The sequence below is a fragment of the Pistacia vera genome, unplaced genomic scaffold, assembly GCF_008641045.1.
Source record: "Pistacia vera cultivar Batoury unplaced genomic scaffold, PisVer_v2 Contig520, whole genome shotgun sequence".
In the NCBI taxonomy this organism is placed as follows: domain Eukaryota; kingdom Viridiplantae; phylum Streptophyta; class Magnoliopsida; order Sapindales; family Anacardiaceae; genus Pistacia; species Pistacia vera.
Genome location: NW_022196358.1, coordinates 164316 through 236404, shown reverse-complemented (window position 1 = coordinate 236404; position 72089 = coordinate 164316). Strand labels below are relative to the sequence as shown.

The window sequence follows — 72089 nt, the reverse complement described above, 5'->3', positions numbered from 1 at the left end:
ATACTATAAATCTATAATGTAATGTTATAATTAATTAAATTTCTAATCATTTAATTAAGTAATGTACTAATGTAGTAAATTAATGTTATAAATTTATAATTAATTAAGTAATCATTTTTTATTTAATTATGTAATGTTATAATTAATTAAGTGATCATATTATAATTAAGTTATAATTAATTAAGTTTTTGTTTAACTATAATGTAATGTTATAATTAACTAAGTAATTATACTATAAATCTATAATCTAATGTTATAATTAATTAAATTTTTAATCATTAATTAAGTATTGTACTAATGTAATAAATTACTAATGTTTATAATATAATGTCGAGATTAATTAATAATCATTTAATTATGTAATGTTATAATTAATTAAGTAATCATACTATCTATAATGATATATTATAAATAATTAAATTTCTAATCATTTAATTAAGTATTGGACTAATGTTTATAATGGAATGTTATAATTAATTAAGTAAATAATTTGTTTATAATGTAATGTTCCAATTAAATAAGTAATCATACTATAAATTTATAATGTAATGTTATAATTAATTAAATTTCTTATCATTTAATTAAGCAATGTACTAAATCACTAATGTAGTAGATTACTAATGTTTATAATGTAATGTTATAAATTTATAATTAATTAAGTAATCTTTTTACTATAATGCAATTTTATAATTAATTAAGTAATCATTTAATTATAATGTAATTTTATAATTAATTACGTAATCATTTAACTAGTAATGTACTAGGCTGCGTTTGGTTCAAAATTTGGGGGTTTTGGGAAAAGTTTTTTGAAAAAAGTTAAAAAAAAGTTGAATTGGGCGGGTATTACGAGGTAAAATTTATAAATTAATAAAATCTCCTTTATGTTTGTTTTTTTACAAAATACCCTCTATAATAAAATATTAAAAGTTAACAAAAATACCCCTAACCCACCCTCAAACACCCCCAGCCGGCGACCACCACCGGAGGTGGCCGGAGTCGCCGTATGGGCGCATGACCGGTTGGATCTTGCCGGTCATGCGTCGCTATGGCCTTTTCCGGCCAGATCCACGGTGGATCTGGCCGGAAAAGGCCAGATCTACGGTCAGATCTGGCCGTCAACGGCCAGATCTGGCCGTATTTACTCTCAACGACGGCCAACAAACGGTCGTCGTTGATGGTCAACGACGACCGTTTGTTGGCCGTCGTGACCGAGTGTTACGGCCAAAGATCTGGCCGTCAACGGCCAGATCTTTGGCCTTAGATCTGGCCTTTTCCGGCCAGATCCACCGTGGATCTGGCCGGAAAAGGCTAGATCGGCGCACTGCCGGCCAGATTCAGCCGGTAGTGCGCCATTCTACCAGATTCCGGCCATTTTCCGGTGGTGGTGGCCGGAATCTGGTAAATATGGATTATTGGGGTGTTTTTGTAATTTAAAAAAAAATATTTAGGGGTATTTAATTAAATTATCAAATTTAAGGGGTTTAAAAAAAATTGAATAATTTTGGGAGTAGTAGTCCCAAAAATCTGAAATTTTGGGTATTTTACTGTTTAACTTTTTTGGGAATACTAAAAGTAGTATTCCCAAAACTGAAACAAACACAGCCCAAAGTTTTTGGGTATTTTACTGTTTAACTTTTTTGGGAATACTAAAAGTAGTATTCCCAAATGTCAAACAAACGCAGCCCTAATGTTTATCAATTTATCATATATAATTAATTAATTACTAATTTACTATAGATATACTTAGAACTTGATAATTGAAGTAAATAATTAAATATTATATTATTATTCAATCAAATATACTATTTAATTAAAAAATAATTCTTTTAATAACATTAAAGCACTTTTAATTGGATCTTAATTCCAATTATACACTTAATTAATCAAAACTTTAATATTATAATATATTAAAAAAAATTATATGTAAAAACTATAATACGTACATACATACATGCATATATAGATAGTAAAGGTTTTTATATGGTGAAGTTTATATGTATAATTGTATATATATTTAATTAGGTTATTGTAAAAATTTAATTTTTTCCATTTTAAATTTTTTTACATGTAAAATTATATAGATCCCCCATTCTTCACATATATTTTGTTTCAACCCAGTTTCCAAAATAGGTTCCAATCCGAGTACCTGCCCTCGGTTCCAAGCAGGTTCCAGACTAGGTACCCGCTTTAGGTTCTTTTCCCAGGTTCAAGTTCAGGTTCAGGTTCAAGTTTCGGTTATGGGTGTTGGAACCGGAACCGCATAGTGTCAGTTCCAAAAAAATGGAACTGGAAACTACCTGCACAGTGTCAGTTCCAATTATGGTTTTTTTACAATGGGGATCAAACCAACTTTAGAGAGGAATAACTTAACCTTGCAAACAAACATTACAAGTACTCTCAATAGGCGACGAAATCTTCTAGTTTTTTAACGGGTGTCTATGTGAGTTTTCTATGATCATACGCATCATGGGAGATCCTGGATGACTAAGACGATCATGTTAAAACTTAAAAAGTTTAGGATTAGTGAACTTTTGGTTCACAACTATATATGTTTCAATATTATTTACGAATGTGTAATATAACCTAGATGAAAATGTTGGAAGCTTCTCTAGTGTGTGCTTCTAGCATGAAACATTAGAAGTGATGCATAGAAATTATGTATCGTTTTCACTTAAAGTTTCAATGTGGTATCCATTGATTTGTATATCTTTAAAACTAAGCAAATTTCTTCTAGATTTGCTAGAATGATCGTTGCTTTGGCATTTTACATTTTTGAATGTGTTGATGTTTTCGAAGATTTGTAATCATAAACCTTGAATGCTATAAAAAAAACTACCTTATTGATGCTTGATTTTGACATCGACGATTTGCAAGTGTAAAACGCTAAGGTGACTTAGGAATTACACATGAAATGGAAATGAAAGGAAAAAAGTGGAAGATGAGATTATATATGTTTGCAGAAACATAAATAAAAGAATGGCAAGGACGATTTTTATAGTGGTTCGGATGCTAAAAAACGAATCCTACATCCACTGTTATTTCATTATTCTTTGACTATTTCTATGATATTGCTGGTGAGGCGTACAAAGAATGGAGAAATGCTTGGTTTACAAATAAAGATAATAAAACTCAAATATATGCCTAGCTCTTATATGCTCAGGCCGCCCCCCCCCCTTTTATGAAAAGAGGTGTCTATTTATATACATTTGATCTCAATGTAATGAGTGTTTTGCAAGTTGTCTTGACACATGGAGAGCTCTCATCCGCCCATCTCTTAAAATGAGATAAGGTTGGTATGAATATCTTTGAGGCGGTATGGGTTGACAGCTAGTACACTTTGTCTTTTAGACACTTGTTGAGCTGACATCAGCGTAACTTTTTAGACATAACATACCTATTCATCAAGTGTAGAATCAAATTCTAGTTCATTGAGTTCCCTTTGAATTTTGATTAAAAAAAGGGACCCTGATTACAAGTGTATACTTTTTCATCAACATAAGTGGTTTGCATCCGCTGCTCATCTATACTTTTTTTTTTTAAATGTATTATTGTTATATTTGTCTCCCGGATAATGTTCACTGAAGTATATTAAAAAAATATTACGATCAGTATATATTAGTAAACAATTTAGATAAATGTTTTTTCTACAGATATCCATTTTACTAATTTTATAGTTGTAAATTACTTTGAATTTCTAGCTGTGTTCATTAGTGATATAGCAAACAATGGTTTGCTATTCATTCTTGATTGAGAGAACGATAATGAATATCAACCGTTCCGATTGGAGCCGCTAGAGGGGCAAAGGCCTGGTCTTAAACGCTAGTTATGTCCTGGGTTTGAGTACACTGTGTAGTGTGTGACAAATACCTTACTTTACTGAATTTTGTAATCCTCTCTTTAAGTAAGTGAATTTCATTGAAGTTTTCTAACAAAGTTACAATATATACGGTTGATAAAACATTATTGTTAAATAAATTGTTTGAGTAGACAATTGACCTGCTTAAAAATTCATCAAATTAAGCTGTCTTATTAAGGAAGGCGAATGTACATCCTCTCTTTCTCGCCCAATAAAGAAAGCGAGTTCACATCTCTCTTTTACACTGTAGGTCATATTCCGCAAAGGGGACAAGTTTCTAAAGCAACTTCTTAACTCCTGCTCTTTACCTTTCTGTTTGGCTGCCGAGAAAACATAAGAAAGAAACAGAGAAAGGCACAGACCTTGCAATGCTGTAGTGTTAATGTAAAGAGAACAAAGAACGGAGAAGAAGATTGCTACTTGTCTTTTTTATCCATCTACTTGTGTTGACTTACAGAAGAAGACCGAGTCTCCTTTTAACAAGAATATCACTAACTCTTAACTAATTAACTATGATCAATTACTGTACAGTTAATTACTTTCCAATATGTGCACCCGCACTTTCCGTTTTCTGCAACGCACGTAACAACAATCCTCTTTCCACTCTCTCTCTCTCCCCCACACACTCCTATTAATAGCCTTCTCTCCCATTACTTAATCATTTTTCTCGATTAATTAATTATATTCGTTTAATACTATTGATTGTATATGTTTTCTGGTTATTTAAACTTTCAATTACATTGTGCATCGTTTATTTATTCAGTACGATACAACTTTATCATATCTTAGCTTCTCAATTAAAATTAGGTGAAACCCTGGTTATTTGTTAATACTTATAATTTTTTTATGTTATATTGAATTGCGTTAGGGCAGTTTCCAGTATATCGTGTGCCAGTTGGAGGTGAGAGGTTCCTAACAACAAGCGATTGGAGTACCCACTCCAATACATTCATGGAATCGGACGCACAGAGTTCGCCAAATCCTTAATGATCTCAGCATGGAGAATAAAATCACCAAAGACTTGTCTGAGGATGAATCATGTCATTCATGATGAAGTTTCAAGTACATGAGGAAGGAGATTTGCAGTGATTTGTTTTCTTTTTTGATTCATTTTGGATTTTGTGTTTTTTTTTTTTTTTCCCTAAGTTTGTGTTCAAGGAGGTGAAGGAGATTCATGCTACGAGGAATGAGACACATTCAGAGATTGCCTTGTAGAGGGCAGCATACTAAGAACAATTGCCGGACCTTGAAGGGTAAAAGAGTTTCTATTGCTGGGAAAAAAATCTCCTCGTTGATTGAACGGTCTGAATTTTCAGTTGTCATCTGTACCTTAACCTTGTCTGAATTTTCTACAATTTCCTTGAAATTCGATACCAATGTGCACAACTTGCAGTTTGTCATAACATAGAACTTCAGCCAAATGATGAATGGTCTTGAATTTTTGTTTGCCATTGCCCATCAGTCGTATACATAGTTAAAATCCCCTTTTGTGCTTTCGTGAGTGTTAGTGGGTTTCGTATACTCATTATTTATAAATAAGATGTTAACACTGCTGTTCGCATTTGACTGTGAGTGATACATGGGTTTCGTTTCCCATCTCTCCACCACGCTGTCAGTTTGTACATTCTTAGTTTTAGAGTATTTATACGTAATGTAAGATGTAGAACATTTTCAACAAGAATGAGAGGGAAATGAAGAATATGTAGCAGCTAACTACATAAACAAGTAAATGTATCAGTCCATCCAGCACGATGCAAGATCGTTATATAAAAGGGAATAAAAGAACACCTCTAGTGTACCCTAATTCTGGCGAGGTTGCTGCCATTGGTTCAAGTGTAAGGAAATCATAGTTTGATCAAACAGCATTGCAAACCGAATGAACACTCTAGGTTGGGTATAAACTTGTTTCCTGTATATGCATATCATTTCTATTTGATATAATCTTAAACTAGCATTTAATTACATAATTATTGTTGATTTAAGGGTAGGATGAACGGTTAACACACCTTATTATTTTTGGTTGAATATTTGTATATTCACAAAACACTTCATGGAAAAGCTTGAAACTTCACTATCAAAGTTCATTCATTTGATCATTGCAATTAAAACCATACGGAAAGTTACGACACATTAAACTATTACTACAAATACCATCATTCTTAACATCAATACTTTAACACTTACAGTACAGCCGAGAAAAACTCAGGACTTTTTGGTCATGAGTATCAGCAAATTCCAATGAGACAATGGAAATAAGAGACTATAGCCTATTCAATAAAACACAGTGTACTTTGATTAATTACAGTGGTAAACAAAACCAATGTTTCCACTTCACTCAAGATTCCATTTCTGCTAATCACCAAACTTATTGGGGAGATAATAAAAACATGGGCCATAAGTTCAAATACAAACCCAACACACTGAGCACAACATTCCGACTAAACCTAAATATAGCAAGTCTATCTGGCAATGGTAAACACAACCAGCTCCAACATCAAGACAACACAACTATGTAGTTTCCTAGTGAAGGCAAGAGGAAACCAAAGCAAGATAACCTTTGGTTAATCAAAAGGTTCTTTTTTCGCCATCATCAACATAATTTCTACACGCACACCGTATGCCTGCCAACAATGGTTGGCCTGCTACAATGGAGGTGAACATTATCTGGGAGAACCACTATAACAATAATACATGAAGCACTTTTAAAAAGCAGATAAGCAGGGGATGCAAACCACATGTTGACGAGAAGTATAAAGTTATAATCAGGGCCTTTTTATATCAAATTCAAAGGGAACTCAGTGAACTAGAATCTGATTCTGCACTTGATGAATAGGTAGTTTCTTCTGGCATTCAAGGTTATTGATACAAATTTCTAAAACATCAACACATTCAAAAACATTTTACGTTCTTCCTGTAAATGGAGAACACCTTCACAACCTTAAAAAACCTTGATTGATTAAGTATTGAATCACCAAATGGAAAGCAAAATTGCTGAAATATTGCATTGATTCAAAAGATAATATCTTAGACTAAATGTCAAGAACCTTTAAAGATAACATCAAACACAAATGAGTTCCAAGCCAGCACTTCATATAACTTTGAGAGTATGAACTATATTCATAAAACTGCCGAGTAAAAGATAATAACTAAAACCAAGTCTTGCAATTTTGTGAAGGTAAGATCTATAGCATGATCACTCACTTTTTTCCTTTCGGAGTGCCCAAGGACGCCGTTTCCGTGTCAGAGCAACTTCCCAAATTTATGACCAACTGTCTTCAGTAATCTTACAGCGAATAAAGTTCTTCCATTGTAAATTCGTACAGTGGTATTAAGGAATTCAGGCAAAATGGAAGATCGACGGACCAAATTTTCTTGTTCGAAAGTTGATCTTTCCGATTCTTCAGTCCATCAGGTGCATCAACAAAACTACCTTCCATAAAGATCGCCGTGGCAGATCTCAAATTCACTTCCCTTTCGCTAAAGTCAATACAAATTAGCACCTACCCAACAGATCCAATCAAAAATACAGAAATCAAAACTAAATCAAGAAATTATTCCAGTTGTCAATAACTTGATTTCTCAGGAGAATCAATAAGGCAACACTGATGCTTGATATAAGGTACATATCATATCATTCAATTTGGAAGTACTCTGCTATCAAAATGCCATACTCTAATTCTGAATTAAAAATAAGTTGGCAAAGTTTACACTTGAGCAAAGGAGTTATTCTCAAAACAACAGAAATAGAATTAAATAGTTAGAAGGGTTCAGATGTTACAAGTTGACAGACAGAAATTGAAAACTGAAACAAGAACATGATAATTTACTTGTATTCAGAATTCCAGAAATTAGAATCTGTCAAGTACAAAACCATGGAAACCCTAAAAATTAAAAAGAAAAAAGAGAGAGAAAGAAAAGAAGCTTGCCTGAAGAGAGATAAATCTGAGAAGTGAAAAGTTCGGTTGATTTTTGGTAATGTTGAGAAGTAAAGATAAGAGTAACGGGAGGAAAGAAAGACCGGAGCCTGCGACGATACTTGAGTCTTGAGCGGCGAAAATGGAAAAGTACGTTTATATAGGGATGGCAATTATGTAATTATATAAATATATTAATGGCAGTATGGTAATTTAGTGGATCCGGGATTAAAATGTGATGGGCTTTCCTTACAATGACTGGATCTTGGGCCCAAAGGATATAACCCACATAGTGGAAATTAGGCCCATCAACTATTTAACAAATTGAAATTCTTATTTTTTTTTTAATATTTTTTGTAAGAAGGGACAATTATGGTGCTTCTATGTGGCAGATAAGATTTTTAAAATATTTGAGTAAAAATTAAATTATATATTTGAACTCTTATTAAAAAAATTTAGTGATTAATCTCATGTAATATTATCAAAGGAAAACATGCATGCAAGAATTAATTATCACTGATAATAGAATAATTCAATCCCATAACTTATACAAACACAAACACATCTTCTGGTAAGTAAAGAAACCAATAATATGTATAACAAGAAGAAATAAAACAAAAAACATTAATAAATTAACTAATTAAATTATTACCTATAAGAGTATAAGTTAATATTATTCATACCATTTCATCTTAATGTTAAGATACTAATCTAATAACATTATCGAATTAATATGAATTATTGAATTGAAAACTTTTATTAGAAATTTAGTAATACCATAATGTGAACTACCTTTTTACTAGCATGCAAAAATGAGTGTGATTTTTTGTTGTAGGAAATAATATGAGAAGAAATAATGTAGAGAGAGAGGGAGATCTTATTGAGAGCATTTTGAATATTATTTGATTTGCATACCTTGAGTGAGAAAACTAAAGCTCTAAAAATTATAAACCGAAAGAAGCCCAAAAGCATAAGAAAACCCCCAAGTTAACGTTGAAATAAACTAACCAAAAAGTACAAGAAGAGGAAAACAAAATAAAAGTAAAAAAGAGAAACAAAATTAGAAACAAGGGTCTGTATCCTGGTGCCGTTGTATTAATATGCTTGACATCACATGCATAATTGTAGTAATTAATTTGAAAGGTACAATTATATATTAAATTGTGTCAGACAATAATCATCAAGTTGTATCAATTATACTTATTACTACCAGGACTCAGAGCAAATTCTACCTTGGCTTTTACTGTAGAGTGTGGAGTTCAGCTCTAATAACATCAAGACAACATTGCAATTTCCATCATTAACACTAATAAATATTATAATCACTTTCTAAGAATGGTTCTAACTTATAGAGTTCAGCTCCAATACAACATTACAATTCCCACCATTAACAACAATATTTATATAAATACTCAATTAATACAAACAATAAAGTTGAACAAAGTTTACCCACAACCCAAATAAGTCAATATTTAAGTTAGATTTTACACAGTAGTAGGCAAACAAACCACCCTTGAATAATATTAATGGATAAAGATCGTACTCAAGCAAGACAAACCAAATATAAACCGTACCCAAGATCCAGACTCCTCTTTTGATTATAATTAAGTCTCAGTCTATACATAATTAATATATATATAATTTTTGGACTTAAAGTCTGCCAGGAGTTTTGGGATCATGGTGGTTGTTGGCTCCAGTTCCTGGATAATCTGTGCTTTCAAAATCCATTCTCCTCTCAACTTCATCGCCTTCTTGTTGTTCCATCCCAAACATGACCTGCTCACTGCTTTCACTTAAATCCATTGCATCCTGCAAATTACAAGAAGTTCAATGTTATTATAACTGTTCTGAGAAAACAAAATGATTGAAAGAAAGAGAATGCACGATTGAATGTGGACAAAAACAAAGCTTCAAAGTTATCTGGGTTAGCCTTTGATTTTCTGATGTTGATTTTAAACAAAGTTTAGAAAAAGAAGAAGAAAGAGTTGTAGTTTCTTGTAGGCATAATCTTTGTACCAACCACAATACTAATTTTCTCAGGGTGAGCATCATCATCGGCAAAACAAATAGAAAAGGAGAGAAAGTGAAGACCTGAGGCAGTAAATCCTGAACTGAGAAAGCATTTTCATAGTTAGACTTGAGGCTTCCTGTAATAGATTCAAAACATGAATAAAGCAAATGAAACATTCACATAAAAAACACAGTAATAACAAATTAAAAAGAAATTGAAGAAGCTCACTTGTTGCAGTAACGAGAGTTGAAGAGAGAACATAAGAGAAACCAAGAAAGAGAACAAGAAGTCGAAGAAAAGCCCTGAGTTCCATGTTGAGAGAGTAATTAAGAGAGGAAAATGATGAATTAAAAGACAAGGGTTGAGAGAAAGCATGTGTGGATGGAGAGACTTATATAGACAACAAATTAAACAATGACAATAATTATGAATACTGAATATCCAAAAAGTACTTCTTCTTCTCCCACAAAGTCAACTTCCCATTTAACATTATATTTTATGGGTTGGTGAGTTCCCACTTGCCTAACTTTATCCCCTGCTGTCATTTTCGTATCATTATCATTATTTATTTAATATTAAGTTTTACATGAAACATGAACGCAAGTATAAATTTACAAACAAGAAGAAGGTAAAAGGTAAATAAAATGGGCAAGAGATTCACGGGATTTGCTAAGTGTCAAGAAGAGGTTTTGGGACTCCATTGTCACGGTGGGGTTGACCCATGGCCTCCACTTGCACACCATTTTTGTCGTTTTCATATGTTGTCTATAAATAATTTTTATATATTCCTTACTTCAACCTCACCTATTTAATACCATTTTTTTTTTACTTGTATTCAGAATTCCAGAAATTAGAATCTGTCCAAGTACAAAACCATGGAAACCCTAAAAATTAAAAAGAAAAAAGAGAGGAAGAAAAAGAAGCTTGCCTGAAGAGAGATAAATCTGAGAAGTGAAAAGTTCGGTTGATTTTTGGTAAGTTGAGAAGTAAAGAAGAGTAACGGGAGGAAGAAGACCGGAGCCTGCGAGGATACTTGAGTCTTGAGCGGCGAAAAAGGAAAGTAGTTTATTAGGATGGCAATATGAATATTAAATTATTAATGGCATATGGTAATTGTGAGAGGGATTAAAATGTGATGGGCTTGCTTTACAATAGACTGGATCTTGGGCCCAAAGGATATAACCCACATAGTGGAAATTAGGCCCATCAACTATTTAAAATTGAAATTCTATGTTTCCAAATGATGAATGGTCTTGAATTTTTGTTTGCCATTGCCCATCAGTCGTATATTTATTATATAGTTAAAATCCCCTTTTGATGCTTTCTGTGAGTGTTAGGTGGGTTTCGTATACTCATTATTTATACAAGTAAGATGTTAACACTGCTGTTCGCATTTGACTGTGAGTGATACATGGGTTTCGTTTCCACATTCTCTCCACCACGCTGTCAGTTTGTACATTCTTAGTTTTAGAGTATTTATACGTAATGTAAGATGTAGAACATTTTCAACAAGAATGTAGAGGGAAATGAAGAATATGTAGCAGCTAACTACATAAACAAGTAAATGTATAACGTCCCTACAGCACGATGCAAGATAGTTATAATAAAAGGGAATAAAAGAAGCACATCTAGTGTACCCTAATTCTGGCGAGGTTGCATTGCCCATTGGTTCAAGTGTAAGGAAATCATAGTTTGATCAAACAGCATTTTGCAAACCGAATGAACACTCTAGGTTGGGTATAAACTTGTTTCCTGTATATGCATATCATTTCTATGTGATATAATCTTAAACTAGCATTTAAATTACATAATTATTGTTGATTTACAGGGTATGGATGAACGGTTAACACTACCTTTATTATTTTTGGTTGAATATTTGTATATTCACAAAACACTTCATGGAAAAGCTTGAAACTTCACTACGTCAAAGTTCATTCATTTGATCATTGCAATTAAAACCATACGTAAAGTTACGACACATTAAACCATTACTACAAATTACCATCATTCTTAACATCAATCCTTTAACACTTATAGTACAGCCGAGAAAAACTCAGGACTTTTTGGTCATGAGTATCAGCAAATTCCAGGGAGACAATAGAAATAAGAGACTATAGCCTATTCAATAAAACACAGTGTGTACTTTGATTAATTACAGTGGTAAACAAAACCAATGTTTCCACTTCACTCAAGATTCCATTTCTGCTAATCACCAAACTTATTCGGGGAGATAATAAAAACATGGGCCATACATGTTACAAATACAAACCCAACACACTGAGCACAACTATTCCGATCTAAACCTAAATATAGCAAGTCTATCTGGCAATGGGTAAACACAACCAGCTCCAACATCCAAGACAACACAACTATGTAGTTTCCTAGTGAAGGCAAGAGGAAACCAAAAGCCAAGATAACCTTTGGTTAATCAAAAGGTTCTTTTTTCGCCATCATCAACATTAAATTTCTACGAGCAGCAACACCCGTATGCCTGCCAACAATGGTTGGCCTGCTACAATGGAGGTGAACATTATCTGGGGAAACAACTATAACAATAATACATAAGAGCTCTTTTAAAAAGCAGATGAGCAGGGGATGCAAACCACTTATGTTGATGAGAAGTATAAAGTTATAATCAGGGCCTTTTTATATCAAAATTCAAAGGGAACTCAGTGAACTAGAATCTGATCCTGCACTTGATGAAGAGGTAGTTTTCTTTCTGGCATTCAAGGTTTATGATTACAAATCTTCTAAAACATCAACACATTCAAAAACATTTTACGTTCTTCCTTGTAAATGGAGAACACCTTCACAACCTTAAAAAACACTTGATTGATTAAGTATTGAATCACCAAATGGAAAGCAAAATTGCTGAAATATTGCATTGATTCAAAAGATAAATATCTTAGACTAAATGTCAAGAACCTTTAAAGATAACATCAAACACAAAATGAAGTTCCAAGCAGGCAAAACTTCATTATAACTTTGAGAGTATGAAATATTATTCATAAAACTGCCGAGTAAAAGATAATAAACTAAAACCAAAGTCTTGCAATCTTGTGGATGTAAGATCTATAGCATGATCACTCACTTTTTTCCTTTCGGAGTGCCCAAAGGACGCCGTTTCCGTGTCAGAGCAAACTCTCCAAATTTATGACCAACCTTGTCTTCAGTAATCTTACAGCGAATAAAGTTTCTTCCATTGTAAATTCGTACAGTGGTATTAAGGAATTCAGGCAAAATGGAAGATCGACGAGACCAAATTTTCTTGTTCGAAAGTTGATCTTTCCGATTCTTCAGTCCAATCAGGAATGCATCAACAAAACTACCCTTCCATAAAGATCGCCGTGGCATGATCTCAAATCTTCACTTCCCTTTCGCTACAAGTCAATACAAATTAGCACCTACCCAACAGATCCAATCATAAAATACAGAAATCAAAACTAAATCAAGAAATTATTCCAGTTGTCAATAACTTGATTTCTCAGGAGAATACAATAAGGCAAACATGAATGCTTGATATAAGGTACATATCATATCATTCACTTTGGAAGTACTCTGCTATCAAAATGCCATACTCTATTCTGAAATTAAAAATAAGTTGGCAAAGTTTAAACTTGAAGCAAAGGAGTTATTCTCAAAACAACAGAAATTAGAATTAAAATCGTAGAAGGGTTCAGATGTTAGAAGTTGACAGACCAGAAATTGAAAACTGAAACAAGAACATGAATAATTTACTTGTATTCAGAATTCCAGAAATTAGAATCTGCCCAAGTACAAAACCATGGAAACCCTAAAAATTAAAAAGAAAAAAGAGAGAGAAAGAAAAGAAGCTTGCCTGAAGAGAGATAAATCTGAGAAGTGAAAAGTTCGGTTGATTTTTGGTAACGTTGAGAAGTAAAGAGAAGAGTAACGGGAGGAAAGAAAGACCGGAGCCTGCGAGGATACTTGAGTCTTGAGCGGCGAAAAAGGGAAAGTACGTTTATATAGGGATGGCAATTATGTAATTATATAAATATATTAATGGCAGTATGGTAATTTAGTGGATCAGGGATTAAAATGTGATGGGCTTGCTTTACAATAGACTGGATCTTGGGCCCAAAGGATATAACCCACATAGTGGAAATTAGGCCCATCAACTATTTAACAAATTGAAATTCTATTTTTTTTTAATATTTTTTGCAAGAAGGGAAAATTATGGTGCTTCTATGTGGCAGATAAGATTTTTAAATATTTGGGTAAAAATTAAATTATATATTTGAACTCTTATTAAAAAAATTTAGTGATTAATCTCATGTAATATTATCAAAGGAAAACATGCATGCAAGAATTAATTATCACTGATAATAGAATAATTCAATCCCATAACTTATACAAACACAAACACATCTTCTGGTAAGTAAAGAAACCAATAATATGTATAACAAGAAGAAATAAAACAAAAAACATTAATAAATTAACTAATTAAATTATTACCTATAAGAGTATAAGTTAATATTATTCATACCATTTCATCTTAATGTTAAGATACTAATCTAATAACATTATCGAATTAATATGAATTATTGAATTGAAAACTTTTATTAGAAATTTAGTAATACCATAATGTGAACTACCTTTTTACTAGCATGCAAAAATGAGTGTGATTTTTTGTTGTAGGAAATAATATGAGAAGAAATAATGTAGAGAGAGAGGGAGATCTTATTGAGAGCATTTTGAATATTATTTGATTTGCATACCTTGAGTGAGAAAACTAAAGCTCTAAAAATTATAAACCGAAAGAAGCCCAAAAGCATAAGAAAACCCCCAAGTTAACGTTGAAATAAACTAACCAAAAAGTACAAGAAGAGGAAAACAAAATAAAAGTAAAAAAGAGAAACAAAATTAGAAACAAGGGTCTGTATCCTGGTGCCGTTGTATTAATATGCTTGACATCACATGCATAATTGTAGTAATTTGAAAGGTACAATTATATATTAAATTGTGTCAGACAATAATCATCAAGTTGTATCAATTATAATACCAGGACTCAAAAGAGCAAATTCTATCTTGGCTTCTACTGTAGAGTGTGGAGTTCAGCTCTAATAACATCAAGACAACATTGCAATTTCCATCATTAACACTAATAAATATTATAATCACTTTCTAAGAATGGTTCTAACTTATAGAGTTCAGCTCCAATACAACATTACAATTCCCGCGATTAACAACAATATTTATATAAATACTCAATTAATACAAACAATAAAGTTGAACAAAGTTTACCCACAACCCAAATAAGTCAATATTTAAGTTAGATATTACACAGTAGTGGGCAAACAAACCACCCTTGAATAATATTAATGGATAAAGATCATCCTCAAGCAAGACAAACCAAATATAAACCATACCCAAGATCCAGACTCCTCTTTTGAATATAATTAAGTCTCAGTCTATACATGATTAATATATATATATAATTTTTGGACTTAAAGTCTGCCAGGAGTTTTCGGATCATGGTGGTTGTTGGCTCCAGTTCCTGGATAATCTGTGCTTTCAAAATCCATTCTCCTCTCAACTTCATCGCCTTCTTGTTGTTCCATCCCAAACATGACCCGCTCACTGCTTTCACTTAAATCCATTGCATCCTGCAAATTACAAGAAGTTCAATGTTATTATAACTGTTCTGAGAAAACAAAATGATTGAAAGAAAGAGAATGCACGATTGAATGTGGACAAAAACAAAGCTTCAAAGTTATCTGGGTTAGCCTTTGATTTTCTGATGTTGATTTTAAACAAAGTTTAGAAAAAGAAGAAGAAAGAGTTGTAGTTTCTTGTAGGCATAATCTTTGTACCAACCACAATACTAATTTTCTCAGGGTGAGCATCATCATCGGCAAAACAAATAGAAAAGGAGAGAAAGTGAAGACCTGAGGCAGTAAATCCTGAACTGAGAAAGCATTTTCATAGTTAGACTTGAGGCTTCCTGTAATAGATTCAAAACATGAATAAAGCAAATGAAACATTCACATAAAAAACACAGTAATAACAAATTAAAAAGAAATTGAAGAAGCTCACTTGTTGCAGTAACGAGAGTTGAAGAGAGAACATAAGAGAAACCAAGAAAGAGAACAAGAAGTCGAAGAAAAGCCCTGAGTTCCATGTTGAGAGAGTAATTAAGAGAGGAAAATGATGAATTAAAAGACAAGGGTTGAGAGAAAGCATGTGTGGATGGAGAGACTTATATAGACAACAAATTAAACAATGACAATAATTATGAATACTGAATATCCAAAAAGTACTTCTTCTTCTCCCACAAAGTCAACTTCCCATTTAACATTATATTTTATGGGTTGGTGAGTTCCCACTTGCCTATGTTTATCCCCTGCTGTCATTTTCGTATCATTATCATTATTTATTTAATATTAAGTTTTAAATGAAACATGAACGCAAGTATAAATTTACAAACAAGAAGAAGGTAAAAGGTAAATAAAAAGGGCAAGAGATTCACGGGATTGCTAAGTGTCAATAAGAGGTTTTGGGACTCCATTGTCACGGTGGGGTTGACCCATTGCCTCCACTTGCACACCATTTTTGTCGTTTTCATATGTTGTCTACAAATAATTTTTATATATTCCTTACTTCAACCTCACCTATTTAATACCATTTTTTTTTTTTAAATATTTGAAAGTAATTTTTGCAGAGTTGTCTTTTAAAGGTATATATATATATTGAGAATCTTAATGACTTTTTTTTTTTTATGTAATTTATCTAAAAAATAATAATATTAAATATATAAATTCTTTCATATAAACTAATGTAACACAAAATAGCCAAATTTATATAAAAAGTCAATTTAATAAATACTCACTTAATACAAATTAATCATATAGTAATAAAACAAGTTGTGCAGTTTATGAATAATAAATTCACTAAAAAGAAGTACGATTAGTAAATTAAGAGAAATGAAATGAATTTGATGCATTTGACAACTGACATCTGACGAAGTTGAACTTAAAACATCAAATTGGCAAGACATTTCTGAGTCTGAGATTAATTAAAAATAAATTAACTTACTATTTAAGATAAACTTGACTTTTACTTAACACATGTTAATTTGATTTTGTCGTTGGCAAATCTTAAAACGTCGTGTGAACGGAATTTTCGGGTCAGACCAGCTGAAAACGAGAGGTAAGGGCTAACAAGTCTTATGTTAGATAGATATATTATATTATGTTTCATAAAATTATAATCCACTTATCGACTTAAAAATATTTTTCAACTATATGATTTATGCATTTGATCTTTCTTTTTTATTTTTTTCAAACTTCAAGTTCTATTATGCAGACTTATTCATGATAAAGTATTAAATTTAATGAAATGTACCGTTTTCAGAAGGAATTCTAATAACTTGTTGACTAACTAAATTAAGTCATTAATTCCATTTTGTACTTTTATATTTTAATACACGTTAATCTATCGATAATTCATGACCCCCCCCAAAAAAACCCTGTATCAAAAAGTGACATAAATTACATGGAATCTTATGAATATGATAATTGATGTAGTAGCTTCAAAAAGGGTGGCACAACTTTGAGTTTGGGCGGTGGCGAAGATGTGTGACCTTTATTTGTCATATTATTCATTTATGTGACAAGATCATTTGTCTTTTAGGTTTTTTTTCATTCAAGGGTTGGCTATTGGCCCCATTGATAAAGTTATTTACATAATTGAGATTAGAGACATCCCGTACGACTTCTAGATAGACTCACATAATGGAGAGCAACATTGAATTATATAAGTACAAACATTAATTTTTAGTATATACTCAAATCATTATTTGACTTAATTAATTTGACACAGAGCTAATGCCGACGATGAGATTGTTTATTGGTTTCTTAACAGTATATTTAATTGTAAAAACACAAGAACGTGAGACCTAGACTTTGCATTCTCTTAAGGATCTGCCCAATCTTTAACTATAGACACATTTAGTTAAAAGAAATATCGATCGTTAATTTAGAATAATATAATACTAATGCAAAGCCTAAATCTAGGAGAATTTATATATTCTGGATCAGGTTAGAAAAGATATAGAAATTGAAATGGTATTGACTTTAATTAGTTTAAGCATAATGAGAAATTTATACATGTTAATTGAGGATTAATATAGAAAAATCAATTAAAAACCATATGATCTGCAATCCGCGTATTCTAAATCTATCTAATTAATTACTTCAGCGTTAATGGTTATCTCTTAGTCATCCCCATCCTTCTGAGTTAGCCCCTTAAATTATACTATTCTTTTAGGTTGTATATATATATATATATATATATATATATATTCAAATTAATTTGTTATTATTTTCTATTGTGATATATCCTTTAGTCATATTTATTAAATATTTGTTTTTATTCATACATTTATATTTATGTCATAATGGCTTACATTCATATATTTAAAACTATTTATTCTTAACCATCCTGGGTGATTGGGTGGGATGATAGAGACTCTTGAATACATTACTTAAGAAGTCTTGAGTTTGATTCATTTCGATTGCTAATTAGGGAGGTATTGGTAAATTTACCCCGTCCTTAATTTCAGGACTTTGAGAGATTAATCGAAGTGCACAATAGCTAATTCGAACACACTCAATCACAAAAAATTAGCTAATAAAAAGTAGCCCTAGTGAAAATATTCATTAATAACTTTGAATTTGGGTAGAGTGATGTGTGTTGACGATGACATAGACATAGACATAACAGTCAAAAGTTAAAATCAAACTGGTTATGAAATGAATTTATGATGGAAAGCAAGGACACGTATGAGAGAATGAATATTGAAATGGTAAACCCATGTCAAATTTACACTAAGTTAAGTTGACTTGTCTTCTTCAGAATTATTTTATATCATTCAATATTACATATGCACACGTAATGTTGACAGAATGTGCATCGTATTTGAGCACTCAAAAATATCACAAGGCACTCTTCACTATCAAACATATTAAATTATACTGAAAGATGAACTAGGGTTAAGAAGAAATATTATTAGTACAATATTTATTATACTACAGATCTGAGTAAAATTAACAAATAATGAACATGAAAAGAATATCTGAATCATTTCAGAAATAGTGTTGCTGCCATGGCTGACATCTTTCTCTTATACTTAGAGATGAAGCACCATCATGTCTATGCATAATTAAAGAAGATTTGTCGTTTTAGGTTTCCTTGATAGTAGAATAAAGTTGGAGCATGCAATAACTTTTATATTATACGTATGAAATATGTTTTATATTTTTGCTTCAAACCTGAAACCAGTTTTTCATTGAAATGAGTCTGCAACGGCCATTTTATTATTTGAGACTGACTACCTTTAATTACTGTATATATCTTTTCTGGGTTTGGTTCGAAATGATTAATTACAATAAGAAAGTAAAAACTATGTTTGACTAACAAATAAATAGAAATACACGGAGGGAACAAACTAGTTATTCGTTGAAACTGATTTCTACCTGAACTTAAATTTTCATAATATATTACATATCCTTTTTTCTTCTTTTTCGATATTTCAGTGTGTACATATATATGCATCCTAAAACATACCTGTTTCCGATACTAACGAAGATACTTTTAAATTTAATTATATATATATTAGTATCAATAATTGTAATTACAGATTAATCCCAAAATTTATCCTTACAGTCAACTTTATGAGCCAGAATTTACGGCCAAAAGATATTAAAAACAACCGAAAACAATGTTCGACAAATTAAATGTGTATAAATTAACCCCAAGAGGTTAGAATGAAGATCAAGGAGGTTTAATAAATTAATTAAGTTCATAAGTTTAAACCTTAATTAAGGTCACCTATTATAATAACATTGTAATTTACTTGATCATTTAAAATTATAAGGTGTTCAATGAAAATAAAAGATTAATTGAAATGTACGCAAACTGGTTCGGAAACCCGATTGGTAAAAGATCTTCAAACAGTAATTCCTTAGAATTTTATTTGTATGTACAAGACAACACACTTCCATCCTTTAACACTCAAGATTTTTATATATATACTTAGCATACCATAATTGAGGTCACTTACATATAAAATATAGATAAAACCGTTCTTTAAACTTGCCGCATGATCAACAAGATCAATAAACTATTCAAAAATGCAAACATTTAGGCACATTCGTACATAAATTTCTATTGATCATCCAGTTGTAAAGATATGGAGCGTACAAGTTAAGTGCTAATAATATATTTATTTTAATTAACCATGTATTTGGTTCATGATACGGTTTCGTGAAAGCACTTTTTCTTTAAGCTTGTTAGATGTGTAGGCATCTGGACGAACAGTATTCGGTGGGACTATTGACGTGTGAAGGTGATGACATCCAATTCACAAAATGGATATAATTGAAATCACAAAACGACAATGATAATGGAAAGTTTGAGCCCACCAAAAATTAATTATAGAAAGAAAGAATATGATGATGATTCCCCACAAAAGCAGGGTGTTAATTTCAATCTTTGTTATATAAAAATGGAATCTTCATTACGATATAACTTTCATGACCAATAGAGCCTTAACATTTTTATTGTTCCGAGGTATAAAAAAAAAAATGTGTTCTCTATATGATATTGCCAAGAAATAAAAAGTGGTTCAAATAATGCAAGTTAACTAGCTTATTGCTCGCTTTTCTATGTTGCTTTCTTTGAATTTCATCAAAAGTTACGATATGTTAATGAGAGCTAAAGACGAATAAGAACAATGTTATAATAGATATTTATCTAATTAAAGATGTCAAGTCATTAGGTGGAATACACAAAGCCATATCCACTCTGATATCTAATTCAGAATCTTGCAATTAAAAATGGTATCAGTTCACCTGAAACCCTACCATCGTTTTCCAATCACCACCCAATATTTTACTTTCTAGCTTATATTAACTCCTACTTACGATTTTATCAAAGGTTTTTGTGTATAATAATTCATTCGTCACTGCTCTACAAGATTATTAGTATCTGTAAAGAATAGTGTTACATAAAATGTTATTCACAACTTGATGATACAGATATATTGCTTGGAGCCTTCATACAAAGTCAAATAGAATCATGATAGTAGTCGAGGATATTGCAAGAGGAACTAACAAGCATATTCCAAAGTTGAAAGCTACATGTACGCCATAATTAGCTAGAACCCACTCAGCTTGAAGCTAACTTTATAAGGAGGAGAACTACAAAAATACAACCATTACTGTGTATATGCTCAATTCGCCACTTTAGAATTACAAAAATCTTCAGAAAAACAAAAGATAAAAACTTAATTAGATTATTTCAGATTCAGAAATCACGAAAATAGTTATGTACATAAGAAAATTGTTACAAGAATAATATATATATGTAAGAGTTCTTATACAATGTTTTCTCTCTTTGTTGACATTCTTTAAGACCATATCAGATCTTTTATGTTGATTATCTTTTAATCGAAAATCTCTTTAATCTCTCAATGCTTAGTTTTTCTCTTTCTTTATTCCAGCGCATACTTCATGCATTTGCATTGTTTTCTTTTATTTTCTTGTTTTATTATTGTACTTAAGTCTTACCCAATGAATAATGCTCATTACGTCCCCTGTTTAGGTGTTATCAATTCTTTTTTCTATTACTAAAATTTTCGTCGTACTGCTAAGGTTTGCCTAATAAAAAATCGAAAATCTCTTTAAGTTTGCATTAGAATTTTTAGATTAGCTAGCTTCTTCAGGTATTGGTCTTGGGATTTATATTTCTATATTGGTAATTTGGTAGTATGGTATTGCGTTTAGTAATATAAAAAATTAAAAAAAAAAACAAAAAAAAAAAAACCTAGAGATATCCAACGGAATACAAAAAATTAATTCATATCAGACAATTTATTTTTATTTTTCCTTTCAAATCTTTGAGATGTTTTGATTGGGCATAAAAAATATTAATTCATATCAGACATTCGGGTCGCAAACTAATTTGACAATTTATTTTTGTTTTCCTTTCAGATCTTTGAGATGTGTATGTTCTGACTGAGCATACTACCATGAGAGTTTTAAGAGACTTTTGGAATAAATTTGAGGTGGAATGATCGAGTGATCCATCTTAATTAGTAGATGTGGCGTGTGGCATCTTGAAATATTAAGATAGACGCAACCAGCCTTCACATATTTCGTGAATTGTTTCAACTCTACACATACAATTATATTTATCCACCGGTACTTTTTGAACCACTTTTTAAAGTCACACGTGTTGCAACTTTCACTTCCTTAATTTACATCAGAATTCATGGCTGGCCTGGTCACCTTCATAGAATATCTCTGAAACGTATCTTTTTTAATTGATATACATTACTAGAAAAATCGTCCTTTGGTTGTGCTATTCATATCTGTTCTCAATAATGTTCCCTTAGTGCAGAATTTCTCTATTGGATTCGCTCAGTAGTGAGGCTGTACTAGTTAGATACTGTGGGGTAGTTCAGAGAGATTGTATACGAGTTTGTGGTTGCCTTCTTTGATATATCTATCATGATAACAATGTCCTGATGAAAGCAAAAGCCTGCTAAACTTTTCTCATCCACCAAAATTGTGGTTAGGTAACATGTCACTAATAATGTATACATGTGTCCTTCTGTTGTAATTAATGTGTATAATAATTTAATTCCTGTGATGCCTAATTGTTTGGTTCACCAACACATAAGAAGATCAATGTAACAGTAAATTTAATTTTTATTTTAAAGAATTAGAAAAATAAAAACATCAGAAAAGGATTTGAAGGGAGAATATTTTACGTAGAATAGAGTTTGGAAAATATGGTTTGATGGAATCATAGAAAGAATCAATTTCCAACAAATTAATTAGGAACTTGAACTAGAATAATTTGAAGGGAGATGCAGAGTTGATATTGCTGATAGCGTGCAAAGATTAATTAGGAAGCATAAAGTGCAGTTTGCTACCAATGTGTAACTTTGCATGTTTAAAGAAGAAACCAAATCAACTACTTAACGAGGATAGGGATGCTGTGTAATCTAAAGAAATCAATCTTTTGGATTATGAAGTCTTTTCGATATATATTCAAGAAAGTCATGTTATTAGTTAGTTAAGGTATGGATAATATGATACTTAATCTTAAATTTTTCTGACCATTGAATATAGTGGATAACACACAGGGGGCTATAATAGCTCTTTGGTTATCTAAAAAGATTGCCTCGATTGAACACAATGGGACAGAAGATGCCTAGACAAGGAAAGAAGAGATAAATACGTCCTATCAATGTTCTGAATGATTTTAAAGGAGAGATAACAAAATGGTTCTATTCTGATAATACTGAACAAGAGTAGCGTGATTTATTCTACTTTGGTATTTATTGAAAGATAAGAATGCTTTCTTTCTATTAATGATTAAAAGTAACATTATATTGAATTACAAAAGCAAAAGGAAAAGGACCTTGCAAATATCACTAAGTTTTATAAGAAAAGAGTAGTATAAACAACCAAATAAAAAAGGAAATCCATCAAACGGATTAGAATAAAGCATAGTTATAAATATATAATCATATACCTTAATTTTCTGGTGTGCATGATCTTAATTCTCCAGTTGAATTAACAAAAAAATCTACGTCAAATTTCGGTTCACATTTGAGAAAAATTATAAGTACCGAAGTACTAATTATACATAATTAGTCTTTGTTAATATTGATCAGGAGTTGTAATATTACACCTGAAAGATGGAAAAGTATGCACTAATTAACGTTACTTCATCTTCATGGGTGTGCAAGAAAATTATAAGAGCTAATTACCCGTCTACCAGGCAATAATTCAATTAAATTAGCAAATAATTTGTTAGAGTCCCACACCGACTAGACACGCTCAAATCTACTAGTTTATAAGAGGGGGTAATCCTTCCATTCAACAAAGCTTTATTAGGTGAGGAGTCAAACTCACTTTAAATTCTATCATGGTATCAGGTTCGGTTGAACAGAGTGCTTGATTAGTAGGTGAGGAGTTAGAGTCAGCAACTACCTCCACCAATAGGCATGACCCGCTTGACTAGCAGATGAGAAGTTAGAGCCAACAACTACCTTCACCAACAGGCATAATCCAATATATGAGTTTGACCGTGAGAGGGAGTGTTGAAGTCTCACACTGACTAGGTACACTCAAGCCTACCGATTTATAAGAGAGGATAATCCTCCTATTCAATAAAAGACATAACCTAACATATGGATTTCACCATGAGGAATAATTTGTAGTTTTTCCTAACTTTTAATGTCCATAGCTTTTGTTAGTAACATTACCCAAATCAAAATCGTTAATGTGAATTAAGTTGAACAAATGATAGGACAAATTGTGGTTCTAATTAGATGCCCACCTCAATAAAGATCTAGCTCAAATATGATAATAAATCAGAAATTTTGTTTCTTGCAATACGTGGATAAAATTAATTACCACAAAACATATGAATGGTGGCTGCTCACATCAATACTTTATCTTGTTTCTCTGCCAGGTTTATCATTTTGTCTGCCTTAAGTTCAGTGGATGTTTTGAATATATTTAAGTTTCTGGAACAGATTAAATAAAAACTAGTGCATGATATTGTGACATGTGTTGTGCAGTTTAGTGGTAAGATGACAAATGCAACTACTATTGTGGGTTCATTGTCAGCTTGTGGTACTTGTCTGCCAGGAACTCAACTTTGTTGCTTCTATCTTTTTCCTTTGTTATATTGGCGATGGAGGACACCTGCTTTGGCTTTCCAGTGCCATGTGTAAAACTAGTGTAAGAACAACTGTAAATAGATTCTGTAAATCAAATCATATATACTATGATACCACTGCAACTTTTAGGTTTAAATTATCATAATTAACACGTTTGTATTTACTATAAATAAGTAGTGTGTCACTAATTATTCAATTACAATACAAAACAGAGAGAATATAATATTGTGGTTGAAAAAAAACAATAATACTATATTTATAAATAAATCTTACATAAATTTCTATGCAAAGTGAGATGGTAAAAAATGAATAGAAGAGTGAAACAAAAAGTAAAACTTATTAAATTCATTATTTCATTCATTTTTTGCCACATCACTTTATATAAAGATCTTTGTAAAATTTCTTTATAAGTGTAGTATTACTTGAAAAAAATATCACGGTTGTATTTTGTAATACGTTAAAGATCGGTAAAGTCAATAGAATATGTTTTTTTCTCTACATATCATATATGCAATATTTATAAAATTGGGGAAAACCCAAAAGTTGAGTTGTTACACAAATCAATAAAACTTTGACACATTGTGTTGAGATTTCAGCAATATTTCTTGAATATTTTAGGGTCTTCCTATTTTATCAGTTTTAGGATACTCATAATATTCTTGATGTCCTGTAATCTCTTAATTATGTCTGTATATTATAAATGACATAATTAGGAGATTCCGTAGATTGTATCTTCCCTATATAAAGTCTGTAACTCTTACTGAAATATCAATGAATTGAAACAAACAATTCTTTAAACAAATATGGTATCAGAGCCACTCTCTGAACTAAAAAATTGCTCATTGTAGAGCAACCGTCAGAAAATTCACCGGCAAGTAAACATTCATCCCATCATCGTCAATCCGAAAAGGAGAAAACAACCACAACCAAGCAACCCACACAACCAAACCACCATTGCTATTTTCGTCTCAATACCATCAAATTATCCCAACTAAAAATCTACTCCAGCCATCAACACCAATTATCCAATGGTCTCCACCCATATCAACCACCAAGTAAGCGAATCTCTAAAATTTTATTTTATTTTATTTTATTGCACCACCAAAATCAACGCAAGCAAATCAACCTCAAACCACACCATCAAATTGACATCTCAACATTACCAAATTCATCCAATCAACACAAGCAAATCAAATTCAAAATAGCAAACAAAAACACCAAGAAAAAAAAAATCCCCATCATCACCAATTCAAACAAATACCAAACCCAAACCCAAACCCAAACCCAAACTCCACCTCATCTGATTTTCTAGAAAAACTTTGTCACCAACGCTGATGCCGATTTGCCTCAGCTACTGCTATTGTCACCTGTCCAGCAATAGAAGAAGTCGACTGATCGCGGAAATCCCAAAGCTGATGACGAAACCCAATCTTCTTTGAGATCAATGACATGACTCAACAAAACCCGAGCATAGACAAAACCTAATCGTTCTCGCTAACTAATCGTCAAATCAGAATAATGATCTGCTCCAGGCGATGCCAAGACAAAATGCGATCAATCAATCGTCGCAACTCATCCACCTATTGCCAAAAAGTGATTGCCAATTGTCATCGTTGCTTCTTTCCTATGCCAATTTGCTGCTATCGAAAGTTGACATTGTTGATCTGAACCCGGCTGGCTACTGCCAAGAGGAGAAATTAGTGAACTTTTTCTTTTCTTCTTTGAAAGTACCTTTTCTTTTTTTAAATTCTGTCTTTTTGCCCTTTTTGTTTTTTACACAAAAAAAAAAAAAAAAAGAGTGAAAAAAAGGGTCAAAGAAGAAAAAGAGAAAGAAAAAGGTCAAAAAAAGATGTGTGAAGAAATTCTATGAAAAAACCTGGTTTTAAATTTGGAAGGAAGTTACTTGGAGGTTAGACGAGAAGAGGTAAGACAAACTAAACTCGGCATGCCCAACAATGACAAAAAGAGAAGTTTTATTCCTGCTATTGTAGAAAAGAAAGCAGACGTTAAACAGTCCTCATCATTTGTAGCCACTATTGAAAATGATGGTAAGTCTTTACACATGTGTACATCTATTTCTAATAGTGCATGGATAATTGATTCAGGTGCTATCGATCATATGACATTTGATTTTAAACATGTTTCTAACCTTAAACCATCCTTACAAAACTTTGTTTCTACTGCCAATGGTGAATCTAATTGGGTCATTGGGGAAGGATCATTAACCCTCAAAAACTCTTTACACTTAGATTTTATCTTAGTTTTCCCATCCCTAAATTATAACTTGTTGTCAGTCTCCAAAATAATCAAATTCTTATCTTGTGTGGTGATTTTTTGGCCTAAATTTTGTGAGTTTAAGAGCATTCAAACAAAACAAAAGATTTGTCATGGTATTAGACGAGGACAATTGTATTACTTGGATTTAAAGTCAAAAAGCTCTTCCATATTACAGTAGGCTTTGAAGGTTGATTACTCTAAAAGGGATAAACAAAAATTTGATATTTGGTTATGGCATTGACGCCTCGGACATGCTTCGTTCGATTACTTGAAGACACTTTTTCCAAGTTTGTTTGAAAAAAATGATATCAGTAACTTCCGTTATGACATTTGTGAACTATCAAAAAGCCATCAAGTCCCGTTTCCAATAACATTAAACAAAAGTCTAAGTCCTTTTATGCTTATACATTTGGATGTATGGGGGCCATCAAAAGTTACTACTTTAGATGGATCTCGCTGGTTTGTTACTTTTATTGATGATTGTTATTAGAGTCATGAAAGTGACTATATTTTGATGATAAAAAGACCTTATGTTTAATTAAATTGAAATTATATTGAGATAATTAAAGAAATTATGGAATTATTAATGGAAAATCACATTTTAATTTTTCCTTACACTTTGTGCATGTTTGGAATGATTTTTGAGATGTTGTGAGTCAATATTAGGTTATGATTTATTGATTAAGTTTGAATTTGTCTCATTTATTTTGTTTAGAGGGTAAATTGTTATATTTTTGGGGTTGATTTTGTCAATTTTCATTCATCTAGGGACTGAACTAAAGCTTGCCAGACTTAGTATAAAAGAAAATGAATAGTTCTAGAATACGAAGCGCCGCTCACCCCAAACCCCAGCTCTACCATCAGCGACCCTACTCCCATTTTTAGTGACTCCCTAACTTCCCCTTGCACCGATCTCCACCATCCACCAACCTCCGCTGCTACACGACGCTTCACCTTCCCTCACCGGTGACATTTCAGCTTCCAGTGGCTTTTTCTCCATTTTTCGATGACGGTTCATCTATCCAGGAGCTGACGCACATTCTTCAAGGTTTGATCTATCCTTTCCAAGCTTCAATTGTCGCCAAACTTGTCAGAATCACATTGCCTCCACCACGCCTCTTCAACTTCCCGACGCATTTTTGCTCCCTTTACGAGGATGTTGCACCTCCCCAACTACCAATCCTCACTCCCTAGCTCGAGAGATTTCTTCCCATACACTTGGATCTCCATTCTACCACCACTCGCCAAGAACCACTGCTGAACACTTACGTTTTTCAACAAGCTGCGCCCCTTCATCTTCTGGGTACTTTCAGCGTCTTCTCTAGCCACGAAGCACACCATCTCGTTGGCAGTTACATCCTTTTCACCATGACCAGCCCCATTTTTGACTTTTTAGCCTTCGTCAACACCACCATGAGCGATTGAGCTCCTGATTGTCTGTTACGGTATAGGTGAGATCAAGATTGACATCCACGACTGTTCTCAAGATCTCTCAACTAGTTGGATGAACCCAATCGTTGGACATTTGGTTTAGTATTATGTATCGAATTATATTTGTTTTCGTTTCATGTTTGATTACGATACTTTAATATAGTTTCATGCATGATTTGTGATTATTGGTGTTGTCCATTAAGATTAGTTGTTGATATAAAACCTATTGCATGATAAATGTTCGTTTGAGATAATTAAATGTTGAGTATTGCTTTAAATTACTTCACATCGATTGTAATCGAGTTATATTCGCATTTAATGCCATTTCTACTTTTGTTGCATTGCTTATGTAGTTGGTTGATTGTATGATAAATGTTGATAAATTGTATTTGTTAATCGCGTACCAACTAGTGGTATTATCGTGCAGTGTTGTCGGTATTCAATGATAGTCTTTAACCAATCGAACTTGAGTGATAGGGTGAGACAGGATAGATTATACCTAGAGTGTCAGAAAGCGATTTCATTGGTATACCTTGCCTTCTAGGTTTAGGGGATCATAGAGTATGAAGGAAAATTATGTGAGTTGGTCTCGTGTTGAACAAAAACCGTAGCAACAACGTTTTTATTATAAAGTCTTAATTCATTTTAATTTCAAGCTTTTATTATTTGCTTTTAGTTTTAACCAATCACTTTGCCATCTTATGTTTGCTTACTCAAATATGCATTAGGTTGTTAGTCTTTGTTCCCTATGGATTCAACCACCCTGCTTACCACCAACTACGGTAGTTAGAATTAATTTTGTAGTCGTGATGACTAGTTCAACAAAATTTTGGTGCCGTTGCGAGGGAAGAACATGCTTTTGATCTTGTGTGGTTTTGAGTTGTGATTTGTTCTTTTTACTTTAAGTTTTTTGCATTTTTATTTTATTTTATTTTACGTCATTTCCTTTTCATCTTAGTTTCAATCGAATAGATTCATTCGTGTTTATTTTGTGTTTGCCAGAAGTCTGCAATTGGGGAAACACTGCAGTGTGTCGTGTGAAGCGAAGTGTTGGCGTGAACCGATTGTGAAGTTCTTTCATCTTTTTAGTTTTGGTTAATCACTTGTGTGGTTGATTGCATGTTTATACTATTAGTTAGTAATTGTTAGTTTTCCTATTGTCTTGGCATATTTGTTTTTATTCCTAAGATTTAATTTTGTTCTTAGTATTTATTTCTTTTAGGTTGCATTGATAGCTTTAGTTTTGATTTGCTGGGTAAATTTTTATTAAATTTTAGATTTGTTTTAGTTTTGTTTTGTGTGTTTATTGAATTTGCTTCTTAAGGTTTGCATTTAGTTATTTTTCTTTGAAATTGTTGTTACAGTTGCTTGTTGAGCCTCTTTATGTTTGATTGATGAATGCAAACTAGAATGTCTTGTAATGAAGAGTTATTACCATTGAATCTTGAAATTGAACGCACTTGTAAGAGGAATAGAAAACAAGCATATAGGATGGTTGACCAAGATGCACCCGCACATGTACCCCTTAGCCAACATTTCGCACCCACCACCTACACTTCAGCCTCATGTATCTGTATTCCCAACGTCCAGACACGACACTATAAGATCAAAACTAGTGTCATCCAATTGTTGCCAATTTATTATAGGAATTTAAATGAGGAGCCATATAAACACTTAGATGAATTTTTAGAGGTTTGCTCCACAGTTAGACTTCAAAATGTGAATGAGGATGTCAAGCACTTAATTTTATTCCCATTCTCACTTAAGGATCGAACCAAACAGTGGCAATTCTTTGGCAGTAGGGTCCATTACCTCTTAAGCCCAAATGCAACAAGGATTCCTCAAAAAGTATTATCCCATTGCTAAAACCAACAATATAAGACGAGTAATCATTAGTTTCACTCAACTAGATGGTGAGGAATTTTATGAGAGTTGGGAACGTTTGAAGGAAATGCTTAGGAAGTGTCCCCATCACACAGTCCTTAAGTGGCAATTAGTTCATAGTTTTTATGACGAACTGACTGAGAGGCATAGGAATATGGTAGACCCTTTTGTGGAGGAACATTTATACATAAGGATGAGAATGAGTTATGGCAACTCTTTGAGACCTTAAGTGAAAATTCAATGCACTATATTTCGCATCTAGAATGCTTATCTCAAGGTAGCCATCCAAGAAGGGTGGCGTGTATAAGGTGTCACGGTTAGATGACATTAGTTCCAAGCTAGAGGTGTTGGCCCACTGGTTTGACAAGTTTATATCTATGCAAAGGTAGCCCTATACATAATCACCTGAGAATAGGGCGAACCGATATGTTTTTGCCATGCATTCCACTTTTGACCATCCAATTGAGGAACCCATCCTCAACCCTTTAGAGGAGCAAGTGCAGGTTGCATAAGACTTCCAAAGATGGAACGATTAATACTCAAACACGTACAATCTTGGGTGGCGTAATCACCCTAATTTTTCATGGAAGCCATAACCACCTTAGAATGTCCCTAATAATATGTCATACAGGAACAATCCTTCCAATCAGCAAGACAATTATAGGGAGCAACCTTCAATCCAACCATCCACCTAACCTAATATCCCACCTCCCATTCAACAACCCACTCTAGTGCCCAGTTCACTAGAATCAATGATGGCTCAAATGCTACAAACCATGCAAGAACAAAAAGTCGACATGAATGCTAGGTTCCAAGATTTAGAGCAGAATACCTAACTACTACATTCTCATTCCCAATCCATTAGTAAGCTAGAGACCTAGATTGGTCAAATAGCCAAGGTAACCTAGTGGTTCTTCTCGACAAAGAGGGTATTCCTAACAAGCTAAGGTCGTGATGACTCTTTGGAGCAACCGAGAGGGAAGTAGAAGTCTATGGTAGAGAAGACGAAAGTCTACGTGGGGACCAACCCAAAGAGGGTGAAAGTGAGCCACTTGTAGAGTCAAGTGTTCAGAGACCAGGTAAGGAGAAAGTTGGGGAGAATGAACTACCCCTTGCATCATGCATTGCGAGAGCACATTTTCCTTAGTGCTTAAAGCCCCCAAATGTTCCCATTGCTAGGAAAAGCGTTGGAATGGAGGAAATGGCTGAGTTGTTTAAGCAGGTAAAAATTAACATTCCACTTTTAGATGTCATTAAGCCAGTACTTGCTTATGCCAAATTCCTCAAAGACTTGTGCATGCAAAAGAGGCGAATGAAACCTTACACACCCAAGACTATACATTTACCGAAAAATGTAAGTGCAGTTGTCTGAAATCGCCTCCCTCGAAGTTAAGGGATCCTGGAGCTCCTATTATTTCATGTGTGATAGGTAATGTCATGATTGATAAATCACTCTTAGATTTAGGGGTGAGCGTGAACTTATTACCTACTTATGTGTATGAACAGTTTAACTTAGGTGAGCTTAAGTTTACTGAAGTCATCTATAGTTAACTAACCGATTGGTCAAAATGCCTAAGGGCCTAATTGAGGACGTGTTAGTTAAGGATGAGGAACTATATTTTTTGGTGGATTTTCTTGTCTTAGACATGGAGTGTACCAGCAGTAATCCATTGATTTTTTTAGGAGACCTTTTCTAGCAACGACAAATACTTGTATTAACTATGGACCAGGAGAGATGGAAGTGTCTTTTGGGAATAGGAAACTGAGACTTAATGTGTTTAATGTTGGTTTAGAGCTGATGCATAAGGACGATAATGAGTATTTCATGCTTGATGCTATTGACAGTCTAATGGAGGCTCATGTCCCACAACTGTTATATGATGATGTGATTTACACTCTTATGAATCTGTCTATTGAGGAGATATGTAACTTGAGTGTTGTGTTTAAAATTCAGGAGGTTAGTGAATATAGAGATAGGTCACCCACTCTAGAACGTAGACCTTGAACCATCATGCACTAACCTTTACCACATTTTTCTAAGACAACACAGTCGATGTCAATTGAGTCTTCACTAGTGTTAGAGTTGAAGGCCTTACCTAATACTCTCAAGTATGTTTTCCTAAGACCCAACAAGGTCTTACCCGTGATCATTGCCGCCAACTTAGATAGTGAGTAGGAGAAGAGATTAGTAGCGGTCTTGACAGAACATAAGGAAGCAATCGATTGGTTGGTAGCCGATTTGCGAGAGATTAGCCTTTTTTTTGTGCATGCAGTGCATATTTTATGAAGGGAATGCTAAACCGGTGCATGAATCTTAAAGAAGGTTAAATCGAACATGAAGAAGGTGGTGAAGAAAGAGGTGATCAAATGGCTTGATGTGGGTATCATTTACCCCATATCTGACAATCAATGGGTAAGTTCGACCCATGTTATACTTAAGAAAAGTGGTCTCGCCGTTGTTAAAAATGAAAAAGGTGAGCGAATTCCTACCCGTACTCCTACTAGATAGAGAGTTTGCATTGATTATAGGAACCTCAATCTAATTGTTGGGAATGATCATTTTCCATCCCTATTTATGGACCAAATCCTAGAAAAACTTACAAGGTAGGCTGTCTATTATTTTTTGAATGGCTATTTCAGATATAACCAAGTACCATTTGCCCCTAAAGACCAGGAAAAGACCATGTTCACATGTTTTTTTGGTACATTTGCCTTTCGTCACATGCCTTTTAAGTTATGCAATGCACTAGCAACGTTTTAAAGGTGCATGTTATTGATATTTTCTGATATGGTGGGTCAATTCCTTGAAGTCTTCATGGATGATTTTTCTGTATTTGGTACGTCTTTTGATGATTGTCTCGAAAAACTTGAGTTGGTGTTAAAACGTTGCAAAGAGACAAATCTTGTTCTTAGTTGGGAGAAAAGTCATTTCATGGTTCAAGAAGGAATTGTCTTAGGTCGTGAGGTTTCCATGAAGGGGATTACAATGGATAAGGCAAAGGTGGAGTTGATTTCTCAACTGCCACCGCCTTTGTCGGTCAAATAAATTAGATCTTTCCTAGGCCATGCAGGATTTTATTGATAATCCATCCAGAATTTTAGCAAGATCTCTAAGCCTTTGTATGATTTGTTTGCTAAAGATGTGCAATTTGTTTTTGATGATTCTTGTATGACTGCCTTTACCATTTTGAAAGAAGCATTAACCACAAAACCCATCATGCAACCTCCTAATTAAAATCTACCTTTTGAAGTGATGTGTGTCGTATCGAACTATGCCATTGGTGTAGTCTTTGACCAATGGGTGAATAAAAAGCTTGTTGTGATCTACTACGTAAGCAAGACCCTCTCCGATGCTCAATACAGTTGCATCACTACCGAGAAAGAGTTACTTGCAGTAGTGTTCTCCCTTGATAAACTCCTGTCTTATTTGCTTGGATCTAGGATAGTTGTCTTTACAGACCACGTTGCAGTTAGGTATTTGTTAGACAAGAAAGACACTAAGCCTAGACTAATTCGATAGATTTTGTTGTTGCAAGAGTTTGATCTATAAATTAAAGATAAAAAGGGTAGTGATAATATGATTGCTAACCACTTGTCTAGACTTGTTACAGAGTATGTCCTCCATCAAAGTTTAAATGACTTCTTCCCTGATGAGCAATTAAAGTATGTCCCAAGTCAAAGTTTGAATGACTTCTTCCATAATGAGCAATTATTTGCTATATCCCAATCCAAAACACCTTGGTATGCCTATATAGTTATTTGGTTGTAGGACAATAACCATTAGGGTGGGCCAAAACTTAGAAAGATCATTTCTTTCCAACCATCAAGCATTATTATTGGGAAGACTTGAACCTTTACAGGGTGTGTGCAGACTAAATTGTTAGGAGATGTGTTCTCGACCACGAGTTTAGTAGTGTACTTGCATTTTGTTAGTCTTATGCTTGTGGTGGTCATTACAGTGGCAAGATGGCCGCTTTAAAGTTCCTCCAGTGTGGTTTTTATTGGCCTAGTATTTTTCGCAATGCATTGCTTGTATTTCATGTCAGAAAGTAGGAAATATTGGTAGACGAGATATGATGACCCTTAATCCTATTTTGGTTATGGAAGTGTTTGATGTGTAGGGTATTAATTTCATGGGTCTATTTCTCTCATCTTTTGGCTTTGAATATATCTTGCTTATAGTGGATTATGTGTCTAAATGGGTAGAAGCCATTGCCACTAGGACCAATGATCATAAGGTGGTCGTCAACTTTGTTCAATTGCACATGTTTAGTCATTTCAGTTACTCGTATGCCATCATCAACGATGGTGGTTCGCATTTCACCAATAGGCAATTTGGCTCACTATTGAGAAAGTACTCAATCACCTATAAAGTTGTCATACCTTATCACCCTCAAACTAGTGGACAAGTGGAACGTGCTAACAGGGAAATTAAGACTATCTTAAAGAAAATTGTACAATTCGATCATAAGGATTGGTTGATGCGTCTGAATGAAGCACTTTGAGCCTATCAAACTGGTTATTATTCCCTTATTGACATGTCCTCTTATCGGTTAGTTTTTGGAAAAGCATGTCATTTACCTGTAGAACTTGAAGATTGAGCATATTGGGCCACAAGGAAATTCAATTTTGATATAACCATGGCCGGTGAACATAGAAAACTTCATTTTTCGGAGTTGGGTGATCTAAGACACAAAACTTATGAGAACTCTCGCATCTCTAAAGAAAGGGCTAAGGTTTTTCATGATAAACAAAAAGTGTTAGGAAGTCATTCTCTCTTAATCAAAAAGTGTGGCTCTTTAACTCTAAGCTTCGTCTCTTTCTGGGCAAGCTTAAGTCACGATGGGATGATTCTTTTATTGTTGTTAATGTTTTCCATCACGGATTTGTTGAAATCCAAAACCCAAAAAGGGGACTAGTTTTTAAGGTGAATGACTAAAGACTTAAACCTTATGTTGATGGCATCAATGATGGAGAGGTGATTGAGGAGTGTTCCTTGTTAGATTCACATTAGCCATTTAAGTGTACTAAGTCTAGTTGAAGACTTTAAACTTAGTGCTTGTGGGAGGCAACCCACCTTTGTAAATATGTTTTTTTTTGCTTTGATGTTTTTGTCTTTGCAGGAATTGTCATGTTTGGAAACTCATTAACTAGTCAAAGGCTACGCCTAAGCATGCTCCACATACTCCGTTGGAGACAACCCTACCATTGTTCCTCAAGTTGTATCTCTCCACCTTATATGCTATTATTATTAGATATTTTCTCAAATATGTTGGATGATTTTAATGTTATTGATCATATTTTAATTTGAGATTATTTGATGCTAAGTTAGGGAGGATGATATGTCTTGTGAGTCATTAAGGACAATGACATTTAAAGTTGGGGAGTGTTGATAGATTTTTGATTTTATGGAGTATGTATGTTTTTGATTGAAGTGTTGTTGATCATATTTTTGTGGAGATTGTTTTGATGATGTGTTTTGTCATGGAGAATGCATGCTTTTATGATGGTTGTGTGATTGAATGGATTATGCTTAAATTTTGTCGCATGTTTATGTTATTGTTGAAAATATGTTGATTCCTACTCTTGTAAGTTCAAAAGTGGTAAAAGTGAAATAAAGTGAGCATTTTTATTTTTATTTTTCGTGAATTCATATATAATCACCATTTTAGAAGCAGCTAAGGTGATAGTTGGAAGGTTTTTTTGAGGTTTTTGAAAATGGTTGGTTGCAACATGGTTTTAAACATTGAACTATTATTTTTGTTATGTGCTAAGTTTGTCCATAATTGTGGTTAGACATCGTTTTGTGTGAATGACATGTGCTTTAATGTTTATGCAAGTCTCCCATATACGTTATATGCCCATGGAGGAAATTTTCATTTATTATCTTGCATGTGCTAAAAATGCTAATCTTTGTCTTTGGAAGTGCTTAAATGTTGCTTGATGATTTGGTTTTGATTTGTATCATAGTTGACTTGAGTAAGTATACCCAAGGGGTGTTCTACACCTAATCCCCTAAAGCTATCTAGCTTGGGAGTGGTTGGCCTAGAGCTCGTTACACAGGTCCTCTAGAAAGCTTAATAAATCATTACATAGATCAAGGGCTGTGTATATATATAGTCTTGACTTGTGGCCTAGTTGGTTCGGGTGAGTAAGTTCGAGGAGTGTTCTACACTTAGTGCCTTATAGCTGTCTAGTTTGGGAGTCATTGACCTAAAGCCCGCTACACGAACCTTCTAGAAAGCTTAAGAAACTAAGGCAAAGAAAAAAAAAAAAAAAAAAAAAAAAAAAAAAAAAAAAAAAAGGAAATCAAGTGATAAATGAAAAAGAAATTATATGTCAAAATCTTGTGTGGAAAATGAGTATTATGTTGCATGTACATAAGTTGGGGATTTTTGCATGACACTTTGGCATCATGATATGAACATTAGATGTGTGTTTGAGGAGCTTGAATGGAGATAGGCAAATCTTTATTTAGGATTGTGTTGTTTACTTGTTATGTTCAAATTCTTCACTTTACCTTTTGATGAATGTCTTGAGTGTCGATGAATATGGTTGTGTATGGTTTGGTAAGAATATTGAAAAAGTTTCTTTTACTACTCGAGGACGAGCAAAGAGTAAGTTGAAGAGTGTGTTAGAGTCATGAAAGTGACTCTATTTTAATGATAAAAAGACCCTGTGTGTAATTAAATTGAAGTTATATTGAGACAATTGAAGAAATTATGGAATTATTAATGGAAAATCAAATTTTAATTTTTTTCTTACAATTTGTGCATGTTTGGAATGATTTTTGAGATGTTGTGAGTTGATATTAGATTGTGATTTATTAATTAAGTTTGAATTTGTCTCATTTATTCTGTACAGGGGGTAAATTGTCATATTTTTGGGGGTTGATTTTGTCAGTTTTCATTCATGTAAGGATTGACCTAAAATTTGCCTAGACTTAGTATAAAAGAAGATGAATAGTTCCAGAATACAAAGCGCTGCTCACCCCAAACCCCAGCTCCATCGTTGGCGACCCTTATCCTCCCATTTTCGGTGACTCCCCAACTTCCCCTTGCACCGATCTCCACCATCCATCACTCCCCATTTTTGCGGCAGAAATGAGCAAGATTGCGGCTAGAAAATGAAGAGGCGCGGCAGCAATTTGGCAGATTTCGGCAGTTTTTGCTGAGCTGAAGCTTAGAATGGGTAGATCCGACCGTGTGGAAGGAAGTTCAACCACCAGGGAGTTGAAACGTCGTCGAAAATTGGAGAAATAACGGCTGGAAGATGAAGAGTCGCGACAGTAGAATGCGAAATGTCGCGGTGGTGATGGCGGCTGATAAAGATCGATGCACGGGGAAAATGGCTCATCGTCGGAGGCCGCCAAAGAAGAAGACGAGGAGTAATCGAAAAAGATGGATGAACAGCTCCCCCTGTACGCGACCTTTCGTTTTCATTTTATAGACAAATTGCAAAATATCACTTTGGTCCCTATACAATTAAAAAGTGACAAAATCAACCCTTGTAAATATGACAGTTTACCCCCTAAACAGCATAAATGAGATACAATCACCCCTAATCCATAAACCACAACCTAATATCAACTCATATCCTTTCCAAAATCATTCTAAACATGTTAAATTCATAAGAAAAATATTAAGAAGCGATTTTCGTGAATAAATTCATAAATTCTTTAATTGTCTAAATATACTTCAATTTAATCACACTTGGGGTATTTTTATCACCAAAATAGAGTCACTTTCATGACTCCAATAGGTTCATCTACCCAAGAGTTGATCCACCTTCCCCAAGGTCTGATCTATCCTTTCCAAGCTTCAGTTGCCACCAAACTTGTCAAAATCACGTTGCCTCCACCATGCATCTTCAACTTCCTAGCATGTTTTCGCTCCCTTTTCCAATGACGTTGCACCTCCCTAGCTACCAATCCTCACTCCCCAACTTGAGAGCTTTCTCCCCATACCCTCGGATCTCTATTCAGCCACCGCTCGTCGAGAACAACCGCTAAACACTAATGTTTTCTAGCGAGTTGTGCCCCTCCATCTTTCGGGTGCTTTTGTCATCGTCTCTAGCAATGAAGCACACCATCTCATTGTCGGTTACGTCTTCTTTGCCATGACCTACCCCATTTTTTACCTTTCAACCTTTGTCGACCTCCTGGTTATCTGTTATGGTGTAGATGAGATCGAGATCGATACCCACGACTCTTCTCAACAGCTCTCGACTAGTTGGATGAACTCGATCGTTGGACATTTGGTTTAGTATTGTGTATCAAATTATATTTGTTTTTGTTTCATATTTGATTACGATACTTTAATGTAGTTTGATGCATGATTTGTGATTATTGGTGTTATCCATTGAGATTGGTTGTTGATATAAAACCTATTGCATGATAAATGTTGGTTTGAGATAATTAAATGTTGAGTATTGCTTTAAATTACTTCACATTTGTAATCGAGTTATATTCGCATTTAACGCCATTTCTATTTGTGTTGCATTGATTATGTAGTTGGTTGAATGGATGATAAGTGTAGATAAATTGTATTTGTTAATCGCGTACTAACTAGTGGTATTGTCTTGTAGTGTTTGTTGGTATTCAATGATAGTCTTTAACCAATCGAACTTGAGTGATTAGGTGAGATAGGATAGGTTATACCTAGAGTGTCAAAAAGAGATTTCATTGGTCTACCTTGCCTTGTAGGTTCAGGGGATCGTAAAGTGTGGAGGAGAATTGTGTGAGTTGGTCTCCTGTTGAACCAAAATCGTAGCGGTAGCGTTTTTATTATAAAGTCTTAATTCATTTTAATTTCAAGCTTTTATTATTTGCATTTAGCTTTAACCAATCAGTTTGCTATCTTACATTTGTTGACTCAAATAAGTAGGTTAGCCTTTGTTTCCTATGGATTCGACCTTGCTTACTGCTAACTACTGTAATTAGGATTAATTTTACGACTGTAACAACCAGTTTGACAATTGTACATGGATGACTTCAGTATGTCTAATGAAATCCAAAGGGGAGGTTAATTTGTTCTTTCAAAGATTTCACAAAATGGTTCATATGCAGTATAATGCACAAGTTCAGGTCCTCCAAAGTGACAATGCAAAAGAATAACAAAGCTTAGATCTTCAGTCATATTTGGAAACACATGGTATCATTTATCAAACTACTTGTCCCAACAAACCCCAATAAAGTGGTTTTGTTGAGCAGAAAAATCGGAACTTATTGGAGGTTGTTCGTGCCTCATTAATAGAAGATCACATGTCGTTATCTTTTCAAGGAAAAGCACTCACTTCGATAGCCTACCTAATCAATCGAGTACCCTCTAGTTCTATTGAGTTTCAGACACCTTTTCAAGCTCTTAGTAAAGTAGTGAATGCTCCACTGGTCACAAACTTATCGCCTCATGTTTTTGGTTGTGTCGACTTTGTTCACATCCATAAACATCAATGCAACAAGTTGTCCCCTCGTGCATTGAAATGTGTTTTCATTGGGTATGGTGTTCATTCGTAAGGGTATTGATGTTATCATCCTCCAACTCAACAAATTTTTATGACGATGGATGTTGCTTTCCATGAAGATTTGATGTATTTTTCTTCTAAGTCTAAACTTCAAGGGGAGTATTGTCAGGAAGAAATTTAGACTCTTGACTATACTGTTCAAGATATGGAAGGCCGTGACTCACAAAATAGGCATGTTGATCGACAAGAAGATCCAATGGATGATGAAAATATTGAGGTAATTCCAAATTCGTCCGAAGAATCTTCACCTCAATCCAAGTCCCTCATACCTAATATGCCACAACAATCTCTTATGCCGCAACCATCTCTTGCTGAGAATGTTCGTTATTTGGAGTTTGAACCAATTAGGAAACAATTACCATTACGTAGTACTAGAGGGATTCCTAAACCAACATATCAACCTGAACTATCTAGTAAGGTAAAGTACTCATTATATGTCTAACCATCATTTATCATAATCAAATTTGTCATTTGTAAATCAATTATCTGTTGTATCTATTCTTAATAGTGTGCAGGAAGCCTTATCTGATCCAAAATGGAAAGCTGTTATGAATGAAGAAATTAGGTCTTTACAGAAGAATGAAACTTGGGAACTTGTTGATCGCCCACCAGGAAAGAAGACTGTTGGATGTCAATGGGTTTACACTTTGAAGTATAAAGCTAATGGTACAATTGAGAGATTCAAAGCTAGACTAGTAGCAAAAGGGTACACCCAAACCCATAGGACTAACTATACATAGACATTTGCACCCATAGTTAAAATCAACATGGTGCATATCTTATTATCTTTAGCTGCAAACCTAGATTGGCCCTTACGAAAATTTGATGTGAAGAATGCTTTCTTCTATTGAGAATTATTAGAAGAGATTTATATGAATCCTCCACTAGGGTGTATTTCACTAGAGAAGCACAACCAAAAGGTATGTAAGTTAAAGAAATTTTTATATGGGTTGAAGCAATCTCTGAGGGTATGGTTTGGGAGGTTCACAAAAGTTATGACGTCTTTTGGATACCATTAGAGCAATTCAGATCACATATTATTTCTTAAAAAACAAGGAAAGATCACTACACTTATTGTATATGTGGATGATATGGTGGTTACAAGAAATGATCCAGAAGAAAGGAAAGCTCTGCAAAAATACTTGTCAAAGGAATTCGAGATAAAAGACCTAGTTTCTTTAAAATATTTTCTTGGAATCGAAGTGTCTTGATCTAACAAAATTATCTTTCTATCACAAATAAAATATGTCTTGGATGTTGTAAACAAACGTACTAAGGATGAATATTCACACACACTTCTCATACATAGCTTAAAAGGATACATATTTATATACACTTGTAGTGTTCTAAACTAGGTAGGTGATCAATCTCTATTAGGATACAAGTGATCCCTATAATCAAGGATTTTAATTTGATCCCTATAATCTTAGAAGTTATATACATCTGTAACACTCCCCCTCAAGCTAGAGTATAGATATCAATCACACCTAGCTTGTTACAAAGATAATTAACTTGAATCCTAGTTAGAGCCTTTGTGATAATATCTCCCAATTGTTCTCCAGTCTTCACGTACCTAGTGGAAATCAGACCTTGCTGTAGTTTCTCATGGACGAAATGGCAATCGATCTCAATGTATTTTGTTCGTTCATGGAACACTAAATTAGATGCAATATGAAGAGCCGCTTGGTTATCACACCATAATTTCGCTGGTACTAAAGTTTCAAGGCCTATTTCAGTCAGGAACTTATATATCCACATTATTTCACAAACAGCTTGTGCCATAGCCCTATATTCTGACTCTGTACTTGATCGTGACACGACATTCTGCTTCTTGCTCTTCCATGATATTAAATTTCCTCTGACAAAGACACAATAGCCTGATGTGGATTTTCTATCTACCTTGGAACCTGCCCAATCTGCATCTGAGAAACATTCAATATGAGAGTGACTATGATTGGCATATAATATACCATGTCCAGGGGCTCTTTTCAAATAACACAAGATCTGCTCCAAAGCCACCCAATGATGAACTGTTGGGGAGGCCATAAACTGACTGACAATACTTACTGAATATGCAATATCTGGATGAGTCACCATAAGATAGTTCAACTTCCTGACCAATCTTCTATATTTCTCAGGATCTCAAATAGTTCACCATCTTTCGTAAGCTACATATTAGGAACCATCGGAACACTACATGGCTTTGCCGCCAATTTCCCTGTCTCAGTTAATGAGTCGAGCACATATTTCCTCTGAGAGAGGAATATACCTCGTTTGCTCCTTGTAACTTTAACCCCCAAGAAATACTTCAATATCCCTAAGTCTTTTGTGTGGAACTGGGTATGGAGAAAAGACATAAGAGATGTGATGCCCACACTATCACTCCCAATAATAATAATATCATCCACAAACACAACTAGAAGAATGATGCCAGTTTAAGACCGTTTGTAGAAAACAGAATGGTCAGTTTTACATTTCAGCATACCAAATCTCTCAACAGCCTGACTAAACTTTCCAAACCAAGCACGAGGACTTTGTTTTAAACCATAAAGAGATTTGCGAAGATAACATACTTTCCCATACTCCCTTTGAGCAACAAACCCAAGAGGTTGCTCTATATATACCTCTTCTTGAAGATCGCCGTGAAGAAAAGCATTCTTGATGTCTAGCCGATGCAAAGGCCAATCATAAATAGCTGCCATAGAGATAAACAGCCGAATAGAGGTGAACTTAGCCATAGGGAAAAAAGTATCAGAATAATCAACTCTGTAGGTCTGAGCATATCCTTTAGCAACCAGACGAGCTTTTAGTCAGTAACTGACCCATCTAGATTAACTTTAACTATAAACACCCATTTGCATCCAATTGCTTGTTTTCCTGAAGGTAAATCTACCAATTTGCAAGTACCATTGTCATCTAAGACATTCATTTCCTCAATCATTGCATTACGCCAACCAAGATGAGAAAGAGCTTCATGAACAGTTTGAGGGATAGTAATAGAATCAAGGGAAGCAATAAAAGAGCATGATGAACGTGACAAATGATCATAAGAAACACAAGAAGAAACAGGATAAGTACACTGTCGTTTACCTTTTCGTAATGCAATAGGAAGATCATTACTTGAAACTGGATCGGATGACGAAGAAGTTGGTGTGGGACATGAAACAAGAGGAGGTAGATGACGAGAGTAGACTTTGACAGGAGCAGGATCAGAGATAGGAGCCGATGCAGGAAGCGTAGGAATAGTGACAAGGTCAAAGACATGAGCCGGTTCAGATATCGGTGCAGGGGAAGTGAAGGTATAAACTAACAAATCATCATTATCATCATCCTTCTGACGATCTGCAAGAGAATAGGGAAAGTATGGTGTTTTTTCTAGAAAGGCAACATCAATGGAAACAAGATACTTATTAAGACTTGGACAATAACACCAATATCCTTTCTGAAATCGAGAATAACCAAGAAAGACACATTTTAATGACTTGGGATCTAATTTAGTGACTAACTGTCGAACATCCCGAACAAAGCAAACGCTACCAAAAACCCTAGGTTCAAGAGGAAATAATGCTTTGTTAGGAAAAAGAATAATGTGCGGGGTTTCGCCATGAAGGACAGAAGACGGCATGCGGTTAATCAAAAAATGGGCAATGGAAACTGCATCAGCCCAGAATGGTTTAGGAACATTCATTTGGAATAATAAGGCTCTGGTAGTTTCAAGAAGATGTCTGTTTTTCTGTTCTGCTATTCCATTTTGAGATAGAGTATCAACACATGAAGTTTGATGAAGAATGCCATTCTGAGTCATGTAATTTTGAAAAGAAACTGACAGATATTCTTTTGCATTATCACTATGCAATGTATGAACAGAAACATTGAATTGAGTTTTAATCTCAGTACAAAAAGCACAGAAATAAGAAAACAAATCAGAACGATTTTTCATTAAGAATAACTAAGTCATATGAGAGTAATCGTCCACAAATGTAACAAAATATCGAAAACTAGTTTTAGACAGAACTGGACAGGGACCCCAAACATCAGAGTGAACTAATTCAAAGGGAGAATTAGCTCTTTTATTGACTCTAGGACTAGAACTAACACGATGATGTTTAGTAAACTAACATGACTCACACTCTAATGTAGACACTTTATTAAACTAAGGACACAATCTCTTCAGTGAAGGAAGAGATGGATGGCCCAAATGACAATGTGCTTGAAACGGGGAGGCAATGCTAGAACAAGCGACAAGTGTAGATTTTGGTCTGTTGAGAATATATGAACCTCTAGATTCATGTCCTTTACCAATAATCTTCTTCGTCGTAAGATCCTAAAACAAGCAATAATCGGGAAAGAATAAAACACAACAATTAAGAGCATGAGTAAGTTGGCTAACAGAAATCAAATTGAAAGAAAAATCTGGTAAATGTAAGACATTTGACAAGGGAAGATGTGGAATAGAGATAACTATGCCAGACACAAGAAAGTAGGATAGTGACACATATACTAAAGTCAAATTCGAAAGGGTTTTTGATTGATAAGTAGCAAAGAGACTGGGATTACCTAACATGTGATCTGTTGCACCAGAGTCAATGATGAATTTGGAGGATGAGGAAATGAGACATGTATTTGGCTTATCTAAGTCAGCCATAGCTGTGACAGGAGTAGGTGAAGCTTTTAATGATTCCTGGTACAATGAAAACTTGGCAAATTCATCTGCAGCTATAAGAACTGACTGATCCGAAGTATCATTAGTGGATGCAACATGGGCAAAAGGATTTCTTTTATTTCTGTTCTAAAGCTTTCTACAATCACGCTTCATGTGTCCTGGCTTATGGCAATAATGACATGCAATTCCTCTCATATTACTATTTGACCTTCCTCCTCTGTTGCCACTTCCAAATTGTGATCGCCCATATTCATAGTCATTCTTTTGACTGATGAGAGCACCACTAAATTGAGCCGATGGGGTCCCTTCTGTGCAAAGTACCCTACTAAAGACATCCTGCAACGAAGAGATCTCTGGACTAGCTAGAACCTGAGACTTAGTAGTCTCAAATTCAGAAGGAAGACCTGCAAGAAAACTCATGACTGCCATTTGCTCCCGTTGTTTTTGTTGAACTTTGACATCAGCACTGAAGGGTAACAACATGTTCAACACTTCATAAGTCTTCTTAAACTCCATAAAATAAGCTGTAAGAGACTTATCTTGTTTCTCTGCACGGTAGAATGCCTTACACACTTCATAAATATGAGAAACATTCCTCTTTCCAGAATACAGAAACTCCAAATAATCCATCAGTTCTTTAATAAACTCACAATGATTAATTAGGCCAAGTACCTCACCGTTAATAGAGTTCCGTATTTGTATAATCAACCTAGCATCATGCCGAAGCCATGTCTTTTTCAAATCAACCTCAGGTGGATCATTAGTCATATGATCATCTTTATCAATACTCCCCAAATATAGTATAATAGTTTTACGCCAATCATGGTAATTAGTTATACCAATAAGCTTATGTTTTGTAATTTTTGACATTGTCGGTATCATTTCCATCACTGGCTTTGTATCAGACATGTCTTAAACAGACGATAATCCCAATGCACACCAACAAACGATTAAAACAAAGCAAACTAACCAAATTTCAGTGACACACCAAATCAATCAACAGCCACCACCAATCAGAGGCCACAGCACAGCAAAAATCCAATAACCAAACGAAAACAAAGTGCCTAAAAGATCACAACTAAAACCTCAGAAATATCCAAACAAAGAACAGCAATGAATCAGTAAGAGATTACCCAATCCAGCATGAAAATGTGCTGTACAAGTACCAGTGAAGCAGACGAAGAGAATCAGAGGAGGTTTCAACGGTGGACGTGCTCCCACGCGCTAGCGTATGGTACTGTTCACCAGAGTTTTGGGTGGCGCATGGAGCTCACTCGCAGGGATTCTGGTGGCCGAAACTCGAGGTTTTGCCGATTGACAGCTGCTGAATCTCCCTAGGGTGGCGGTGTTAAACAAATATCAACCTAAATAGGTGTTCCCAATTTTGAAACCCAAACCCTAATTTCCCAATTTTGAAACCCAAACCCTAATTACCCTTTAAGGCTGTGATACCATGTAAACAAACATACTAAGGATGAATATTCACACACCCTTCTCATACATAGCTTAAAAGGATACATATTTACATACACTTGTAGTGTTCTAAACTAGGTAAGTGATCAATCTCTATTAGGATACAAGTGATCCCTCTAATCAAGGATTTTAATGTGATCCCTATAATCTAGGAAGTTATATACATCTGTAACAGATGTATTGTAGAAAATTGTTATGTCAACATGTCAACCAGCTAATACACCAATCAGAGAAGGTTTGAAATTAGGAGTTGAGACTGATCAAGTACCAGTTGATAAAGGGAGATAATAGAGACTTGTGGGAAGATTGATGTACTTATCACACACTAGGCTAGATCTTGCTTATGCATTGAGTATAGTCAATCAGTTCATGCATAACCTAGAGAGAATGTAGTTATGCACATCTTGAGATATTTAAAACATGCTCCTAGAAAGGGAATCATAGTTACTAAAAATGAGGACTACCAAAATATGAATGCATATACTGATACTAATTCGGCTGGAGCAGTAAATGACAGGTAATACACTTCTGGTTATTTCACTTTTGTAAGTGGTAATCTAGTCACTTAGAAAAGCAAAAAACAGAATGTTGTAACACACTCAAGTGCTAAAGTAGAATTTAGGGGAATGACACTTGGGATTTGTGAAGCTTTGTGGCTAAGATTTCTCCTGCAAGAGTTGGGCCATAATCTAATCAACCAATCCAATTATATTGCGACAATAAAATAGCATGTGACATTGCTCACAATCTAGTTCAACATGTATGAAGCATGTTGAAGTAGATAGATTTTTCATCAAAGAAAAACTAGATGAGAGGATTATTGAATTGCCCAAGATTCGATCAGAGGATTAATTGGCCGATATTCTTACCAAGGCTATCTCCAAACGTATTTTCTCACAAGTTTTACACAAGTTAGGCATGTGTGACATCTACGTATGCACCAACTTGAGGGGAAGTGTTGAGATTCCAGCAATATTTCTTGAATATTTCAGAATCTTCTTATTTTGTTAGTTTTAGGATCCTTATAATGTTCTTGGCTGCGTTTGGCTTATTGTTTTTATCCATATTCCCAATCCTATTTTTCAAATGTTGTTTGGCATGTTATTCCCAAAATATTAGTCCATTTTTTTAATTACGTTGAGACCCTATAAGTTTATTAATTTCATAAATACCCCCCAGAAAAAAAGTTTAAAAACTAACAAAAACACCCTACCTACCGATACCTGCCAGATTCTGGCAACCACCGTCGGTGGTAGCCGGAATCTATCACAATAGTTACAAAGCCACCGGAAATAGCCGGTAATGGATAGATCTGGCCTTTTCCGGCCAGATCAGATCTGCCTTCAACGACGGCCAAAGATAGCCGTCGTTTCAGCCTTTTTCGGCCGTCGCAGCCACAACAATTCGTAGATCTGGCCTTTTCCGGCCAGATACGTGGTGGATCTGACCGGAAAAGGCCATAACGACTCGTTACGGCATAGATCCGACCGATCTATGTCGTAACGAAATTTTCTGTCCAGATTTCGGCGGTGGTGGCCGGAATCTGGCACTGTAGGTGGTGGGGGTGTTTTTGTCATTTTATATATTAGGGTCTTTAATTAAATTAGTAAACCTAAGGGCTTTTTCATAAATTTTTAAAGTTTATCTCGTAATACTCCCCTATCCAACAACCCAATACTATCCCCAAAATCCTATCTAAAATAATAAACCAAACGCACCCCTTGATATCCTGTAATTTCCTAATTATGTATGTATATTGTAATTGACATAATTAGAAGATTCTGTAGATTGTATCTTCCATATATAAAGCCTGTAAATCTTACTGAAATATCAATGAATTGAAACAAACAATTCTTCAAACAAACACATTAAAATTAAATGATAAAATTAAGGATTAAAATCAAACGACATTGATAGTGTTTTTTTAATTGATTTTCCAACAAAAAGAAAATGGCATAAGTAAATTGAGTGGTTCGTTGCTAATAGCAATGAGTGGCCGCGTGAAGCCCAACATCACTGCCTAACAGTCAACCTAGCATTATACTGCATGGAAAATGATAGAGTTACCGAAAAGTTTACACCGAATTTGTGCACCGAATGACGTGACAAAATCCTGACCGTTGATTAATATTAACTGATAATAAATCAACTTTGTCACATTATTCGTTGCACAAATTCGGTGCACACCCGTTGGTAACTGTAATATTACTCATACGGCATTGTGTCTCATGTTGGCGGCTAAGCGTGACTAGGTTTCTCAGCCTGAGACTAACGTCCTAGTATGGTTGGGCTTCATTTTGTATTTTCCTAGCCACCACCAAATCTCATCCTACCATCATTGAGCACAATGCCTGCAACCTATATGACCCCTACAACCACCACCATCTAATGCAACAGAATAAGATAGGAACTAGATACACTCTAGCATAGCGGCTCAAATCCACAAAGAATAACTCTCGAATCCACCAGAAGATAACGAATCCATAGAATCATTTGAGAAATTTTGTTAATAATTCATTGATAATTGGTTGTAGGATAACAAGCATATTTATAGTAAAATAATCTAGTATTACTGGAACAAGAAATAAGAAAATCCTAATACTACTAGAAAAACAAATTATAAAATAAGAAAATCAAACTTAACTGAAAAGGATTCTTCCTAATTGATTTAACAGAAATTCTAATAAAAACTAAACTTCAATTAAAATCTTAACCAAATTAAAAATATAATTGACAAGAAGGAAAATAAAAACTAATCCAATTTAGGAAAATCTATCCTACATCATACTCCCCCTCTAAAAAAACTCATCGTCCAGTTTTGCAATCCGACAGGTAATACTTGAAATAAAATAGTAAGTCATCCATTAGAACACAATCTTCATGTCGAATATCGTTGACAATTCATCCACTTGACAAATGCTTCAAATGCTTCACCTCAACTTCAAGTCTTCTTCTTCTTTAGTCTTCGCCTCTAGGACAACTTGCTCTTGCTCAATCTTCTTCTTTGACATCTTGCTTAACTTCAATGTAAATTACATTCTCAACCTCTTTTGATGTGATCTTCAACTTGCACCATCTCGTGATCTTGTTGGTTTCAAGAATTTCTATAGTAAGTGCTTTAGGCATCTTGTCTTTGTCCATGATTGGTGAGGCATGTATTTCTGAAAACAATTTTTTCTTATAATTTTGTTATGATTCAACCTGAAAAGCTAATTTGAGGACATCAAGTAATATAGGTCAGGCTGTAAATCAATTTGATCTCGTATATTTGTAGTCAACCCATCAAAGAATCCAAAGCTATTAGATATGCAGGTTCATTATAGTCAAGTAGAGTAACAACTATCAATATTAAAAAATATATTCTCGAAAAGATCTTTTACCTTGATGACAACTCACATATTGATATAAACTCTTGATATACTCACGAGAAAGAAATTGATCCTTCATAGATGTTTTATCTTGTACCATAATATTTAAGTGTTTTATCAAGCTACATTAGTCAAACTTCTAATTATTTCACCATTCTAAAACAATCCTTTAGTAGATAACCAACAACCTTCATACGTTTCCATGCTAGAATATCCATATCAATTAAAAAATCTTGAATAGCTTCAACCCAATCAGGAAAGCTTCACTATGAGAATAAGCTTCACTATGAGAATCCCATTGTAAGTTGGAAGGTGACAACATTGGTTGCGAAGATCGTCTAACGTATTCACAAGTTTTGGAATTTCTTTCTCTCTCTTCTCTTTTTTCTTTTTTCTTTTTAAAGAGCACAAATAGAAAGACTAAAATGAAAAGTAATGCCATTGATGGACTTAATGAGAAACAATTGATCAAACTGGATTAAACTAAATTTTAGTGAAACGGGTATGAAGTGTAATTTTCCAACGTGGCCTGCAAGAAAGAAGTGGGTGAGAAATCTTCAATGCCAGGTTTTGTAAAACACACACTTTTGTTTCTTCTAAGGCTTTTTCACATTTTAAGAAGCATATCATTTCGAGACCTTTCATTTGTGAAGCTCATTTGAAATTAGATTATATTCCCGAGGTTCCATCTGTGTTGTCATAAGAAGTTGGGTTAAGTCTGTTGAAGGGTTAGTGATTCCTTCTCGAACTCTTGTTAAGAGTTCTATGCAACTTTTAGTAAGGAATTTGACAAGTTTTGACCTCATTGTAACAAGGTTTTTTTTAGGGGGATTTGGTTAGAATTGATGTTGAAGTCGTTAGGAGTATACTTGAGTTGCCTATTTGTGAAAATGTTGATGATTTGCAAGAAATAGATATGGATTATATGTTTTACACTGACTGGAGAGTCTTTTAGTCATTGGCCTCAGTGTGGGTACATTTAACCAAATTTTTTGACACCCTTTTACAAGGTTTTGTTCAAAATTGCCTTGATCAATTGGTCTCCTTCGTTGCCAATTCTTCAGTTAGGTTAGAGAAGGCTCAATTGATTTTTGGGATAGGTATTAGTAAGAACAAATATCTTGACTCCTTGATTTATACTCATATTAGATGATGCTGGAATCGAAGTACTCTCAGCCTTGTCATTCCCCTGCCTTATACATAAGGTTGTTGCTCCTTATAAACCTAAGAGGCATGCTAATGAGACTTTCTTGAAGCTAAATTGATCTCTTCAAGCTCTTTTAGAACTTAGTCAGTGTCAGCCCTTCCACATCAAGGGCTACTCCTTCATCATCTTCTGCTGGTTCATTTAAGCTAATCTTGGCAATCCAAGTTGTTAAGTGATATGCAGGCTTTAGAAAATTTGTTGGTGCCATGCATTAAGAAATGATGAAGCAATGAGTGAAGTGCAATCAAGTCTTGCAACTCACATGGATCTGATGTTGTCAAGAATTGATCATCTTAAGATTTTTGAAAAAGAAGAAGGTTGATCTAGCTTCCACTCCAGTCTCTCACGAAGAAAATATATGTGCAGCTTAACTAGCTCCAATCCCTCCAGAATCAGATCCAAATGAGCCTCCTCAAGATCTAGCTCTCCAATTCCTCCTGCGTCTGATCCGATTGCACTTGCTCAAGCTCAAGTCTCTACTTCTCTCCACAACTATCCTCTGCTTCTCCCACAGGCAGAAGAATCAAGAGGACATCTATGAGAGCAAAACTCCTCGAAGATCTAGTCGTTGTTGAGGTTTGCCTCAAATCTTATGAACAAAGATGGGGAGTAGTAGTTTATACAATGTTATTATTATTAATTTTTGTGGTACTGAAGATGGTGGAGTGTGAAGGATTATAACTCAAGAGGAGTTTCTTCTACTCAGGGGGTTTCTAAATTTGTTTTTAAATTTTACGTTGGTATTGAATTTTGTAATTGTTTCTGCTCAATTTGTTTATGTTTCCCCTGAACTAAAATTTTTATTGTTACATGAGTTTGTTTCATATCTCTATGCTTGTGATGTTGATATTGTTTGAGATATTTTTGTGTTGATAAAACGTTTAAATTGTGTTTTGTTCATAAGTTTGACAAAGAGGGAGATTGAAAGTGTTTTATCAACTTATGAGATTGTGTGCACATTTGTTCTAATGATTACTTAAACAACAAATATATATGCAAATCATTCGAAATTCACTATATAAAAATCCCACACAATGAAGACTATATATATATATATATAATTAATTCTTATTATATAACTATAGCATGAATACATGCATAAGCAAAGCTAGGTTTACATTTTTATTTAATTCCCACAATGCCCTCCTGGACCTCCATAAAGAAATCTAGTTCGCCAAGTTTGCTCGAATCAGACACATTTTGCAACCCATAACAATCAGATGCATCATACCGATGGCCCGTGTTGTAATATGAAGGCCATTCTGATGAAATTGTAAGCATAATAAGTAGATTTTGAAATAAGCTGCATGGTTATATTGGCCATCGGCTTGTAGCCACTGCCCATTGGAGGGCTAATTTCGTCATTTGCTGTATATGCCACTCCTCCCCATGCAATAACTTGGGCTCCATATTGTAGAAGTGGGAACAATTCCTTTGGTAAATAACCAACTATGATATCTTTTTCTGAATAATAGAGAATCCAGTTTTTGTTTCTCTATCCTGGAGAAAAGAGAAAAAAAATATCATTGAAAGTAATAATATGAAAGGGTTTGACTTTAAATGATTCGTCCAATACTATTGATCCAGTACAATGATTGAAGTTTATGTTTTGAATTTTCTTTTAAAAGAAAATAATAACAGGAGTTTTTGGATTCGATACTATAACTTATTGTTGATGAAAAGAGTTAAAGTAAGGTCTTCTCTTAATCTAAATCACTTATGATAGAACATTAATGTATATGTACATAATTGGGTTCCTATTTATGTAACTACTAACGTATAACATCAAAATAATTATAAGAAAATAACATTATTTATCATATCATCTTATAATTAATTGGTTGTTACACATCAATAGTCAATTAGTAACAAACTTATACCTATAGTCACCAGGGCCGGCTCACCTGCCTAAAATAACGGTCCAAGTTTTTTATAAATGTTTTTTGAATATATAACAAAAATGAAAGTTGTGTATAATATTTTATCTAGGCCAAGGGGCCCCCAAAAAAAGCCAAAAAGACCAAATTTATTATAAACCTTTTACATATATTCCCACCTAAAGTTTGACGAAATAGCAAGTTTGTATCTCTGTTTCATATATTCAAATTTACACTTCTAAATTAATACATTAATTTCTTTTAACAATGAAAGACTAAAATAGGCATTTACGTGTCTCAAATTACCCACCCCCAATTCCATCCCAAAATTCGATATTCACATAAATCATCTCCACCTTTCTTTTGCAACCAGCCGTTTGGAGTTGATTCCAATCAATTTTCTCACAAAATCGACCGGAATCATACTTTCTCATTTCCCAGTGTTTTCCTAACTTTGATTGCTCTCAATTTAGCCAATGTTTTACGAATCTTGCAACCCAACTCCATAGCACGCAACAGCCAATTCTAACCTTTTTGGCATGTACCCGGCGTTGTTGGCCTTCCCCGACACTAACATCTTCCTCCCCTTAGCCCTATCACCAAAACCCCTATCATACCTCATTTGTTTACTCCATCAATTGCCGGACACCATACCTTTTGGGCCGCGACTTCTCAAGCCTTTTCGGCCAATCCTGACATTGAAAATCACAATTTCACCACCCATCGCTTCTCCAACATCTGCTCTCCAAAACCCTCACCAACCTAACCTCATAAGCCACTCTCCTAGTGATTTTGCATCTTAAAAGGCAAGAAAAATAAATTTGAATAATTTTTTTATATATGCTTATATTTTTAGAAGGCCTCAAAGTAACTCTTGTCTAGGATCACAAATGTTCTTGAGACGGCCTTGATAGTCACCCTTGGTCAACTAAAAATTTTAAAATTTATATATATCAGTTCACCCCTTAAAAAATAATTTGGCTTCCCCAATCTATCAAACTCTAAACTTTGGTCCCATCAAATGTAGTTTTTTAGTTCCATTATTAGCAACAAAATTAGTCTAGATTCAAAGTTGAGATCCCAACTTAATAAATGTACGTTGCTGTATGGTCAAAATCTTTTAATTCATTATATTACATTTTATTAACAACCATAATTTTTTTAGTATTTCCTCATATAAAAGGTTTAGATGAAGAGACATACTTGCACGAAACATTAGTGCAGGTAGAATGTAAATGTACGATATTCAAATTGATGGTTGAGTATCAATGCAATTAATAAGTAATTTACCTGGAAGACCTTGATCTTTACATCATAAATTGGTCCACCATAGGAAGAGACTGGCTCAAGTATTTGGCCTAGTGAAATCTTGGGGTCAACTTGTACAAATCCTTGACAAAACAAGTTATAGCATCCAGTTTTGTGACCTCCATCAGCCTATTCAATATGATCATAAGAAAATATGTAAACGATTAGTAATTAAAATTCACAAATGATAAGATAATTAAGCTAAGAGTTTAAACAATTCCCCTGAAGTTTCCTTAAATACATTTTCCCCCACAGGTATCAGAAATAAAAATTTACCCCTTCTTATTACTGTTTTGTTAGATTTCTGTTAATTAACTAACATATTTTAAACTTAATCCATTAAATTAAATAGCAAAATCCTAACGACATGCTGATAATAGGGGGTAAATCGTTATTTCTGGTACCTGAGGGGGGAAATTTTTAGTGAAACCTCAAGGGGACAATTTGTTAGGCTCTAATCAGCTAATTATATATATATAATTGGGCTTCAATAAATTAGAAGAAAACTTACAGTCCAGTATAAGTACAATCGAGGGACAGAATCACTTTTCACCTACAACAAATTAATGTTTAGATTAAAAAAGTTAATTATCTTCATAATTTGACTAGAATATAATTATATTAATTGAGCGGTGTACAAAGGAAAAAAAAAATCTCAAGCACAAACAACACAAAAAATGAATAACAAATCACGAAAAGAATGATTTTACCGAAACGATAATCTCTCATTAACTTATTCTCTACTAATGAAAATGACTTAATAATCGCTAGTATTATGAGAAATAAACCCTAACAAATAAATAATATGGTTTTGTTATGTCAGTAAAGTGTAGTGATGAGATTCTGTCGCATGTAAATATTGTCTTGATAGTTTATAACAAAAATTAATTAAATTTGTAGGGATTATAACTTACCATCCATCCAACATTAATCATATTAAGATTATTGTAGGGCCATTCTCAATCCACATATATTATTGGGTGGTGTAGAAAAGAAAAGAAAAAAATATCTCCGAGCACAAGCAAAACAAAATATGAAAACAGCACAAAAAATATAATTTTGCCGAAAAGATATTAATTAGATGACTTAGTAATCACAAGTATTCTAAAAAATAAACCCTAACAAATATATCACGTGGTTTTGTTATATCAGTAAAGTGAGGTGACGAGATTCCATCGCTTGTAAATATTCTTGATAATCTATAACAGAAATTAATTAGAAGTTTAGTGATAATTACTTACCATCCAACCAACGCTAATCATATTAAGGGCGTCATAAGGACCATTCTCAATCCACACACTGGCTGTGCTGTATTGGTGTCTATCGGTTATATTAAGACTATGCACCGAAATTACCGCACTGGCTCCATGATATCTTCTTTGTTCCAATTTTTGCATATACACATAAATCATCTGGGTCACGCATAATCACAATTTGTTAGTAAGATATATTGCATTCATTCAAAAGGTAATCTTCTAAAATATTGCAAAACTATTCAAAACCCATAAGTTTTAGATAAACACTGTTTATATTAAATCGGTTCTTTGAGGCTTTTAATACCTTTTCGAAAGTCCTAAATGCTAATGGATTTTTTTTTTTGATAATCGTGATGGGTAATATATAACATTAGACTTCATTTTAAAATCTGAACTTTTGTTTACCAATGCTTGTAAACATTAAAAGAACAATATTTTTGCAATTTTTAATACGAAAAAATTGAACTAAAATTTTATCTTTTAATATTTAGTACTAATATAATAAAGTGTAAACCGATGCTAAAAAATATACTGATCTAACTATTTTTAAAATATAAATGTCCAATCGAAGAAGGAATAAAAAAGAATCAAATAAAAAGAAGAAAGTAATTACTGTTACATGAGGTGAGTTAGCATCAGAGGCAGAAATCGCTTTGTGATTAAGAGCTCCTGCCATCGCCAATTCCTCCTTTGTGGTTCTTCGAATAGGAACTGTTCCAATTGCGCAAGCTTGGTCTGAAAACCTTGCACTTTCTAGCTCTTTTATCCTTCTTGTTACATAAGATTGTGGTGGCATCTACGCAAATAAATGATATATATAGAAGGAAGTAATCTTCAATGAATAGAGGGATCACGTAAAAGTAAGAAGTTGCATTTACAGGGTTCAAAGTGTTAAGTTTTTATAAAGACAAAATCAATAAATTTCTCTATAAATTTGTTTGGGGACCGGATTTACTATATACATTGAGCATCTATGTTAATAAAAGATATTTATTTAGAGTACTATATATATATATATATATATGAAAGTCTGTACCATGTTTGGGTATTATATATTAAATGTTATTCTATGTGTGGATACTATATATTAAAGGTTATTCTTTGAGTGGGTATAAAACTCTTGATATTAAAGCATCTTTCTTAATTTTAATCAATATTCTCGAGGAATATTAATAAGATTAATATTCATGTGACGTTATATATACATTTACATCACATTTAAAAAAAAAAAAAAAGACTTCTTTGAATAATGAGTAATATTGCAAGAGAAATGCAATATAATATTACCTGGATCTTGTGATCTTTGAGCAAAGGATGGTCGAATGCAGGCTGTTTATAGAAGTCTACGCAATCCACAACGTCACCCCCCACGAGCTTTGAAAATTGATTAATTCAAAAAAAAAAAAAAAATTGAATGAAATTTTTACTATTAAATGTCTAGAACAGAAAAATATTTCCCTTGAAATTGTTAAAATATATTAAAAATAAATATTTACTCAAAGTAATTTAAAATAATATGATCAGAGATTTTGTGATTCTTTTTCCACAAAAGTACTACTTAGAGAATATTTTAATAGAAAAAAAAAATTATTCAAAATTGCTTTTCAGAAATTTAAAAAAAAAAAAAAAGGGAAATCCACAATTAATATTTCTCTAAATAAATGCTTTGCAATTGAACATAAATAAATTCAATTATTTTGCATATTTATTCTAAGAATTAATACTGTACTTACCCGAATGGTTTGAACAGGGGGATTGTTAAGAGCTTTCACCTCTTTTGAAAGACTTAAAGAAACACATAGCAATATCAATAGTGATGCCATTTTGAAGATCATTGAGCCTCAATTTTTTGTTTTCAAGAATTTAATTAGTGCTTCTCACTTACACAGAAAAGTCCTCAATTGTTTTACTTAAATCCTAGTTGACATAGTAAATATCTAAAATACTTTGTTGGAAAGATACGCTAAAATTTATTATAGCATTAATTATGTAAGGAATTTTCTTATTATAGGAAGAAAAATATTTCAATTTTAACCATTTAAATTAAATTTTTAGTAGTTTTATAGAATTTGAAGGAATCACATAACTTAAAGAATCATAAATGCTTCTTTGTCTTGACAAAAATATTTTCTATAGAAAATCCTACCATAATTAGTTATCTGTAAACTTACTTAAAACATAATTTATCTATGTTATTATAATAATAAATTTCTCTCGTCCCACCAAGGTTTCTAAAAAAAAAAAAAAACAAGCCTGTTATTTTAAATATTATATATTTTTATTGGATATATTGTATGGACGATGAATTGATTGAAACTATACATATCGAATCAGGTTTGGAATGTTATCATTATAAACTGGATATACTTATTTGTTGTTCTAGGTTTTCTTTTTAATTCATTTAATGATGATATATTTGTTAGGAGATCACACAGCGGAAAACATACATTCAAAATAAATAACATAAGATTAAAATCATATCACATAAAAAGACATGATATTTACGTGGTTCGGCATAACTCGCTTATATCCACAATTGAGAGAAATTTATTATAGTTTCATGAATATAATGTACATGAGTAGACAAGATCATAAACCCAGTACATAAAATAGAGTGACGCTCAACCCAATACCTACAGCAGAAACAACCCCAGTTTCTAAGACACTCTACACATGGTGTTTAGTAACACTTACATCAAATACCATGTGTTCTCACGTTCTCTCATAACTTTGATTGGTTCTCACTCATATATTTACAGGTAGTATATGGGATATTATATTTCTAATAGGATTCATATTTCAATTCCTAATAGAACTCCTAAATTATATTCTTATTTATAATTATATTATTTCTTAAAAAGTTTTCCTAAAGACATACAATTTTACATGAAAACAAATAGGAAAGCGAGTCACAATATCCCAACAATCTCCACCTCGGTGAGATTTCCATCACAGTTAACGCTTCACCATCACAGCACCCAGGTCACACAGAAACCATGTCAAATTTTGCAGCCAAGATTTGAGAACCACTCCACGTACAACTTAAACTTGTTGTAGTTTGTCTCTTGTGTGCATCCACCATCTCGAAAGAACTTATTTCCCTAAGTCGCAACTTCGAGCTCTGATACCACTTGTTAGGAAATTGTGCAACGAAAAACATACATTCAAGAAAAATAAAATAAGATTAAAATCACACCACACAAAGAGACACAATATTTACGTGATTTGACATAACCCGCCTACATCTACGAATGAGAGAAATCCACTATAGTTTCATGAACACGATATACAAACGTACACAATACCATAAACCCGATACATAAAACAGAGCGACGCTCAGCTCAATACCTAGAGCAGAAACAACCCTAATTTCTAAGACACTCATCCCATAGCATTTAGTAACTTTTACATCAAATGCCTTGTGTTCTCACATTCTCTCATAACCTTAAATTAGTTCTCACCGATATATTTATAGCTAGTATATAGAATATTCTGTTTCTAATAGAATTTATATTTCAATTCCTAATATGACTCCTAAATTATATTCCTATTTACAACTGTATTGTTTAATAAATATATTTCTTAAAGACATACAATTTTACATGAAAACAAATAGGAAAACGAGCCACAATATCCCAACAATGTTCAATGTAAGATCAAAATGAGTTTTTTTTTTTTTTTTTTTTTAAGCTATGTATATGTCCTCTTCTAACCCTTCCAAAATAAATATGATTTTGAAGCCTAATTGTCATTTGCACTTATTCATTGCTTCATTTTTAACTCTCTCTCATTTATTGCTTAATATTGTTCATCCTTATTGTTTAGCATCATTCTCATTTATTGTGTATCATTGTTGGTGTTGTTTGTTCATAACTTGTTTTGGGTTGGTGAAAGTTTTATTCCGCAATTATTTTTTCATATATGGTTTTACATAATTCATGTTTTAGATAAATATTTTATTTCATCTTAAAACTTTAATGTAATATAGCATATTTTGTTTTGCAATATACAAATAATCATTACTACGTGAAGGCAATTTTCTTAAGACATGAATTAGAAAAATTATAATTTATTACAATATGAAGTTTATTTTTATTTATAATTATCTCAAGTTGGGGCCATGTGTTTGTTCACAAACTCTTTTACAGTCCTTTCAAATTATAAATGGAGGAGATTAGAAGAGAAAGTAATGTATTCATAAAGCAAAAATTTTGAATAGTGCACAGTGCCAAGTACTCAAAACCGAAATTGGAACCTATGTTTCAGGTTTTGGTTCCAGGCATTTAGGAACCGAAAACGACTGATTCCGATCCCATAGGATTTGGGTAGGTACCTAGACCCGCCCACCCCTAGTTAAAACGGGTTCCTTAAAAAGCCCTTGGAAAGCCATCTTTATGCAATATCCATCATTTCTTAATCATATTGTTGGTCATGGGCGATGGGAAAGATATTAGTTTCAAGAAGATAAAGAGATAGGTGAGGCCACTATGGGTGATAAGTTTCCTCGCCTTTTTAGGCTTTATCCTGATTGAAACTTATCTATTCAATCTTGTATGGTTTTGTCTCCAAATTTTCATCATGGATTTCAAACTTCAATTTCAAAAGGACTTTGAATAGAAGAGACAGAAGTTATTTCATTGAGATGTTTTTGTCTCCAAATTCTTCATCATGGAATTCAAACTTCAATTTCAAAAGGACTTTGAATAAAAGAGAGAAGTGATTTCATTGAGATTGTGGAGTTGTGGGAAATGCAAACATTGACGAGACTAAAAAGGATAGAAGAAATTGGAAATTGGAAGCTCTAAACAATTACTCTTGTAAATCCTTCTATGAGTGGTTCCTTTAAATCTTTCAAGATGATATGGAAGACTAAAGTCCCTCCCAAAGTTCAAGTCTTTTATGGGCTTTAGCCCAAGGCAAAATCAATACTAAAGATATAATTCATAGAACACATCCGCCAATGTGCCTATCTCCATTTTGGTATGTGATGGGTAAAAAAAGTGAGACTGCAATTCACCTCTTCCTTGGTTGTTCTATGGCTTCAAAACTATGGCTATAGTTTGGAAATAATCTATATCTTGGGCTATCCCAAATTCTTGTGAGACTTTACTTATTGAGAACTTTTTTACTTTCAAAGAGGAAAGAAAGCCAAATCACTTTGGAAATGTGTCGTTTCAACTCTCATATGGCAAGAAAGAGATAATCGTATTTTTGGGGAGAAATGTGATGATAACAGTAAGGTGTTATAAAATAGAATTAGACTTTTTGCTTCTATTTGGGCTTCGATCTCAAAAGAATGCAAGGATTTTTCTTTTTCCTTTATTCATCTTGATTGGGAGGGGGTTTTAGGCTAATTTTGTATAGTTTGCTTGTTTTTACATAGGGAAGGAAACATTAGTCATTATCTTGTATAGATTTGTCTCCCTCATTGGTTTTTTAATATTTTTGTAAATCTCTAATCCCGGATGTACCTACCTCAATCTTTTTTAATATATAGTTTTATCATTTCCTAAAAAATAAATGTTGAAGTGGAAGCTTGAAAATGGTGTTATTTTTTGTTTTACTTATGCGGTGTCATTTTGGAAAATGGCTTAGATAAGATCCTAATCGTCGAAAGCACTCAAATCCAATGGTTGAAAACTGGCTGCTTGGTCAACGATATTTAAACACAATTTTTTTTTTTTTTTTGTAGAATCAATGAGAGAGAGTGAGAGTTTTCGATTGAAAACTTTCTCTGTGGGTTTTGCGGCTTCTTCTTGATAGATCTATGTAACTAGGAGGGCTGAGTGGTTAGGATATAATCATTCTTTAAGGGAGTTTATTCTCTTGTTTAAAGGGTCCAGGGTGAGGTTCTCTAAGGGTTTTAGTTACGGGTTGATCTTGAATCAAGGGTACTGTTGTGATCTTATCATTGTGGGTTTATAATTGAAAATTTCTTGAAATAATAATAATGCAGCGAGCTCCTCCATTTCAGGAGCTCAACGTGGATGTAACTTATCCAAAAGGATAATTGAACCACGGTAAATTCAGGTGTTGTGTTTTGTGATCTGTTTGTGTGTGTGTTTAGTCATATAGGATTGTTCACAACGGTGGTATCAGAGCCAAGAGGCATCAAGATTGAGTGATTTGGTTTGTCACCGATCAATTTGAGGGAATTCTGAAATTTAGGGTTCGTCAAGAATTTTGGGGCTTTCCTAAATTGGGTCGTTCCTTAGCATTCTGGGTTCTCAGATTGACGATTCAAGGTGCGAAATCATCAATTTGAGAGAGATCTTGGAGATTTAGGGTTGGTCAAACCTTTCTTGAAGAAATTTATTCGTCAATTTTGGGGTTAAGTTTGAGGCTTAGATTAGGACAATCCTTAAACATCACTTGCAAACAACATGACCACCACTCGAATGGAAATCGCTCAATATGATGGAAAATGGATTTTGGCAGCTGGAAGAAGATGAGAGCTCTTCTCTCTCACAACAAGGTGGCCATCGCACTGGAAAAAGATGCGAAGAAGTGGCTAGAAGAAAATTTGAAGAAGAAGGAGGAGATCGATGAAGAGGCAGCATGCTGAGGAAGGTGGATGGGCTAGAAACTCCTCTGGCCCTATAGTGTAAACTCGAAACCTTGTATGCATTACAATCAGCACCAAATCTTGTGTTCTTGAAGGGTGCTTTATTTTCTTATAAAATGGATAGTACTAGATCTATTGAGGATAACCTAGATGAATTTTTAAAGATGACATTAATCTTGAAAGGGACAAACCAAGAACTAGGTGACACTAGTTTAGCAATGATCTTATTGAATTCCCTAACTAATGAATATCTAGTTGTAAAGAATGCATTGCAATATTCTGGTATTGTACCAAGCATGGACTTAATAATAGCAAGTTTTAAAGCTAGAGAATTAGAACTGAAAACCCAGAAAAGGAATGGCAGTAATTTGTTTGTAAAGAGTAAGCCTGAGCCCAGCCAATTAGGAAAAGGAAACCAATACAGTAAGGGGTCTAGGAACAAGAAAAAGACAAAGAGAGGTAACAAACAAAAAACAGAGACTCGAAAATGTTTTTTCTGTAACAAAATAGGACACTTGAAGCAAAATTGCTTTGAATTGATCAAGAAACAAAAACATGGAAATACAGAAAGCAACCTAGCCTTTAGTAATAACCAAATTGAAGATCCTGAAGTCCTTATAGTGTCTACATTAGACAGTGCTAAGGAGTGGGTCTTAGACTCAGGTTGTTCATTCTATATGAGCCCAAACAAGAACTGGTTCCAAGAGTTTCAACCGCATGAAAATGAGACTGTACACATGGGGAACAATCAGGCTTGTAGAGTAAAGGGCACTGGTAGTATAAACCTAAGACTGAATGATGGGAAATTGATAAAATTGACTAAGGTTAGGTATATCCCAGACTTAAAGAGGAACCTTATCTCTTTAGAGACCCTAGATGAGGCTGGATGTTCCTATAGGGTTGAAAATGGTTGCTTGTATATGTATAGAAACCAAAATTTAGTCCTCAAAGGAGAAAGGAGAAATGGTCTTTATATCTTGTGTGGAAAGTTTTACCCTGATTGTTTTAATACTGCATTGGTTTCTACTAATCTTGTTATGACAGAAAAATGGCATCTTAGGAAGGGTCATATGAGTTAGAAGGATATGGATATTCTGAAGAACCAAGGAATGTTTGGTAAAGATAATGTCTCTACCTTAAAATTTTGTGAAAATTGTGTCTTAGGGAAACAACACAGGGTGAGTTTCACAAAGGGAACCCACCTTGCCACAAACTACCTAGAATACCTGCATTCAGACCTATGGGGACCTGAAAGAGTTAGGTCCCATTGGGGAAATAGCAATTTTATGTCCATAGTTAATAACCATAGTAGAAAAGTTTGGGTTTATCCCCTGAAAACTAAGAACCAAACATTAGCCAAATTTATAGAATGGAAACTGTTAGTGGAGAACCAACTAGACAAAAGGGTTAAGGCCTTAAGAACAAACAATGGGTTAGAATATTGTAATGCTGAATTTGACAAATTTTGCAATGAACTAGGTATCCTAAGGCACAAGACAGTTACTAAGACCCCTCAACAAAAAAAGGTTGCTGAGCGTATGAATATGACCTTATTGGAAAATGTTAGATGTCTATTATTCACATCAGGCTTGCTTAACACCTTCTAGGGAGAAGCCTTAGTAACAGCAACCTATTTAGTAAACAGAAGCCCATCAAGTGCCATTGATTTTAAATGTCCTGAAGAAGTATGGTCATGTAGGAAACCATACCTAAGTCATCTAAGAGTGTTTGATTATGCTACTTATGCACACATTGTGGGAAGGAAACTAGACCCTAGGTCCACCAAATGCATATTTCTTGGCTACCAAGAAGGTACCAAAGTCTACAGATTATGGGATAGGGAGTCTCCAGGTGTGAAAATTATTATAAGCAGAGATGTTATGTTTAATGAAGGGGTATTCCCCTGCAAAGCTACCTCTAATGATGCTGCCCCCACCAATAATTCTGAAATTAACTCCGATCCAATGGATAATACCCAAATTGAGGTGGAGCAAATAGAGTAGCAACTAGAACCTCCATAACTAGACTCAGAACCACCACCAAAAGCAGAAATGTACTCATGACTTAGATCCCGTAGTGAACAAAAGCTACAATGGAAGAGGAAATGCACTCCCTTGAGGTGAACAAAACCTGGTCTTTGGATCCCAAACCTGGTCTTTTTGTTGTACATTAATGTAAATGGATATTCAAACTAATAGATGGCATTATAGCCTCTGATCCCCCTAGGTATAAAGCCAAGCTAGTAGCCAAAGGCTTTACCCAAAGGGAAGGAATAGACTTCAATGAAATATAAAACCATTAGGCTAATGCTTTCCATTGTTGCCCACCATGACTTAGAAATGGAGCAGTTGGATGTAACCACTGCATTGCTTCATGGCAACCTAAAGGATGAAATTTATATGTGCCAGCCTGTTGGGTTTGTAGATTATAGAGTGCCTAATCATGTATGCATGTTACACAAATCATTATATGGACTTAAACAGACCCCTAAGCTTTAAACAGACCCCTAGGCAATGGTATAAGAGATTTGATACCTTTATTGTGAGCTTAGGATTTAAAAGAAGTAGATATGATAGTTGTTTCTACTTTGCTTCTAATAATGATTTGCCTATATATCTGTTGCTTTATGTTGATGATATGCTGTTGATTAGTAGATCTAAGGCCAAAATACATGATTTAAAGCAAAAACTCGGTTCTAAGTTTGACATGAAAGATCGAGGAAATGCTAAAGAAGATCCTAGGGATGGCTATCACTAGAGATAGGGGAAACAGTAGGCTAAACATTAATCAACAATCTTATCTTAATAAATTGGTAACCAAATATGGAATGGCTGAGTCTAAAGTGGTCTCTATACCCTTTTCTAGTCATTTTGTACTAAGCAAATCTCAATGTCCTAAAATTGAGGGTGAAATGATAAAGATGAGTTATGTCCTATATCCGAATGTAATTGGTGCTATAATGTATGCTATGATAAGCACCAGGCATGATCTGTCATTTGCAATCTCTATGCTAAGTAGATTTATGTCCAACCTTGGTAGTGAGCATTGGACTGCCTTGAAATGGGTTCTAAGATATATTAATAGTTCTTTATGTGTTGGCTTAGAATACTATAAAAGGAATGCTTCACTTGATCTTGTTGGTTTTGTAGATTCGGATTTTATAGGTGATAGAGACACCAGAAAATCTACAACGTCATACTATTTTACTCTTGGTGGAAACTACATCAGCAGGAAATCACAATTACATCCTATTATAGCACTCTCTTCGACAGAAGCAAAGTACATGGCAATAGCTGATGTGTTTAAAGAGGTTGTTTGGCTTCAAGGGTTGATGACTGAGGCACATCTAGCAGATGGGAAGGTTACAATTCACTCAAATAGTTAGAGTGCTATTCATTTGAGTAAAAATCTGGTATACCACGAGAGAACAAAGCATGTGGATGTCCATTTTCACTTCGTGAGAGAGCTGGTTACATAAGGGGTGATTGACTTAAAGAAGATTGCCACGGAAGACAATCCAACTGACATGGGCACAAAAATCATAACTCCAGCCAAGTTCAAGCACTGCTTGAATTTGTTATCGGTAAAGTAATCTGGAGAGCCTAAAGCTATAAGGGAATTGGACTGAGCAAGCTGCACTAATAAGGTGTTTTCAATGCTTCCAAGGTGGAGATGTTGAAGTGGAAGCTTGAAAACGGTGTTATTTTTTGTTTTACTTATGCAGTGTCGTTTTGGAGCATGGCTTAGATAAGATCCTGATTGTCGAAAACACTCAAATCCAATGGTTGAAAACTTGCTGCTTGGTGATCAACAGTATTTAAACACAATTTTTTTTTTTTTTTTTTGTAGAATCAATGAGAGAGAGTGAGAGTCTTCGATTGAAAACTTTCTCTATAGGTTTTACGGCTTCTTCTTGATAGATCTTTGTAATTAAGAGCGTTGAGTGGTTAGGATATAATCATTCTTTAAGGGAGTTTATTCTCTTGTTTAGAGGGTCCAGGGTGAGGTTCTCTAAAGGTTTTATTTACGGGTTGATCTTGAATCAAGGGTACTATTGTGATCTTATCATTGTGGGTTTGTAATTGAAAATTTCTTGAAATAATAGTAGTGCAGCGAGCTCCTCCATTTCCAGAGCTCAACGTGGATGTAACTTATCTAAAAGGATAAGTGAACCACGGTAAATTCTGGTATTGTGTTTTGTGATCTGTTTGTGTGTATGTGTGTTTAGTCGTTTAGGATTGTTCACAACAATAAAAATAAAAAATGATGCACAGAGATCCCATTAAAATGTAAAACACAGTCAAATCAAACTAGCTCATCTGAAATAACCATACTGACAAGCAAAAATTCCATTATCCACATATTACAAGGGTAGACCAAAATGATGCCCGTTACAATAAAAGATCAATATTGCTAATTTTCAGCTAATGTTGACAAAAAAAGAAGATTACACAGTTTGATCAGTACATTTGAAAATACTTTATGTTTGCTTTCGTTATCAGTTCTATATTTCTATGCAAACAAAATAGGAAGCTTGTGCCATGGTGATTTAAAGGTGACTATCCATGACCCCAGAAACATTTGTTTGCAACTTCTGCCAAAACCCAGAAACAAAATAGCAAACTTTGCCCCTTTTAAAATTCCAGGTAGTCTTTCATGCTTAGCTAGGTAAAAACATATTTGAATCTTTAAATGAAAAAAATAAAAAAACAATTACATTATATGAGAACCTGCAAATGCTTGATGAAAGTCGAGAGAGGAGTCAGTGAATGAGGTAAAAGTTATTCCCAAAAATAACGCAATTGATCCGATGTCATCTAAAGTAAAATGACCACAAATAATCGAAAGCCTTAAACCAACCAAAATAATTGTATGGGAAGACTAAATCACCGTTTAACGAAGTAAAATCTCTGGAATGAAGAATCACTTGTAACTCTCGGGGGCCATTCCCTGACGCCGGCCAGAGACTCCCCCAGAGCTCACTCTCGTTTCAAGCCGCCGTATGTTCACTGCCGCAAAGGCGCAGACCAGCCACCTGGGATTTCGTTTGAAGCCGCCGAAGTCGTTGTAGCCCTGATGCGAGCCGCCCTTCGCCGCTGCAGGTCCGCCACTTTAGCCCAGCAGCTAGCCAAGAGTTTCCAAATGTAAGTTCTCAGAATGAGAAATTGTCAAAGTGTCTGTTAGTTCTCAGAATGAGAAATTGTCAAAGTGTCTGTTTGATTCCTATGTGTTAAACGTACGGTGCCGTGAGCGATGTTTAGAAATATCTCCTTATAGATTGTGATAAACATATCAGTTTTTTAGTTTAATATTAAATCTCCTATTGATAAAATCTGTGTGCCACTGAAGAGAAAATAAGAATAGATGCTACTGACAAATCACTAAACTCTTCCATTTGTTTATCTTGAAGATGGACCAATTACTTGTAATGGTTCAAGCCAAAACCTATGCGTAACTTATAGTTTTAGCTTAGTGATTGTCAAATGTATGGTGTTTGCTTCCTTCAAAGTTCAATCTTTATTGAAACTTGCTGAAGTTGTGCCATGGACTCTGTAGGCAAGTAGAATTGAACACATACTGTTTTGGCCCCTATAAATTTTATAAACCTTTGGGTAAAAACCCGGGGCCAGGGACTCCCCAGCCCCCTAATTGAATTCTCTGGTCGCGGCGGCCCCCGCGTTTTGCCATCCCTACTAATAAAGGGGTTAGTTTATATTATGAGTAAGGGATCACTGGTTGTGATTGAACCATTAGAGGTAAGACTACTATTATGAGACATCCCCAGGCTGGCACCGATTCGAAGCTGATAAAGATTTTGATGTTTTTAGTAAACTTGAACAAAATGATTCTCAATTGCGACAAATACTGATACTTGTCATGAATCCAGTCGCATTAATCCCAAACCTAGTAGAGAGTCCACAAAATAAAAGTCAAGTATTTTAGTTTCAATACAGTTCGAGATGTACTGTTTGGTCGGTTCAAAAATTCTGGTGGTAGTGGTGCTCTTGCTTCTCTGTAGTTCCACTGCATACATTGCTTCAGCTGAGATCACTTTGCACACCAACAATTGGGCTGTCTTGGTTTGCACTTCTCATTTTTGGTAACTCAGTCATTTTCATCTTTTATTTGTTTTTATTTTATTTGAATTTGTTTATTATAGATTCAAATTTACAGAAAATAAAGCATATCCACTTCATTACTTTGATTATAACAATACCCATGTTTTCATTTCTGTTCTGGATGTATAAAACTTAAGTTCTTGTTCTTGTTCTTGTAGTTTCTTCAATCACAACTTCTTTGAGTATTGTTGATAAGTTTTTAGGGTAGCAGAATCATTGATTCTGGTATCCCGTTACAGTAGCCTTTCCACTGATTTACCTGATGCTTGTTTTAGTTGGATTCATAAATTACTGTTTTGTGCTACTGTTATGCTAAGTTGTGATGATTTTTAAAAAACTTGGGCCATTGGAGATATTGCCAGTTGTATTGAATGTGGTGTCTTGTTGTTCAGGTTTAATTACTAGCATATGGCTAACACATTGTCCCTGTGTAGGTAAGATTTTTTTTTCTTTCCTTTTCTTGTCTTTAATAATGCCATTGCGCAAATTTATTACCTTTCCCTCTTTGTTTTAGTTTGGATTCATAAATTACATGGTTTGTAATGCTAGAAACAAGGATCTTGCCCAAGTGTTCAACAATGAAAACCACAGACCTAACTTGTATGGTGATAATGTTGAGGTGAGTTTTGTCCCTTTTGACTCCTTGCATAGGTCAAAGACTTCCCTAAAGAAGAAAGAAATTGTTTTGAATAATTTGTGTGTTCTCATTGTGCATGTTAAAGAGGTGGTCAATGAAGAATGTAATGTACTCTGTTGATGCTCCAAATCAGAATTACAATTTGGAAAATCTTGGTCAGCGGTTGGACCTTAAAATTTCAAAATAGGTAATCGAAATATGATTGAAAGATGGAGTAAATTTGGGTGCAAAGTTCTCTTTATTTCTTATGGAAAAATAAAAGATTAAAAAAATATCCATGCAATGCCTCCAAAAGAAGACTGCAGTCCCCTTCCTGCCCCCAATTTTCTTAATCCTGCTCAAGTATTGTAGAAACACATGTTCTGCTTCCAAAGAATAATAAGATGAGGGATTTTGATAATTGTCTGACCTTGATTTGGCCAAACTTCAATCACTTGGGTAGACTACCGGGGTTATGAAATAATAATAGAGAACTTCTTGAGAGTTTTGACTGGGCACACAAGACTGTTATTCCTGGATCAAAGAGTTTTCCATACATGACTGGGCATGGGGGAGATAAGTTTTAAATTTTCTGGACTCAGAAGAGCTTCAGAGTCAATGATCTAGCTGATGAAGAAAGTGGTGTGAATATTCTGCTTCTTTGCCTTTCACCTATAACATTAACATTTCAATTATAAAAAGTTAAATTAATTGGATATATAGAGGCTGTAATGGTATATAGTAATGTCATTTCTGTTGGAACTAGATAGCTGCTTGCATAAGTTGAAACTATAAAATGGTATGTGACTAATATAATATTGTATGGATTTTAAATTTCTATGACAAATCCTAAATAGAAATTTGCATAACATTTGTTATAATTTTTGGTGACTACTGAAATATATGATTCCTGATCAATAATGTGCCTATATGTTGTTTATCATACCAGATAACTAGATTCGAGTTGTTGATAATGGTGGACACTTGCCAAGCTGCCACTCTCTTCTCTCAGGTTATCTAAATAATAGGGTTTGGTTTTCACAGAAATCATACTATATAACATCTAGTCATAGTTATACATTATTTGATGTTTACTCCTTTATCTGGATGAACATGCATATAGTTCTGAGAAGGAAAGATATTAACCTGGATAATTATTCAAGACTCACATTTCATTGCTGATATAGGTGTGTCCTTGCCTCTATTATTTCCCTTCTGTATTAGTTATATCTATGTACAATGTATGTCCCATGCGGTGATTTATTGTTTATTAGCATGCCAGTCAAATTTTTCCAAGCTCTGCAGCACATACCTTCGAATTTTTCTTGGAAAAGCTATATATACTAGGACAACTATTGAGTATCATTTTTTTTTTATTTTTTTTATAGTTGTTTGTGCACTTATGCTATCAAGAGATGCATCTTTTTTGTCCATACAATCAGATTGCCGCTATCGATATTTTGCATTTGATTGATGCACTTCTGGATCAAGTTCGACCTATGAACATGACATTCAAAGTCTTTCAACCTTGTATAGAGACTTTTAAATCTGCTTTATGTATTTTGATGCTGAATGAACTTTTTTTTGTCTCCCTTGGATTGAACAGCTTCATACTCCAGTTGTTCTGGCTCTTGTAAGTAGCAAGAAAGGGGAGAAGTCATACTGGACTCTGATGTAAGTTCAAATATTATTTTATCAATCCCTTAAATATGTAAGATCCAGGATACTAGCTTTTGAAGTTACCATCTTCCTGTTTCACTCATAGACTTTTGGGTATTGCCTTCAATGTCTCTTTATGCAGGTTGGGGTTTCTGTTCTGGGTCGTTTTACTTTTTTTCCCTTCTGTATTGCTTGCTTTCTTTTGAATATGTACATCAAAGTAGGACTTTATTCTTATTAAATGAGTCGCTAAGAATAGGAGGGTGCTCATTAATTTAGAAGCAACATCCTTGTTTTTGTAAAAATGGGTAGTTAGTGGCTTTAGTGGACTGAGAATTAAAAGTGAATGTATTCAATTATATAGAACTTTAGTTTAAAAGAAAGTTATAATATTGTTCAAAACAACAAATTCGATTGGATAAATTAAAGTAACAAAAATTATTCAATTCATGCTGTCCCATTGAAAGTGAAAACAAAGGAAGTTTATTGTTTTTCCAATTCATTATTACTGTAATTTTACTTCTCAATCTTTAAATTAAATACACAGAATTTGTTAGACAACTTAATACTTACGTAATAATATAACTGTATTATTTTTAACGATTAAATGATTATAAATATAAATAATATCACACATTTCAAGTTTTATATTAAATTTCTCGAATTAATCGTATTTTAATAACAATAGATTAACATCATGAGTTTTATATTGTTGATAAACTCATAATGGGTTTGTGGGAACTTTGAAGTTCATGAAAGCCTATCCTTTTCAGGGCCTGCGGCGCTGCACTTAAACTTCTCAAAACCCGATGCTACAAATCATGATTTTAATTAAACTAGATAAACGACATGTTTCCACCCTAAATTATAATAAATAGCAAAATGGCAAACTCTCACCCCCGTCTCATAAATTTCAGATTTTTATCCTTAAAATAACACCGTTTTGTTTCTTTTAACTTTTAACATTTAAAGGTTAAAATAGTTATTTATTATAATTTAAAATTAAAACGTTAAAATAACCCTCATATCTCAAATTTCTCTCCACCTCCTTTTTGCCTCTACTTTTACCATTATTTGTTATACAATAATGGCAAGAAGGAAGCGAAGATCGTTGGTTGGATGCAATTTGGATGGACTCGCACCCAGCCAGGTGCGATTCGACCTGAATCACACCTAGCCAAGTGTGATTCCAACCAAATCACACTAAATCATCTATCCCCAATTGCACCAGATTGATCTACCCCAAATTTGGTGCGATTGGCATGTTTCCTCGTGTGAACAGTTGCACCACCCACTAACAAAGGATTGAGATCTTGAGATTGAGTGCCCCATCGATCATGTGACTCGCTATTACACGACTCGTTGTTGCCATCCCCTGCTTGATCGCGCATGTTCACGCCGTCATCTCGCGATTGGGTTCTTTTGAACGTGCGATCCATGTCCAATCATCATGCGACTTGCACCTCTCTACTACTCACTGCCATTTGTGGGTTTGTGTTCGCGATAGGTTTGTGTGTGTTCAAGGGTTTGTGTTCATGATTGGATTAGTCACGCTGACTGCTTCGAGGGCCCGTGTTCGCGATAGTATAGGTCGTAATGTCACGCATGTGATGATGGTGTGGATTTGGGTTTATTTGTATGTGTTGTGTTAGGTTGATTTGTTTCATGGTGGGTGTTGTTTTGGAGAGGTGGGTGGAGGTCTATGGGTGCTACTTTGTAGGGTGGGGCGGGCTGGTTGCGGTGATGGTTTGGAATGAGGTGGTTGTAAGTAAGTGATCAGGTTCGCGCACGGAAAAACGATATTCTAAAATGAAGAAGATCAGTTACACATCCCAAAATCCAAGCACAGATTGTATTGTTCACATGCATAAACTTAAAACGTAAAATAAAATATGTGTAAAAACAAATCCATACAAGGATTTAGTTCATACCAACATTTGGAGGCTCCTTCGAATATCTCTAACTTCGCTCACAAACACTGTTCACAGCTTCATCGACACTGTTCATCGACAAAAACTGTTCATTGACACTGTTCACCGTATTTCTTCGCTAATCGATCCAATGTAGGATCGCACTCACGAAAATTTACACAAAGATAATCTGAAGAACCGACAATTGTTTTGTTAGAACAATTGTTGGCTTCAAGAATCAAGAACAATCAAAGAAAAGAAAATTTTCTTTTCCACTCTAAGAGTGAAAACGTGAGAGAGAGAGAGAGAGAGAGAGAGAGAGAGAGAGAGAGAGAGAGAGGGTGGCTAGAGTTTTTTGTTTTATAAAAGCATTAATTGTGTTTTAATTAAGTTGCACTAATATAGTGTAACTAATTAAAACTCTATTCCAATAAGGAATACCCATAGGCAC

At 34.1% G+C, this 72089-nt stretch overlaps 3 protein-coding genes and 1 non-coding gene across 4 annotated transcripts; 2 read left to right on the top strand and 2 right to left on the bottom strand.

Annotated features, from left to right (window-relative positions):
* Positions 1-30084: 30084 nt before the first annotated feature.
* On the bottom strand, positions 30085-30191 carry LOC116106718. Its single transcript, XR_004124347.1, has one exon. It is a non-coding gene; the product is annotated as a small nucleolar RNA R71 (small nucleolar RNA).
* A 1639-nt stretch (positions 30192-31830) lies between these two features.
* On the top strand, positions 31831-34600 carry LOC116106696. The gene is made up of 4 exons (XM_031393033.1): positions 31831-32052; positions 33409-33569; positions 34055-34127; positions 34217-34600. The coding sequence occupies exons 1-4, from the start codon at positions 31831-31833 to the stop codon at positions 34598-34600; spliced, it is 840 nt and encodes a 279-aa protein (XP_031248893.1).
* Positions 34601-51777: 17177 nt separating this feature from the next.
* LOC116106695 lies at positions 51778-55565 on the bottom strand. Its single transcript, XM_031393032.1, has 5 exons — positions 55383-55565; positions 54755-54925; positions 54025-54066; positions 53496-53642; positions 51778-51828 (listed from the first exon to the last, which is right to left on the bottom strand). The coding sequence occupies exons 1-5, from the start codon at positions 55563-55565 to the stop codon at positions 51778-51780; spliced, it is 594 nt and encodes a 197-aa protein (XP_031248892.1).
* An 8596-nt stretch (positions 55566-64161) lies between these two features.
* Positions 64162-64719, top strand: LOC116106694 (secreted RxLR effector protein 161-like). Its single transcript, XM_031393031.1, has one exon. The coding sequence runs from the start codon at positions 64162-64164 to the stop codon at positions 64717-64719; it is 558 nt and encodes a 185-aa protein (XP_031248891.1).
* The last annotated feature ends 7370 nt before the right edge of the window (positions 64720-72089 follow it).

Coding starts and splice junctions, on each gene's coding strand:
- LOC116106694 (XM_031393031.1), top strand. CDS start 64,162: ATGGCTGAGTCTAAAGTGGTCTCTATACCCTTTTCTAGTCATTTTGTA.
- LOC116106695 (XM_031393032.1), bottom strand. CDS start 55,565: ATGCCACCACAATCTTATGTAACAAGAAGGATAAAAGAGCTAGAAAGT. Junction 54,926..55,382: donor CTAACTCACCTCATGTAACA/GTAATTACTTTC, acceptor TGCGTGACCCAG/ATGATTTATGTGTATATGCA. Junction 54,067..54,754: donor TGATTAGCGTTGGTTGGATG/GTAAGTAATTAT, acceptor AATTTGTTGTAG/GTGAAAAGTGATTCTGTCCC.
- LOC116106696 (XM_031393033.1), top strand. CDS start 31,831: ATGGAAGTGTCTTTTGGGAATAGGAAACTGAGACTTAATGTGTTTAAT. Junction 33,570..34,054: donor ACAGACCACGTTGCAGTTAG/GTATTTGTTAGA, acceptor TGGTCATTACAG/TGGCAAGATGGCCGCTTTAA. Junction 34,128..34,216: donor TTTTTCGCAATGCATTGCTT/GTATTTCATGTC, acceptor TTTGATGTGTAG/GGTATTAATTTCATGGGTCT.